The following is a 72,089-nucleotide window of genomic DNA, read 5'->3' on the forward strand; positions in this document are numbered from 1 at the left end:
TTTAGTCTGTGTGGAAATGAAGCAGTGAAGTAGCTAGCAGATTGTCTGGGGACAACCTAGATGTTTCTGATCCCACTCTGCCACCTGGCAAACAGATGTCTTTGTAAAGATGAACATGTAAATATGTGAGATACAACATAACATAAAACTGAAAAATAATATTTTGTGAAGCATTGGGAATTTTAACTTATTACTTGTTTCTCATTGTAAAGTAAGTTAGAAATACAATTGGCTCTGCCTGTTTTTGGAACATATCAGAGAATTTACCTGTTAACATTGTGTTAGAATTTAGGGTTAATATATATGTGAAATTTGGTACCACCTGTGCAGTGAGATTTAAAACAGGTATCTGAAATTTGTGTAATTTAGTGTAATAAGGAGGGACTACATTGATCAGCCTGAGCAAGCAAAGTGTGGCTTTTCGTACACTTTCTACAAGTGTGCATCACATAAATACTAATGTTCTAGTTTCAATTTCTTTCTCACATTTTCTCTTAATTGTTATTTTCTAAGTTTGACCTTAGGTTTAAATGTGGGTGACATCCAAATTTAAGCATTCACAGATTCACTGAAAAGACTAGAATAATTTGTTATAATCAATGATATACTGGAATAAATAGCATTATTATTCCTTTAGGAATAATAGACACCCAAAGGGAGCTTTTTCAGTGGACCGTATAAACAATTGTAAATAAAAACAATCCATTTTAAGTACAAAGGAATAATATACTTGCCACTAGCTTTCGGGGGCAATGGCTCTCTCTAACTAGGCAGAAAGAGGGGGAAGAATGAAGGTGAAGACACTCTTGTGAAGGCTACTGCCAGCTTTCTTCATAGGGCACTTGGTGGTGATGGCTATGTGGAACTCTGGTGATGGTTTTACCTGTGACTAACTTAAACTCTATCACATTGATCTGATCAGCTATAAATCCCAATATGGTCTTTCATATTCTCTCTGATCTAGAGATGTTCAGTATATGGTATAAGTATCTATGTGAAAGATGTTTTTGTTTTTTGTTGTTGTTTTAATTAAAAATTAAAAACTGCTTGCTAAAAATTGTCGTTATGAGTATTTGGACAAGGAAAGAAATCTAATAAGCTAAAGGTATGGAAATTAAATTAAGACATTTTCAGAGTTTAAGGGCAATATGTCGCTCCAAAGTTGAGGTCCAGGTTCAAAGATGTGGAAAGAGGAGCATGATAAGAATAAATATAGTTTTCTTTCCTATTCCAAATGTTGATATATCTAAAAGTACGAATACACAATCAACAAATATGATGTAATGTTCTCGTTCTATGCAAGTGATTTTATTACCTAATTTCTTCCAGTGCTTCATAGAAAATCTATTTTTCCCTTTGTCTTCAGTGTAGTTATAATTTAATGTTCTGTAGATTTCATACCCAAATTTGATGTGGAAAAGCGGAAAGTTTGAATTTCTACATTTTATCTGAAAGAGATGTACTCTAAAGATTGCTAAGTACAATTCACAAATTCTTTAAAATACTCTCAGAAGGAAAATGTGCCATGCTTAGTGTTACATTTGGCTGAGCTGAGCGGGAATCAAAGTTTGTTCTCATTGGCTTAGCCGTCTGACAGCAAGCGATATAAAAGCAAGCTGTCAGACTGCATCAGCTGCTGCTTGTTCCTGTCAGCCAACTCGCACATATAGTGGCTATTGAGGTTATCGCTGCTACAGTTACTAGTTAACAGTTAATAGTTAATAAAGGTTGAACTCATCGAGATCATGGACATCGTTTGTACCTCACAAAACTGGCGATGAGGATGGGATCAATGTGGTGAAGGCACACAAAACTTCCAAAGATTCGCACCATGAAGTTACCTCAGCCAGCTGACGAGATGTCTTCCCTCCAACGTACCCGTGTTTCTACCCTACAACGGAGATGTGGTATTCATACATTAACCGATTCAAGTGTTTTCTAGATGCTGTGGACTTGGCAGACATATCGAATCACAGAAAAAAAGCTTATTTCCTAAGTTTCTGTGGGACAGCTGTCTTCGACACTGCCACCGCTTTATTGGCACCACAATCAGTTAAAGAGGTTTCCTGGGAAGCCCTTCAGGAAATCCTGAGTAACCATTATGCCCCCAAGCCCACTCGAATTGCTAGACAGCACACTTTTAGGTGACGGGCACAAGCTGAAGGGGAGACCATCAGTATGTATATGGTGGCTTTCCAAACGGCAGCATTACAATGCGGGTTTAAAGGGCAAGATGACATGCTGCTTGATCAACTAGTATGCGGAGTGAGAGACCTCAGACTCCGCCATGAGAGGGCAACCTACCTTTAGAAGTTCCTCCATCTGCATTCGAGTCAGATGAGGAGAAGGGTCCAACAATGTCTCCATCATCGTCTGCAAGCCTTGCAAGCGATCATTCTCCGATGGCTCGGCAAGCCAAATTGCGTAGATCCAGCTGGACTAGACAACGCCCCGCCTATCTAAATGGCTACACATGCACTTGACTGGTGGGAAGGGGTGTTACGTTCTGCTGAGCTGAGCGGGAACTGAAGTTCATTCTGATTGGCTGAGCCGTCTGACAGCGAGTGATATAAAAGCGAGCTGTCAGACCACATCAGCTGTTGCTCGTTCCTGTCAGCCAATTCGCACATATAGCGGCTATTGTGGTTACTGTGGCTACAATTAATAGTTAACAGGTAATAGTTAATGAAGGTTGAACTCATCGAGATCATGGACATCATTTGTACCTCACAAAACTTGGATATTTCTGGATGGTATAAGCTTATTATTCGAGAGCAATTGAAACAGGAGAAGAGCATTCTCTGTAAATAATTTATTAAATCTTGATTAAAAAATGTTGATATTCATTATTTAGACAAGAATGACAGTATTTACATACTTTCTTTTTTACAACAGCATTTATCTAACTTGTTTTTTCATAATATAAGAGGTTTTTTTAAATACAGAGAAGAAGTTGTATAGTTCTTATGTAATTGATCTGGAAAATGAAACTAGTTTATATGGTTTCTCTCTTGCTGAATATATCTATTCATGCATATATGGTGCATACGTGTGCATATGTGTATAACACACACACTCGCAATGGGTTGATGGAACTGAGCATTAATGTATTTCCATCCTCATCAAAAAGCTATCCTAGAAGTCAATTTGGCATTTTTTTCTAGACTATAGTCTGTTTTAAGTATGATATGCCATAATGCAGGGGTGTCAAACTCCAGGCCCAGGAGCTGGATCTGGCCTGCATAGTGCTTAGATTTAGCCTGCAGGGTCACCCTGGAAATAGCGAAGGACTGGCCCGCGGTGCCTCTGCCAGTGAAAACAGAATTCAGGAGAGCCATACGTGGATCCTCCCGAGCTCCGTTTTAACTGGCAGAGGGTTGCAGGAGACCATCACAGCCAAAAATGGAGCTCAGGAGCCCGCTTTCTCTATCAGAGCACTTGTGCACCCCCAACTTGAGTGATGTTGAGCTAGTCACACCCACCCAGGCCACAACCACTCTATCCCCCCGAGGTCAAACACAACACTGATGTGACCCTCAATGAAATCAAGTTTGACACACCTGCCATAGTGATTTGATTCAGACAACAGAAAATAATATCATAGAGTTCACAAATCATGTTGCTATACTTTAATCAGAGAAGTCACAGTGTATGAATTCAACCCAAGACTGAATTGGCAAGGCTAAGATGAAGAGAGAGAGAAAATGAACCAGGATAGAAACCTCTTTTGAGAATGAAACTCTATTCAAGTTAGCAAGGTTCCCCAACCCACTATGTAACATTTAAAGTTGGTAATACAAGGGCAGTGCTAAAGACTATGGTGTGGAAATCTGCTTTCAACAGTTGCATTGCATACACCTACAATTTGACTAATCCAGTATAGTTCAAATGTTAAATATTTCATGAGGTACAACACAGTTAATAAGTAAATCCAAAATACATTACATATTTAAGGCTGGAAAATATAGCTTCATTGTTCAAACACCATTGTAATAATATATAATTTTACACAATTATGTATTTTGTGTTAGATTTTCATAAAGCTAATACATTTTATTAGTAATAGGATTGTGTATTTGAATATACATTTCATAGCTTATGTACAAAAATGGGTGAATGAACTTTGACTGTCTTCATATAAAGGAATAGGAAATCCTAATCTTAAAATTTCAATATTAGCTTACCATAACTTCAATTATTTCTGGCATTTTATAGTTTGAAAATCCCAGCATCAACTTTTAGAAATTATTTTAGGAAAATGATATTTTTAGTAGTCTTTCCACAGGACATTTAATGCTTTTGAACTTATAGGTATATATTTTGATTTTTAAAAGCCTATTACATAAACATACAAAAACATAAACCTATAAATATACAACTAAAACATATAGTCCATTGACGCTCTTCATTTTCTTCATGGATCCATTAACCATTTCTTATTCTCTTATACCATTGTAATTAATTTTTTTTGTTATCGCCCCTTATTTGATCTATAAAACACTTTATCATCAAGCCATTTTTCTCTACTTTTATAATATAATCAATAAACAGAATCTGACTTTAAGACACTGTGCTTTTTAGTCAATTCTTCTTCTATAAACCTAATAAACCCTAATATTGGATCCCCTAATATCCTAAGTTAAACTGGATTAGCATGTGGTTATAGAGGTCAAGCATCTTTTATATACTTAGGCACTATGTTCCAAATACCAGGTGGTTGGGCGAACAGATAAGCATTTGTCTGAAGCATTTCTTGAACTTTTCTGCAAGTTAACAGAGACAGCCTCTTACTAGTTTTTTATAATTTTTAAAGCTTCAACCATTATCTAGATGCTGTATAGTTCAGAGATCTGTACATACAAGGACAACAGAGCAACGGTTCAGTTGAAATTCCCTTGAACACCTTCCATATTACTTATTGTGTAGCAAATGTGATATGATACTAGAATCTACTTGGGGGATGCAGTATATTTGAGATAGGTAGGATTTTTGTTGTTGAATTTTTGATTTAAAGTGGTCTCACTATGCATGTTCAATTTCTATCCACTCTTATTCTCAGTACAGAATGGCCTAATCTTGAGAAAGAGAACCCGGTGTTCTGAATTTTCATCTGAACTACTGATTGAGTTAGTTCTAAGAGGAAAGGTTCAAATCAAACATCAGGTATTGATTTTCAGTCAACAAAGGGATGGGAAGGATTTTAAAGATACATTTTATTCTCACAAACTGACAAATATAGTGTTATTAGTTCCTGGTGCAACAATAAAAACATTGTCCTGCATGTTATTGGTATTAAGAATTAGTTCTCACACAGTCAGTAAATAATATGACACCAAGTCTGTCCCTACAAAAACAAGAGCACATAGAAATTGGCCTTCCCAGACCGAACAGGAGTCTATGACATAAGGCAAGAACAAGAAAAATGTGCAAAAGTATTTGAATGTCACTTCTATGTTCTGTGTAATCTTCTCTAGAATTGTTGGGCTATGGTTTCCTAACTTTCTTCATTATTTATTAGGACTTTTCAATTCCTGTGAGTTCATTTGTTTTGCTCTGCTGGGTAGAACAGGGATCCTTGTAACATTGCAACAGAAAATTTTTTCCTTAGAAAAGGAAATAGGGATAGCTGACAACATCATATTTCAATGTATAGAGGGCAGGGGTGGGATATGACAGGGTTAACTACCGGTTTGGGATTTACAAGGTTTGGTGATTTATGAAAGCTGCGAGCGCGCGCCTGGAAATCATCAACAGCACGCTGCATGCAGAGAAGTAGCCTTTGAAACAACCCTCTTTTCCTGCTTTTTAAACTGCAGCTGTGCCTCATTTGGCAGCTGAAGTTGAAAAATCAGGAAATAAAGATCAGATAAGAACCCAGGGGGCAGATGGGCAAAAACATCAGCAGACATAGAACTGGTTCTATGTCTGCTGCTCTTCAGAGCTACCGGTTCTACAGAGGTGGACAGAACCTGTAGAAACCCACCCCTGATATTGAAATGATTTAATCCAACTGACTTTGTGCAAATGATTTTAATATTGTTGCTAAAAATGTATTGCTACATATCCAACTAAGTCAGAGACAGTATGCATAACGTAAATAATTGAATTGTATACCTATGAATGGAGTCAGATATTGAACTCATTTACTTAACTAAAGTTAACATTACATCACAAACATTTGTGCCTCTTTGGTGCACATAGCTTCTCACTTTGATAATAAAATTAGTTAATAATAATAGAGCTTTGTTTAAATCAATTATCCAGCTGTAATATGCACAGGAGTCGTGTATGCTAAGTCACACAAGATGGTGCCTTCTAGAAAAGCTAAGATTGTCTCTTCCAGAATTCCAAAGTACCTGTAGCTATATTAGCCAGAAATTTTGGGACTTGTAATGCAAACACATCTAAAGCATACCACATTGGGAAAGCTGCATTGTTACACAAAAAGAAGTTTCTGCTATATGTTTTAGTACTAAATCTAACAACATCAGAAATAAATATATTGCAAAAATAGATAAAATTGTGAGATACCATTAGTTATTTCAACATCATCTCAAAAATGTTTGCAATATACTAAGTATAGAACCTACATCTGAAACAAATATATTCTGACAACATATGCATATATATTAGATAACCGTATCTCTCTATATATATCTTATCAATATACTGTATACTTAGTTTAGATTCAGTGATATAACTATGATAGATACAATAGGAATGCCTATGTTCAAAAATACAGTTTTCTAATTTTACTGTCATAAAAGATAGAATTAAACTTGTTCCTGGTATTATTCTCCAGGAATAAGAATTTTATCTACAAATGGAATGGCATACAAATAAGGACTCCATCAAATCAAAGACATTTTACTTGATGACTTGATTAATTAATTGATTACATCTGCATAACTTTTGCATATGACTTGCACTCTAATACCACAGGGTGAGGTTATCCAATTGTGAAAAGGCTGCTTAACTTTGCTAGTGTCCTAAGCTTGAAGCAACCCTTTGAAGCAAAAGGAACACAACCCACTTATAAAGAAGTGGATTTAGGCCACCGCGTAGCTTTACTTTGTCTTGCATCTCAAATTCACCATGGCCCATTTATTAGCTGGAAAGATTACCCCTCAAGCCTCTTTCTGGTAATGGGCATGCCGGAAATCCAGAAGTGATGCATAGTGCCTCGATGATGAATGCCTTCATTTCTGTGACAAAAAAAGAATCTTACCTTAAGGCTAAGTGTGATTATGTGGCCTGGTCTACTATGTCGTCGTCGTCATCACCATCATCATCATCATCATCTTTTAATGACCCTATAATCCCCTTCGGGGTGGAATCTGGGCAACTGAATGGAGCTAGCAGAGTGTTTAATGGCCAGATGCTCTTCCTTTTGCCAATGCAGAGTTTTGTTCAGCAGATATATTCTCATTGGCAGAGAGAAATACCTGCCTCTACCAAGGATTGAATCCACAGCCTACTGATTGTGAAGCGAGAGCTTTACCTCTAGGCCACTGCACCACTCCTGGCCTACATAGTAGGCCTGGCCTACTATGTGTATTTATTCAAAACTAAGCCTTCTTGAGTTCTGTAAGATTGTCTCAAAAGTATAGCAGTTATCTCCAATCAAACACTCGCCAAGTGTATTATAACTGAAATTTCCAGAATTTCCAGTCAGAAGACTAAAGACAATTTGGAATTGTCTTTAGTCTTCTGACTGGAAATGATGATGTTTCTGCTTCAGTGCAAACTATACCACAAGTTTAAACTGTTTGAAATATGTAGGTTTCAGGTAAGAATCATACACATGTATGAAATCACATATGTTTCAAACAGTTTAAACTTGTGACATACTTTGCACTGCAGCAGAAACATCATAATTCCTTCTTACTATCACCATTTCTCCCTTACATATTCTTATGTAAGAGGGAATATGGATTATTACTTTAGGATAGCACCTACCACCCATGAGTTGATAAGTAATCACTCTAAAAGTAATTAATAATCTCCTTTCCATCCCACACCTCATCAGTTCAATTGACTAATCAACAAACAATTATAACTTTAGGAAAAAGAGAATCATGGAGAAGGAAAAATGGAAAATTATGATAATTTGGATGCAACAACTCTATATGATTGTGAAGGAAACTATTATGCAAGATGCAGATATGCAGATATGGAATTCATTTGGAAACATGCAGATATGGAATTCATTTGCCCATCTTACACTTTTTTGGCAAATTCTCATTTGAGTTTCATTGCAAAGGATACAGAATTGGGCCAAACACACATACATAATGAATGTGATTTCTCAGAATATTCTTGAATTTTGTTAACAAGTTGTCATCATGAGAACTTTACCATACAAAAGACTCAAATAACCCTTTTTCATCCTAGGACTTCAATTCTGGGAAAAATCACATGAAGAGTTTATTATGCTGCTGACTTCCCAAACTGTTCTTATTGTAATTTTGCACAGTTTGCTGGTGAACACAGTTGCTGTTGCTCTTTATTGTAAAGTTGGAATACAAAGCACAGCTTTGTTATTAAGTTGTTACATTCTTGGTTTAGAAAGTCTTTCTTGATAGCCATCTATAATTAAACAACAAAAGTATATAAACCGTCAAAAGCATAAATGGACTGACATTCTCAATTGCTTTAATTTCTCATTATTATTATTATTTTTAAATGCATGTATTGGCTAACTTTACAAAACATCTGGCAGTACTGCAGTAGTAATTAGAGCAATTCTTTTTTTATTATTAATTTTAATATATCATATAGTTTGGTCTAATGATTAAGGCATCTGCCTAGAAGCTAACAGTTCCAGTCCCAGGTTAGGCATAAAAGCCAGCTGGCTGATTTTGGGCCAATCAGCCTCTTTCAGACCAATGTACCTAACAGGATTGTGGTTGTGGTGAAAATAGGAGAAGGAAGAAATATTATTTGTTTGCTGCCTTGAATAATGAAGGTGGAATTAAAATGGGGATTACATGTAATTGAAAATCGTGGTTTAATTTTAAAAAGCCCTTATAATTATAATTGTAATTGTGAATCTAAAAGCAAAATAGATATGCATAAAAATTAGCAGTATCAGCTTAATATTAGAAACAATTAGATTTTTTTAAAGCACTATAATGCCTGGATTTAGACTGTATAGGCCAGATGTATCAAACTCGACTTCATTGAGTGTTGCATCAAGGTTGTGTTTTATCTCAGGGGCCGGTGTGTGTATGATCAGGGTGGGTGTGGCCATCTTGACATCACTTGTGTTGGAGGTGCCTGTGGTGGCCCAAGTGCTTTGCCAGTGAAAACAGGCTTTTTGCTGTCAATGGCACCATGGGATGGTCCTTCACTGTTTCTAGAGTGGCACCAAGGGTGAGATCTAAGTACCCCATGGGCTGGATCTGGCCCCTGGGCCTTGAGCTTGACCCCCCTGGTATAGGCAGCTAGTATAAGCTTTCCTATCTAGATGGATATTATGAAATCATTGAACAAATAACATGAATTATATAATTGGCATGAGCTGCATCACTGAATGGACACAAATAACATGATTTGCATCATTTTCACAATAATGTCATAGTACACATGGCATTATTTGCTCCACTCCCCCTTACAACAGAGAGGGGATGTTTTTTGCGTGCGCATGCCACTTGTGCAAATGGAGCTTCCTGTGCTCACCTGCCACTTGTGCGGACTGGTTCCCAATGGGCTATGGACCGGGGTTTGGGGACCCCTATTATACACAACAGAATAAACAATTAAATCAAAAACAGATGTTTTAGTCACTGAATTATTTATTAATTATGACATTGGGAAATGGGGGAATATGTGTGTCTGTAAGTGAGGCAGCTGAATATCTAACAATTCAATTAAAGAAAAAACCAGTTGAAAATAAGACAGATAAACACGCACCTATGACATATGATTCTGCTGTGCATTTTGCTGCTGCTGTTGCTGCTGAATTAACAACTGTTGCTGTTGTCTGCGCCGAGCTGTCCTCAGTTTTTCAAAGCGAGCTTCCATCTCATCTAAAACTTTGGGAGTGTAACGCACCACCAACTTCACGCTGTCTTTAGCAGCCTTCAGAAGTTCCACTGCTTTCTCATGATGTTCTCCTTCCACACTCTGGTTGTGGAATGTTTAAAAACAGCAAAAAGCAAGAGGCTTTCAGCTTTAGAACTATGAGTAAGAGAGAAAAAAACTATACCATGGGTGAACCTGGTCCCACTAGGCCTCCCCAACTATAGTTTTGGAATCTGTAGTTAAGCCTGTCCCCCTCTCTAACATTTCAGACCCTAAGGAAGTAGCTACTGTAAGGTGTATTTATATAATTCTGTTGCTAAGAGCCTCAGTGGTGCAGTAGTTTGGATGCAGTACTGCAGGTTAATTCTGCTGACTGCCGGCTGCCAGTAGTTTGGCAATTTGAATCTTACTGGCTCAAGGTTGACTCAGCCTTCCATCCTTCCGAGGTTGGTAAATGAGAATCCACATTATTGGGGGCAATATACTGACATTGATAACCATTTAGAGAGGGCTGTAAAGCACTGTGAAGTGGTACAGTATGTAAGTCTAAGTGCTATTATTATTGCTATTGCATTTCTTAATGGGAAAGGAAAAAGAAAGGCAAAATCGGCCAAGCTGGAACTGCAACATCAAAATCCTCCAAGTAGAAAAAATGTGTGATATATTTATTTGCAGGATTCAATCTGATAGCTGGCAATTAAGTTGTTGGTTGTTTGCTTGTGCTATCAATCCCCCACCTTCCAAGTTCAGACTGGATCCTGCAGCATTATCCTGGAACATGTATATTCACCTTCAGTCATGATATATTGATTTATCCTACTTATATGGCTCCCTCTCTAGCCAATAAAATCTAAGTTACAAACATAATAATAACAAAGAATTTCATTACAGGAAGAAAAAATCAGCCCAAACAGCACTGAACCTCAGTAAAACCACAACCATTAAACACTTCTACTACTACTTCTACATTTGTGTTGGTAGCACCTACTAAGGGGCTTCCAGGTTGAAAGAATTAGCTGGTGATGTCACTGTTGCCACAAGGATGTTCGAGGAGGCTCCTTTCATGTGCCTATTATTTTCCCTCCAACGTGGTACCTATTTATCTACTTGCATTTGCATGCTTTCGAACTGCTAGGTGGACAGGAGCTAAGGCAAATTGATGGGAGTTCATTCTGTCACGTGGCTCACTCCTGGGTTTCAAACTTTGAAGCTGTCAACCTCTTAGTGGTCTTTTGAATCAGTGTCCTAATCGCATGAGCTACCATAACCCCAAATTAAACACCACACACTCCTGCCAAAGCTCCCCCATTAACAACCTAACTCTCATGCTTGGAGAGGAGCCAGCTTTCCAAAAGGCCAGCAGAGTCTGGGCTATCCATATTTCAGAGGAGACACTATTCCATAGGACAAGCGCCATAGAAAAGGTGCAAAATGACAATGCTTTGAAGCGGCACCAAGAACATATTTACTGTGGGATAGGCATAAACCACCATGTGCATCTTTGAGCATCATCTGTGTTTCTTTGTCTTTCAGAATAGAAATGGTGTGAAGGCAGTTCAGTTGTCAATTTGCAATACGTAACTTTAAAAGTTCGAAGCATTGGTATAGGAATATAGATACAAAAGCTCCATGTATAAATCAATCAATATGTGCATCTGAAGCTAACATCAAGCATTTATATAATTAGGGACTTGTCACGATCGAAGTTTTTAAGTTTGATGCTTCCTATCTCTCAACATCAATGAACTGAGCCTGGGTTAGACTAAGGCCATTTGAATTCTAGTACTTGCAAAATCTTTGTGGACAGACTTTGCTGGTTCAATAATTAAAGCATTATTGTGAAAAAGGTAGGGGATGGAGGCTTTTAACATTAATAACATGGCCAATAGCCATGCTTCACTTTCTGTATGCAAAACATTTTTCTTATGTACAATGGATAAAGAGGATGACAGTCTTCATTTTGCTATGATACCTTCTGTGTCGGAAATAAAAACTCATTTCAACTACTAAACTATAAATAAAATCATATACAGGTGAAACTCAAAAAATTAGAATATCGTGCAAAAGTTCAGTAATGCAACTTAAAAGGTGAAACTAATATATGAGATAGACTCATTACATGCAAAACAAGATAATTCAAGCCATGATTTGTCATAATTGAGATGATTATGGCTTACAGTTCATGAAAACCCCAAATTCACAATCTCAGAAAATTAGAATATTGTGAAAAGGTTCAATATTCTAGGCTCATAGTATCCCACTCTAATCAGCTAATTAAGCCATAACACCTGCAAAGGGTTCCTGAGCCTTCAGTAGTCTGGTTCAGTAGGAAACACAATCTTGGGAAAGACTGCTGACCTGACAGTTGTGCAGAAAACCATCACTGACACTCTCCATAAAGAGAGAAAGCCTCAAAAGGTAATTGCAAAAGAAGTTGGATGTTCCCAAAGTGCTGTATCAAAGCACACTAATAGAAAGTTATGTGGAAGGGAAAAGTATGGAAGAAAAAGGTGCATAAGCAGCAGGGATGACCGCAGCCTGGAGAAGGTTGTCAGTAAAAGGCGATTCAAAAGTGTTGGGGACTTTCACAAGGAGTGGACTGAGGCTGAAGTCAGTGCATCAAGAGCCACCACACACAGATGGATCCTGGACATGGGCTTTCAATGTCATATTCCTCTTGTCAAACCACTCTTGAACAACAAATATCAGAAGCGCCTTACCTGGGCTAAAGAAAAAAAGAACTGGTCTGTTGCTCAGTGGTCCACAGTCCTCTTTTCTGATGAGAGCAACTTTTGCATCTCATTTGGAAACCAAGGACCCAGAGTCTAGAGGAAGAATGGAGAGGCTCACATTGCAAGATGCTTGAAGTCCACAGGGAAACTTCACTGCTTGAAGTCCACAGAAACTTCCACAGGGAAGTTTCCACAGTCTGTGTTGATTTGGGGACTCATGTCATCTGCTGGTGTTGGTCCACTGTGCTTCCTTACATCCAGGGTCAATGCAGCCATCTACCAGGAGATTTTGGAGCACTTCATGCTTCCTTCCGCAGATGAGCTTTATGGGGATGCTGACTTCATTTTCCAGCAGGACTTGCACACTGCCACACTGCCAAAAGCACCAAAATTTGGTTCAATGACCGTGGGATTACTGTGCTTGATTGGCCAGCAAACTCGCCTGACCTGAACCACATAGAGAATCTATGGGGCATTGCTAAGAGAAAGATGAGAGACATGAGACCGAACAATGAAGAACAGCTGAAGGCCGCTACTGAAGCATCCTGGTCTTCCATAACACCTCAGCAGTGTCACAGGCTGATAGCTTCCATGCCACGCCACATTGAGGCAATAATTGCTGCAAAAGGGGCCCAAACCAAGTACTGAGTACATCTGCATGCTTATACTTTTCAGAGGTCTGATATTGTTCTATAATCCTTGTTTTATTGATTGCATGTAATATTCTAATTTTTTGAGATTGTGGATTTGGGGTTTTCATGATCTGTAAGCCATAATCATCACAATTATGACACATCAGGGCTTGAACTATCTTGCTTTGTATGTAATGAGTCTATCTCATATATTAGTTTCACCTTTTAAGTTGCATTACTGAAATAAACAAACTTTTGCACGATATTCTAATTTTTTGAGTTTCACCTGTACTAATATACGCTACTTGGGCAATTGCATGGTGGAACCTCCCTCTGGATTTCTTGTTGAATAATAGTCACTTGCAAACTAAGATGTCAAGGGGAGACTAAAAAATTCTCCAAAGGTTTCTGAAAGTGGTTACTTTTAAGCAACAAATTTGTATCAATTTATTCTTTTGTTTGCACACTAGAACTGCCAGATCTGGGTTACAAAATTCTGGATAGTACTAGAAGACAGCAAAAATACTGCAGTAGTCATCCAGATTCCCTCCCCCACCAGTCCGAAGCAGTTTAATAAGCAGAATTAATAAAATCGGAATGTGTTCACCTACCACTCCATTAACAGAAAGCAGCTGGTCCCCCCGTTTGAGTCCTCCATGCTTCTCAGCTACTCCTCCAGGAATTATGCGAGAAATATAAATAGGAGAATTTTGTTCTTTTCCTCCCATTACGTTAAAGCCAAGGCCTTCATCCGTCTTTGGCAGTTCTACCACTCGGGGGTGAGAATGCCCTTCACTAGCTGCAAATGCAGCAACTGTTGCCTAGGGGGGAAAAAGTGCATTTATTAAACATATTATGAATACAGTTAGGAGCACTTCTTCTCATTTGTTTCAAATATGTATTCATAAGAATGATGCTTTAAAATTTGTTTTTTAAATTGCTTCATTAAAAAAAATTAATAAAATGCAATATTGCTGTACCCAAGACATCTGCATACAGTTATATCCCAGTGGTATTATTTTGAGGATCGGAATGCTTAAATCTCAAGGTCTCAGTTCCATGTACAATATGCTCATTGGAACTTTTTAAAGAATTTTTTGAAAGGGAAATTCAGGAGTAAACATTAGATGTTTTTAGATTTTTACCTGTAAGTAGCTTTTACAGGGAAATGGAAATAATTCTATGTTCTCTAGCAGATGATCCCCAATTCACTCTAGACACTAATACTTGCAACATAAATTTCCTTTTCTGAAAAGGGAATGGTATGATTAGTATGCATATATGTATTCTAATTCTTATTGGCTATTTTGAACACATTTGCTTCCAATGTAAGCAGATTTCAAAAGATGCTTTTCTTCATTCTGAATTAAAAAAAACTTTTTATTGAATACTTGGTTAAGCAGAATGATGAGATGAAAATCAAAGCAATTCTTAAGGCTGAAGAGGCATATGCATACTAGAGTCCTTTATATTGCAGTGGAACATGCAGCAGTATTATAAAGTTTAATTATCTTTTAAAATATGAAAGCTTTGAACATATAGTCAACATAATGTTAAAGGTTTCTTAAATTTTAACAGTAGCTAAAAGGATCAGTAGAAGCACAACCTGAATAGGGGTTTTAATTTAATTTAACTTTAGGGAGGGGAGTGCAATTTTCGAAAACAAATTTAAATTGTGAAATTAGCAACTTTTTATCAGAGTGCACCACATTTCTGAGCAATTTGACTTATTGAAACATAAAACAGAGTATACTCAATTAACTCTTTCATTGATTTAAACAGGAGAGAGCATATGTACTGAACTATATGAGACTAGGCAGTAGGGTGTGAAGATAGGCTCTGATCCAATCTGAATAATTAATAGAATTTAATTTGATGATTTGAAAGTCAAATTGGTTCAGTTTAAATTTCTGTATTGAGCTGAATATGTCCTACATTTGTATATTAAACAGTCCCATTCAAGTCAAAAATTGATTTCCCCCACAACTGAAAAACCAGTAGGCCAGGGATGGGGAACCTTTTATGGCTCACTCAGGAATTCTGGGAGTTGAAGTCCATAAATGATAAAAGAGCCAAGTTTCCCTACCCCTGTCCTAGAGGAAAGGGATAGCTAAATTTCATTAGGATCGCATTTAATGGATGGATTTTGATAGCATGAATGTACACTTTAGTTATATATACAGGATATGTTAACGTGCAAAATTTGTCATCATGCATGCCAGACATAAATGCGTAAGGAAAATGCAATGCAGACAGCCCAGAAATAACCAGGAAATACTGTAATATTGAATCTTAGCTGTACAATCCTCCTGTTCCATATGAATAAGAAACGAGAATGAAGACCTTCTTGAGAATTTTAAGTATGCCATGTGATAATTTTTAACTTCACTATATTACATGAAGTTAAACAATTTAAATACATCTTTCTAGACTCAAATAAATTAATATCTGTAGCATTTATATTAGGTCAATACCCTCTAGAACAGGGGTGTCAAACTCGTGTTGTCACGGCAGTGTCACGCAACATATCAAGACTTTTTCCCCCTTTGCTAAACTGGGCATGGTGTGGCCAACATGTGACACATCTGGCTGGTGGGCCAGGAATTTGACAGCCCTGCTCTAGAATAAAAGAAATCTACCCAATAAGCAAATGAAAAAATATTACTTAAATATCTTAATTAGCTTCAATATATTTAATGTTAAGTATACTATATGGCTTCAGTATTTTTCCTCCATAGCTTATCTCAATTTAAAATTAATATAATTCTGATGCTGGCTGTAGTGTGAAAAAAAGAATAACTTTTATTATTCTGCTTGCACATAACGGTTGTTCTGTAGTAGTATGTATTAAGTTACGAATGTTGCATTTTATATTTCCCCACCCCTTCCCCCACACACCTATTTGAAATTCATTCAAGTTTTATCAATAGTAAACAAGGGAACTGTTTTCTTGAAGAAATACCTATTTTGTTACTAATTTTTATTTCTGTGCAATGCAAACTAAATTTCAGATTTACTTCATAGAATAGTATTTCGTTTGATGGAGAGAGCTTACATTCATTTATAAGGACCTTTATAGCAGTGGTGGGATTCAAATTTTTTTACTACCGGTTCTGTGGGTGTGTCTTGGTGGGTGTGACCATGTGACTGGGTGGGTGTGGCTTTTTTTTTGCTTTTTTGCTGCCCCCACCAATTTTTTGGAGCTTCCTAGCCTCAGAGGAGCCTCTGGGGAGCATTTTTGCTCCCCTAAGGCCCCTCTGGGGCTCTGGAAGGCAAAAAATGGAGCGGGGGGGACTCCCTTTTTGCCTTCCTGGGCCTCAGCAAGGGGAATCCCAGCACAGCTGATCTTATCTACAGCTGATTGTCTGGAGGGAAAAAAAAGAAAGAAACACCTTAGGTGAATGTCAGGCGGGCGGTTAAGCGAGCATCGGGCAGGAGGGCGACCAGGCCTGGGTGTTGCCAGCCAGAACTTACTACAGGTTTGGTGATCCATGCCAAATTCTTGCTACCGGTTTGCCCGCTCTGGTGCAAACTGGCTGAATGCCACCACTGCTTTATAGCATTTTAACCTAAAATCAGATTTTTCAGGAGTTTCTGCTGCTTTTCTGTTGAGGAAATACATGCGAAGCACTTCTGAAACTGGCAGCCTTATAGTTTTGGCCATAGTACTATATAAGTAGAATCTATTAGAGAAATTAGTCATAAGTGCTAATGGTCAGTATTTAATTGCAAGTACGTAGAAGCTTTGATTGGAAGGTGACTCCAATCCACTCCATCCCCTCACCCATGCCCAATAAGCCTCTTGGCCATATACAGCATTCTCTTTTCTTAAACTACAGGATTAGCACAAATGTTGAACTTGCCGGTATGATTGTTACCTGGGAAGTAGCACACTGGTTCTAGACTCTGGGCTGCCACTGATGTCTAAATGTTCTTATAGTGTACACACGAAAACCTGAAACATACACGCGCACAGTCAATTACTAGGCCATGTGGAGAATAGACCTCCTTAAACTACAAGTGTCTTACCTTGGCAGTAGCCCTGGCACGGAATTCGGGGCAGCCACTAACATTTATGGTTTCATGCATGTATTGATATACCTGCAGGTATACAAAGAGAATGATGAAAAGAAAATTAATAATCTGTGCAATTTCCACAAGTCAAAACATTTTTTTGTTTTGTGTTTCTTTTACCAATTTTAATGTCCTTGAAGTTTTTCACTGCCCTGATCACACCTACCTCCAAGGACCTTTCTGTATCTTTTGCTAACAATTTCTTTATTTACAAGATTTCTACACTGCCTATGTTACCTAAGTCTGGGCAGTATTTCTCCGGTACTAGATGTCCACCTTTAAGATGTGGAAGAATTTCAATTTTTTAAATATTCAAACCAGGGGTGGGATTCAAATTTCAAAAGTGGTTCTATGGGCATGGCCTAATTTGTGGGTGTGGCTTGGTGGTCATGTGGCTTGGTGGTCATGGTTTGCTGATTGGGCATGGCTTGGTGGTCACGTGACTTGCTTGGCTTGGCTTGTATGTAAATATTGTAAATATTTATGTAAATATTGATTTTTTTTTTTACAAAAAAAGAGCAACTTTTACCCAAAATCAGGAAAAGAAGGCAAGCAGATTGAGTTGCTCACAGAATCACAGATTCACTCAGAGATCTACCTTTCTACAATCTGCTACCTGAATCTGCACTGAAAAATAGAAGCTTCAGTCCTCAGGAAGGTTCAGCTCTGCTTTTAGATTAGCTAGAAAGCAAAAAATCCAATGATTTCCTCCTTTCTAGCTAATCTAAATATCTTGGCACAGCTGATAGTCAGAACAGCTGATGATTGGGGGGGAAGGAAAAATAGCAACTTACCAAAAATTAGGCGAAGGCACAACAGCAGGCAAGTTGGATGGCATGCACGCCAGGTAAGGAGTGGGCAGGGAGCGGAGGGGAGGGGAGGGGCCAGCCAGTGGCACAATGTGCCAATTCTTCTAACTGCACAAAATCGAAACTATCAGTTCTATAGAACCAATCCGACCAGGTAGAATCCCACCCCTGATTCAAACATTATTTAATTTAGAGATGAAATATCTTCAAAATCTAACTCCACTGCAATTCTTAATTGCTGTGTGAAATGTGCCTAATTAACTCAATGAAGCCCATTTGGTTCTGTCTTTCATTTTCCTTCACTTCTTATGCCATTCTGGAAACAATCCTTTTAGCAACTGGTAAATGTTTGGCTTACTGCAGGGATATCAAACTGGTGGCCCACAGGCCGGATGCCTCATGTGCAGGTGCAACCCAGCTCTGCGAATGGGAAAACATCAAGAAACATCACATGATGGCAACGTGATGTGGTGAGTTTGACATCCTTGGCTTAGAGCGATGATCATGTCTCTTACTTTGCAAAGCCCATTAAATTGAAATGCTAATTAGAGAGCAATTAGCTTTTATGTGGCATTATCCTTTGCTTCTAGGATTGTCCAGCTGAAATCCATACATGAAAGTGAGAACAAAGCCTATGAATAGTATAAGATAATGAAATATTATCATCTTTATTACATTTACATATCACCTGTCAGTAGATCAACAGGTCTGATTTTTCTCATATTTTGATAATAAACATTATTTCCAGTATTTATCTGTATTGTAGAAAACCATGGTTGCAAATGTCATGCCAACATTTTTCTTCTCTTTTGAAGTTTCATTTTTCTCTTTTGGAGATATACAATTACTCCTTTTTGATGCTCATATTTTGATTTATCTGCCAAGCTCACTAAGAGAATAGCTTTTTTTAAAAAAAACAAGAGATTTATTTTCTGAATTCAGCAATGGCATTGGATAGAAAGCAAGTCAAGTTAAAGAGAGAAATTTCAAAATACTTCAAATATATCAAAGGCATATAAGTTGTCATTATCAGTGATAATGCCACAGAGAATACACAGAATAAATTGTCACAGATTATTTTTAATGCATGCGCTATCTAGATGAAAATTTCCCCCATACAAAAACATTTAAAATTTCCTATGGCCTAACAGTAAAAATAAATCAGTGAACCCATAATGGCAACAGTGTTGCTTCAGTGCAGGGTAATGAAACAGTTCACAGATTATAACCTTATGGAACATAATTGGCTTTTGACTGAACCCTAAAATTCACCAGCCAGAGAAATGTATAAAATAGTGGCCCCAAAATGTTGAAGCCAGACTGAAGATTCAGTGCCAAGTTTACAATAAGAAGATATACAAATATTTTCACAAATAAATCTCTGAATATTTCTTCCTTAAAATGTCCCTCATTTCCAAATGTAATTTAGAGCAGGGGTCGCCAACCTTTTGGACCTCAGGGACCACCAAACTCATAATTTTAGATCCCAGGGACCACTCAATGGTTCTGTGGGTGTGGCCTAATTTGTGGGTGTGGCTTGGTGGTCATGTGACTGGCTGGGCATGGCTTGTATGTAAATATTATAAATATTTATATAAATATTGATTTTTTTTTAAAAAAAGAGCAACTTTTACCCAAAATCAGGCAAAGCAGGCAGATTGAGTTGCTCACAGAATCACAGATTCATTCAGAGATCTATCTATCTGCCATTGGCTAGCTCAGTCTGTCACATAAAATTTGCTCGGAAGCAAACTCACAAAATTAACTCACAACACACCATGCATGTAAATAATGAATTTTTTATAAAAAAAAGAGCAACTTTTACCCAAAATCAGGCAAAGCAGGCAGGCAGATTGAGTTGCTCACAGAATCATTCAATGATCTATCTATCTGCCATTGGCTAGCTCAGTCTCTCAAATGTGCTTGCTGTGAGTCTGCACTGAATTTGCTTGCAAGCAAACTTTTAGTCCTAAGGGAGGTTGGCTGTGCTGAGCCAAAGATCTAAAGACTAGCTAGAAAGCAAGAAATCCAACCATTTCCTGCTTTCTAGCTAATCTAAATCTCCTGGCACAGCAGAACAGATGATGGTTGGAAAAAGGAAAAATAGCAATTTAGCAGACAAGTTTGCAGGGTAAGGAGTGAGTGGGCGGGGAGGGTTCCTGCAGGCCATGTGTGCTGAGCAGCCTTGTGTTTCTGCACAGCCTGGATTAATTGTGAGGGTGCTCTGGGGGTGAGATTTCTCTGTGGCCCACCAAAATTTTCTCACAGCCCATCAGTGGGCCACGGCCCACCGGTTGGTGACTGCTGATTTAGAGGGTAAAAACAAGAGGTGTTTTTGTTACTGCTAAGATGTGAGATTTGCCAGTTCAAATCTAGAGACTGCATATTTTTTGCTGTTAGGCAACAAAGCAAAAGATCACGATGTTTCTATTTCTATGAGCTGAATTAATGTATGCTGCAAAGTATCATCCTGTAGCTGTAATCAAATGTTAAATAATTAATTCTGTCTTAGTAATTTCTGATTTAATTTAATATACCATAACTTAGTCATATGATACATCATAATTGTATATCTTCATTAACTTGAATGTTTGCTTCAAGTAAAACAACCTGCTGGTGTTCAGATAATTAGGAAGCCATCAGCTAATTTTCAAAACATTTCAAAGTCTGCTTTATTATTCCTCAGTGAAATAGAACAGTAAATTTGCTTTAGTCCTATAAAAGAAAATGAGCCAGAGATTTCATACAGCAAACAGTGAGAGCTGATATGCCAGATACTGTTCTTGTCTCACCTTCCTGTGCTATACTGGTAAACCTCAACTTACAACAGTCCATTTAGTGACTCTTTGAAGTTACAATGGCACTGAAAAAGTGACTTTTGACCATTTTTCATATTTATGTCTGTTGCAGCATCCCCATGGACGTGTGATTTACATTCGGATGCTTGATAACTGGTTCATATTTATGACAGTTGTGACGTCTAAGGCTCATGTGATCCCCTTTTGCAACTTTCTGACAAGCAAAGACAATGGGGAAACCAGGTTCACTTAACAACTGTGTTGCTAACTTTACAGCTGCAATGATTCACTTAACAAATGTGCCACAAAAGGTTGTAAAATGGGACAAAACTCACTTAAAATAAAAAGCCACCATTTTGTGTTTTGCTTCAAGCAGCAAAATGTATTGAACCATTCTTAAATATAGGTAAAGTGTCTATGGCAAGGGTGTCAAACTCACAGCCGGTAGGCTGGATGCATCACATGCTGCCCCCTCTGTCCGATTTAGTGAAGGAGAAAAAAGTCCCAATACATCATGATGTGAGTTTGACACCCCTGGTCTATGAAGATTCTCAAGTCATCCCAGTCATGGTTGTCCCAAAGGTGTTTTTTCAAAAAGCACCTGGACTTTATTTTCCTTGAAGGTGTTTCGGCAAAGGAATTCAATTGTTACAATGAAACAGTGTGTACTCCTGTACTCAGATAGCCATAAATCATTGGATCATTTTGAAAAGTTGTTGGAAAATGAAGACCTCTTTGTAGCTTGTTATACCCTTATGCAAAAAGAGGACAGAAACACAGGTTTGGTGTCCTATCTATTATTTTAAAGCACACGAGTCATAACTAGAACTAAATTGGAAACTAAAAACAAATTAAAAATGATAGTTAAATATATCTTCCCCTCCAAAGTGGATATTTATATGTCTCTTTTCTTAGTGCAAGAACACAGAATGGAGAATGTAAGATATATTGATTGTAACAGTAATTTCTAACAAGATAAATCTTGGAATTATGTCTTTCAGTGTGAAATAACTACTCAGTTATCAAATTTGGACTAAGAAAATATTCAATGCTGTGGCAGTCATGGAGTTCACTAGTTAAACTATGCAATTAACCAAATTATCATATTTTAAGCCCAATGATTTACATCATGCTATTAGTATGTTTTAAAGCATGCTGCCTTTGGCTTATTGTTTTAATAAGCATATTAGGTATGCTGTCTTTAAATCTTGAAATTTCATTTTGCTCTTTATTAGTTAATATGATAAAGAAATAGCCTTCATCTGCATACCAACTCTTTTGTTAGTGAATTATATTGGAATGTTCAAAAGGTGAAGCAGATACAACAATGCACCGAGTTTTGTTTTTTGTTTTACTTCAGAATCATTACTGTCCAGAGTATGAAAAAAATAGATATTTCTGAGTTGGATTCACTGTGTTTTTTCTATAAGTTGTTGTAATAAAGAGTGCAGGAAATAGAACAACTTGCTTTGAGAAATACAGGCAAGGATGCATTAAAGTAAGGAAGTGCATCATTATTAAAAATATGAACCCCAGGAAAATTAAAGTGATTAATCATAGGCATTTTAATAAACTAATAAAACATTATATAATATCTATATAAAATGACATAATTTCAAAGATCATAAACTACTTAGTTAGTTTCTTAAAGGCTAATTTGGAGACTTTGTGATGTATATTGGTAAGATATGCCCAAGAAGAATATGGCATACCAACAATTCTTTATTATTGATAATGATATAAAATAATGATTTTAACAATGATTTTTCGGTACTGAGTATGAGACTTAAATGAAATACCTCCTATAAGAGCAACATAATAAATCATTGAAGAAAAAGAAAGAATAAAGAACAAGAAAAATCTACAATAATATCTACACCAGATTTTTTCCATTATTGATTAGAAAGTGATAATCCAATGAAGAACTTACACTTGGCTTGCTGAATTGTCCAATTTACTTTCTGATAATTCCCACTAAAAAACCCTCCTGTTTGGAACTCCTAAGTAGCCTACCGGTGTTAGTAGAGAAGCAACTTTGAAGGGCATTTCTAGTGAGCCAGAAATATTGTCAACTGACCATGCAGATATTTCCCAAAGACCTTAATAATAGATTTTATAATAGAAAGGGTGCTCTATCTATTTATGCAACAGTCAATGTTTCATTCATTTAAATATATTTGACCTCCGGTCAAAGGAGGACTTAATAGTGTTAACCATCCATGGGCTCCTGATATTCCACAGTTTAGCCAGAACATTGAAGTATAAAGGTAGATGAAAAAAAATTAAGGGCATCAAACCATACAAATCAACTAATTCCTGGATCAAACCATTTTAACAAGTCCTTTGCTCCCTCACATATTTTTACCAGCCATCAGCTTTCATAGATAAATCATTCTCAGTTATTTATCCCTGAAACTTAAAGTATATAATTTCAAACCATCGTCTTCCTTGAAACTTATTATCAAATCCATATTAGCTGGGATAGGATCTTGATCATCATATGGAATTCAATATCCTGTTGCTGCTTCTGTAATATTAGGGTTCAGTATATACTAACAGCATTTCTACAATATCCCAGTTACCCAAATGCAGCATGCGCTACGAATGTTAACATCTGATGGGACATCTGACTGATAAGATGAAGTTCCTATTTTAGGAACTCAACCTCCTTACCATCCAGTCCTAGCCTCCTGATACATGGACTAGCTCAATGAAGTCAGCTGCAGCAGATAAACCGCCCTGTCTTCTACCATCCAGACTACATAATAGAAATCAAGGCTAACACTTTCCTTCAGGATTAAATCCTAACTAATGAATCATCAACTGACCTAGCATTAAGAGGACTGCTAGATTCAAGACCCAGCACTACTATACCTGGAATTCCTTAGTTAAGCTGCAATGTGAAGAGGGCAGGAGGCTAAGCGTGTATTTTTTTAAGATACCTTCAGACTTTGCTGCCCTTTTAGTTTCTGTGTCTTAGAATTTTTCTGGCTTGTTTTATCTATATTGCAATAGCTTTTCAATTTTATTTTAGGTACATTGCTCTGGAAATTCTTACCAAAATAGAAGCAAATAATTTTTGCTCAGTGGTAGACTACATTTCTTTATCCAAAAACTCCCCTTTGAAAAGCTTTTATATTATGGCTAATGATTGGGAAGCAGCTCAGTTGGACAGGGTCGTCAGAACTAATAAAAAGCAAGAACAACCAAAGGATTGATTACACAGATTCAGGGGGTCTCAAGTTCCTAAAAGCTGTGCTGGAATTGTGGCATTTCTTTTCATCTGAAAGAAGTAACATGTTTTATTCAGGATATTGATAGCAGTCACCACTGAGAAGCAAACAGCTGCATTGTTACAACAGATGTTGGAACAATTGGGAGCTATGCAGTTAAGGTACATGTCATCTTGCCTCATGTAGTGATTATGATGACTCATTAACAATCCAGACTTGCAATGAACTCATGTAGCTCTTAGAGGATTGACATTTTTAATTACAGACCATATGATAGGAACGTATGAAAAATGAGTAAGTTAATACTTCTTTTCTGAAGGAATTTATCACTGTGTGTCTATGGGTGGAAGTGTGAATGTTTATGAATATTGATTTCATTCTGAATTTAATTTCAATCTTTATATTTGGAGTTAAATAGCCTGAAGCACTGTTGTAGCTTAAGAAAGATTATAGTACATTCTAAAATAGATATACTTTGTTTAAAATATCTCTCTTGACAAGTTGGTGTGTTCAAAGAAACAATGTGTTTCCCCTACCACATTTTATACTTTGCTATTTAGCTTCATGAGAGAATTAACCAAAAAAGAATGAACTATAATGGAGCATTTTGTTTAAGAAATTATATAAATACTGAACAGATACAAGGAAGGATGTCCCTGAACTGATTTTAAATTCCCCTTTAGACAATTCCTGTTCTCTCACATATCTAATATTCCACTCATCACAAAGCACTTGAACAAAATATTAACAAGGTTAATATGGTCCATTATGTACAGACCAATTCTTAACTAACATTATGGAACATGTTAACCTAATGTCCTATCCTTTTGTTTAGGAAGGTTTCTCTTCTCACTGCTTCAGGACTGACACAGCCTAGAGCAAAGGGGCCGGGGTGGGGGGCGGTAAAGCTGGCTGGGGTATTGTAGCCTAAATAAAATTATTTCCCCTGGGAATCAAGGACATTGGTGCAGGTGTTTGAAAGGTGGAGACTTAGGTCACCTAGCAACTGGACTACATGCTGATTGGACCATGTGACTGGAGACTCTGGGTGGGGGGGAAAGTGACAAAGTTTACTTTTAATTGGGTGAAAAACTGGTGGGAATTTAGAGCCGGTTTTCCACCAAGACTGTGCCAATTTGATATATCCCAATCAAATGTCCTTTAAGGAATTTGCCTGCTTCAGAATTTAAGTGAATTCTTTATTTTTTGAATTCTTTATTTAACTGAAAGGAGGAAAATGATTCTGTAATGAGAATGTGAATCACTGAAACCTTAATGTTTTGCCACTGACTGCAAGTTAGTAAATTAGTAAAGCCATAATTATTTAGTTAAAGCAATCAGTTTTAATTCTTTGAAAAAATAAAAGAAAGTGCCTATATGTTATAAAGTATGTCAGCATTGTTTAAAAATAAGGAAGGGTTACAATCCAAATTATATTTTTCATAGAAAACATTACAAATTTATGTATCAAATTCCTATGGGTTGCAATTGAATAAACACCCTTGATCTTAATAAATTCTATTTCCTAGTAAATGTATTTAAATTTACATTGATAATCAGATTTTTCTGGGCATATCAATCCAGTGGTGCAGCCTTCATTGATCTGTATACCCTAACTTTCTCAGTGTGTGTCTGCCTTGATATTGAGGCACTGGTTAGAGGATTATTTAATTGGATGGGACTTCCCCGTTTAGCTCTCTCCCCATCTTTAAGAGAGCTGTCTCCAACAAACACTATAGGTTCTGTGAATCTCCCAGCATGCTAGAACAAAAGAATGTAGCAAGAAACTAATAATTATTATGTGTTCATTAGATTGTTCTCATAATTCCTCTGCCTGCACTACATGTGTTATGTAATACTATCCCCTAAACCTCAGTATAAAATATTTTGTAGGGTGGGTTTTGTTTATGTCAGATCAGACTTTATATATTTTTATACAAATTTTTATTTTTTTATTATTGCAGCATTGATTGTGGACACATGCCAATGATTTCCACAAATTCCATAGAGCAATATTTATTTATTGGCATGGTATAGAGGTCTTTTCAATGGTGTGTTCACTCTATCTGCATTAACCGTAGTGGGCTTTCCACCATCACCACCCGCAAGAGAATGTTCTGCCAAAAATTTATTACCATACCTCTTTGATAGCTGTACAAAACTCACTCTGCAGTACTTTTTTAAGTGACTGTAACTTGTGACCTGGTAATTCTCCCGATTCTTGAAGTTTCTCTAGAAGTTCAATTGCTCTGGCAATATCTGAACAGATACAAAAGAGAGGGGAAAGAGGGAGAGAGGGAGGAAGGAGGGAGGGAGGGAGGAGGAGAGGGAGAGAGAGAAATTGTTTCAGCTAAAATGGCATAAAGTGTAACATATAGTGATTTTTTACTATCCAGAATTAGTTTAACTTTTTGACTTTATTATGATACAGTTCAGTTGTGCAATTTTGTTTTTCCTACAGTCACTTAGCTACATAATTAGTTAATTCTGTGCTGGCAACCTTCAAAATACTAAGCTTCTCAAAATCTAACTCAAGGCTATATATTACTATAATCTTCACCTGCTCATAGGAAAGAAAACCAGGAAATTTATTCAGAATGAAAAGAGAATTGAAATATTTGAATGATAGGATATATTTCATGCAATGTGATACGTTACAGTCTTTTAAATATGTCAAGATTATTCTGAACTGTGATTTTTAAAATATTTTTTTTAAAAATATTAGCTAATCACCTATAAATTTTAAAGAGCTTCCCTTCTATTTCATCCTTTGGATGATTCAAAGAAGCTAAAGAGCATTGCAATGAAGTGGGAACATTGATTACTTGACATTTCCTTCCTTAATGAACATTACTTGGATGCCATTACTTGTAGCTAGTTCACATACACCTGTCTATCGTAATTGTAGTCTATATTTAGAATTTGTCCAACATTTTACTGAGATCAAAATACACTAAATCTATAGTACGGTATTCCTGTGATCTACTAATCCTGTCATTGTACAAAAATAAATAAGGGTAAACAGTCATGACTTCTTATCGATAATCCCATGTTAGGTCTTTGTGATGGTATTCTTTTTACCCTTTTCTGTTTTGAAGATATATTGCTTAAAAATCTGCTCTAGAAGCTTGTCCAGAACTAATTGATATGTAGTTTTGGATAATTCTGGTTTCATTTTTAGATATTTGGATAAAATTTGCACTCCAGTCACAACTCTAATCCCTCTAAATGTCCACAATACTATCAAGTTCTATGTGTATTATTATGTAGGATTTTAGTTCTTCCTATTTACCACTAGGTTCATTGCTGTATAGATAATGAAGATGTGGAATGTTACCCTCTACTGGTCTCCCTAATGTCCTATATTGAGGATTTCTAAGTGACATTTTCTGCCTTGTACCTTTACTATTATGTGCAATCTTTATGTACCTGAATCAGTGTGTCTTTCATTCATCCTATTTAATTGAAAGCCCTCCTGTTAAGGGCTGTTTACAAGGTCCTTCCCTACTCTTGCATGTTCACTACTTCTTTCAGGTACATCCTATTTGTGCCTCAGAGTCATTTGTGATGTTGTCCATGTTTAGAAGTCCAAATCTTTCTTGACAATACTATCTTCTTAGTCAATATTTCTTTTTTGGGATCCTACTTTTGCTTCTCATTTTTTTTGACCATCAAAAGAAAGATGAAAGAAACTCTGTGTGCTCTCTAAAATCTTTATCCTTTTGTTTAGGACTTCATACTTGTTTTTTGTCTGATGAAGTATTGGATTGTATGAAACCTCATATACTGAGCAGAAATGAATCATGAGCCTTTATGAGCCTTGAAATTATTTCCATATTCATCTTTTCAGTAGAATCTGAGAACCACCTATTCCTCCCAGGCTAAATTCCTTACAAAAGTGTTTGAACAGTCTCAGCTACCTGTCCTGTTTCTAAGGAGTGTTGGCTGAATCTGAGTTGCTAGGCAGGAAATGCATTTCTATCCGTCTGCAGCAGCTGCCCTTGTGCTTAATACCAGATGCATAGTTTGTGTAAGCACAAAATTGAACAATAAACCAAATACTGTAACATTCCCTATAACTTAACAGATCAACTTCGTCATTCAGCAGATTCTTTTTGCAAAGAAAAAAAACACCCTGTCCTTGTTTGATCCCCTGTTCATTCATTCTGGTTGTAAGCTCTCAGCTGTCTGTTTATTTCTGAAAGATATTGGATAAATCTAATCAGTAATTATGTTGTGCAATATCACTCAAAATGTTCATCTGCTTCATTAAAGCAATGGAGGAAAATAACCATTGCAGTCTCAAGCACTCTGTGCTTCCTGTTTGGATTTTGTCTGAGAAACCATAGGAGAAAAAAAGATTTTTTACAAATTCCACTGTTCTACTCCCATGTATTAATGCCTGTATGGTTTATAATTAAATTCACTTCAGTTTATCATTTGTCTTTTGTACAAGTTATACATTTAATTAAAAATTAATAGACAACATGATGATAAGTATAGCAGAAGCTATATGGAACTGTGCTCTTTATACACAAAAAGGGAAATAAGTTTAAAAGAAGATACAACTAATATCTGTAATTTGCTGGCATTGCTTTTCTAAGCAGCAATGTGGATGCGTGAAATTTTCACTGTTTTCACTGATGTAATTTAAAATTGATAGACATATTTTAATGAACAAATGTATTCATTCAAAGTAAGTATCATTATATTAATTTATCTGCTTTGTCTAATTTCCAGTTAGCCACGTTCTTTTCCTCCTCTCCTTTCCCATTTGTTCTGCTTATTATTGGATAGCATAAAGAAGACAGAGCAACTCCACAAAGCATCCACACAAAGTCTTTTAAACTGGTTCTTCAGGCATCCGTATCAACTTACACTTATGACAACTTTCCTCTTAATGTCCAATCTTTTGCATATCTCAATTGTGGTGTAGAAATAATAAAGTCTCATCCCCATGATGATTGAAGTGACTGCATGGTATGGTGGATTCAGGCAAGAGTGAGGGAGCCTCCCCCAACCCAACAAGGATCAATTTAGTGACCAATCCGTATTACAGATGTGACCAGATGACATGGACTATATTTCCCAGGATTCCTTAACTACATTTACCAGGATGCATTCCCTTAAGGGGACAGCTCACAATCCCTAACTAACTATCCCAAATCCCATTAACTCTAAACTGTCTGGACAGCACATTGTTCACACTACATCTTAACAGGTAATTTGAAAGTTCAGTTTTAGATTGCATTTATGAGGCCATAATCTCATTCTGTACATGGCTGCACTTAATTATCAATGAAAAGTAGTTATTTTTATAAGGCTTTCTTCATAGTATGGTTTATTATATGTCTAGAAACTTCCAATAATTCAGTGGTGTTGTCAGATTAATGGTTCCTGTACATATATTTTAGAACATTAAGTTACACCACATCTGGAATGGTTCCAGAATTAGTCATGCTTAGAACAAACCTATTTAAATCAATAGGGCTGATAATCATGGCTAAAATGTCACTTATTTCACTGACTCTCAACTAACATAAGTGATTTGGACTTGATATATTGATACTTACTCAATGACTTTGCTAGCTGGATTGTGGCTACTTACATGTTTGCCATTCTGCACACACAAAGCTCCTATCTATTCTCAGCTTTTTATATTCTATCATTTAGTCTTACCCACTATATGTCAGATGATCTCATGTATTCCAAATCCCTTAAACCTCGGAACATCCACAATTCAATCTTCTAGTAATTGTATGTTGCATGTTCCCAGCTCTGCCAGGATAGATCTGTACAGGCTAAATGATAAAGCTTCTTAGATTAAACTGTAAAGTGATTAAATCTTCTGTTATTTTGAAAATATAGTCTACATAATAAAGAAATAAGTTTCTTTGTGCTGCTTTAAGAGGCTATGTGCTGACAAGAATTACAGAAAAAAGTTCATGTGCTTGAGATTCAATTTAACCTACCAGTGAAAATGTCTCTAGTTTGAAATAATTTAATGAAAATTTTGGATAACATATGTAAAGGTTAATTAATTAATGGAAAAAATGCAGTTATCACAGATGAGGAAAAATAAAATTTAAAAGCTTTACAATGCAATCTTATGAAGTTGCAGCTGTAAATAAGGACAAGGGACTTACTACTTCCTTACACCAGAGAAGATTTCAGTGACAAAGTGACTGTTACATCATCACAATCTTAAATCAGTGTTTGGTGGGATTCATTATGATATGGGATGTGACACAGTTAAATTTTGGAGGTTATGTGGGTTTTTCTCACAGCCATGGTAACTGGGTTCTTTATTCCAGATTTTTTTAAATATAGATCTTCTCTAGATTTATGGTAAAGTATTACATCTCCTTCCAATAAAACTATGATAGCAAACGATCTTTAAAAAATGGAAGAAATGATACAAGGTAAGAAGAATATTTCTACAGATGAGATCTAAATAACAATTGATTGAATACACACACACAGACACACACACACCATATAATATATAATATAATGTATAATATACATAATACATAGTAACAGCTTCTGAGAAGATGGCTTTTTGTTAACTTTTAATCAAAATCTAAAATCTCTTAGCTCTTAGACTAAATCATGTGCATTGTAAGCTAACTGCAACCTAAAAGCTATCATTGTATATGGTTTCCAGTAATTTCTACCTTCCTTTGATTAATGTTTGCATGAAAAAATCTTGCAAATAATCTATATAAATAGATGATAAAAGAGTGGAAATATTGATATGTCTATAGGGAAAACTGTCAGAAGTTATTGACAATCAATCAAGGAAAGTGGACTAAGTTAAAAAGGAAATAAAATCATTGCAATCATTTCTCTATCAGTTGTCCCAATATCTGTAATTCTGATTAGCCTGGTTCATTACTGTAGGTTGTCAGTGCAACCTTCCCTGTTTTTTTGTTTTTTTTCATAAGAGGTGGTTGAATATAGTGAAACCCATGGACTCTTTCCGACTGGGCTTATGTTATTCTACTTACACCACATTTTCATGTAGCTATCTAGTTAGGATTGGTAACCTCATGGATACATGCACATTAGATTTTTTTTTCTGGCTGTAATATGTAAAATGGTTTTCCACTGCCTTCTTCTGGGGTGCTTGTTTGACTTAAGTCTAGCATACACCTGGCATTCCTTGTTTGTCTCTGATCCAAGAACAAACAAGATGCTATTTTGTTTAGCATCTGAGGCAAGACAAAATTTGTCAGATGCTACCATTACTGAAATGTAGTTAAGATAGACTAATTGCTTGAGTGGGATTCTTCCACATATATCTATGAGTAGAAGGGACAGGAAGAGAGAAAGAGTGAGGACAAACAATGTGGAGCCAGGTGTCTTAGAAATTCTCCTCTTTAACTGTGCAAACAAAATGCTACCTCTAAATAAATTCTTCAAATTCTTTTCCTCTGTCTCTTCCACTCTTCTTGATATTATGTTCTTCAAGGAGCAGCATTTTCTATTTTCTATTTCTTTTATGTTAGATAGTTCCCTGTTACCTTGTTTTCTAAAGACAAGCATCATTGTAAGTGCATTGGAGGAATGGTTTTTACTGTACTGGATGTAACTTTACCCTGTATATGTAGATAATTTACTGGGTACCAAGGATGCTGACAGCATTAGTAATAATTCTAAACTCATTTACAAAAAAAAAGATCCAATTGAATTCATATGGGGAATTTCCTACCCTGGACATTCTTCAGAAAACTTCTGACCTCTACTTATTAGCACTGTGAAGAGGGCCTTTTAGTGTGTGCTAGTAAGAAGAATAATCTCTTTAAATTATTAGACTACATATTTTTCAAGGTTTGCATGCCTGTCTAGCTGCTCATAGTTGTTTTCATATATGAATGATTTTATTTCATTTCACTTGTGTGATAATTATTTCATTATGCAAATGCAATTATTAATGAACAATTATCTTCAGTTGCATGTGAAATGTTAAGTAGCATCTAATTAAGTAATTAATATTGCTTAATATAACATCAATATTAAATTCTGACCTAAGTAACATGTGATAAGTTTATGTAATTTAAGGATAGTTTTTTTTCTTAGTATTTTATTTATTAATATTTGTACTCTACTTTTGCGCAGCTGATTATTTACCACTTTTAGTACATTTCATTGAAGTTGTAGTTGCGACTTAAACATATAAAATTAAAAATTAAAAGTAATTTCAATTCTATTTAATTTGTAGATAATAAAAATTATAAGTGCAGAGTCTAATGACTACAGTATGTGGCAGCCATACTTTGCTTTGGAAAAAAGATCCATGCTTCCTAATAGATTGCCATCTGTTCAACCTTTTGCTAAGAAATTTGTCTTGCTTTAAAGTAGTTCACTGGGATGAAACTGCAGATTACACACTGAGTTTCTAACTATTTGGTAGAAACAGACATCCTTTTCTGTCAACAAATTGCTACTGCTAACATTTTATACTCTCTTCTCTTTATCATGAATTGCCCATTTCAGAAGTGAATTTTAAGTAAGCTTTGGCAACGTATAAATTCCAGGGTTCTTCATTACACTCCAACAAGCTATTCAAATTTATATTAAGAATCTGAATTTTACACTGAGGGTAAAGCAGGAATTTGGGGATTTATTGTAATTCTTTAATTACTAACTTTCATTATTTAAAATTAAGGACAGTTTTAAGAAGTCCTAAGAAGCTTCAATTATATTGTATTTAGATTTTAAAATAATATTTTGAGGCTCTTGAATATTGATTTATTAAATTGGCAATCTTACTCATATTACAAAGGAGTTCCAGTAAAATCAACAGAACTTACTTCCTGGGTCACACAGGCAACAAGTGGTATCAAAAAGCAAATAAGATAAACTATTTTTCTTACCTATATTCTACATTAAGAGAATGTGGTGTTTCCGCAAACAGAATTGGTTTGAATTAGGAAAAAAATTTTTCCCTTCAAATACAGTTCTATACTTGCACTGAAATTTCTTTTTCACACCTCTCTCTCTTCCACCTGCTCTTCTTTTCATTCCACTCTACTTGTTAATCTGGTGTTTAGTCTATCTGTCCCTACAATTTCATTTTCTTTTGGAATTGTCAATCAACATTTTCTTCTAAAAAAAGTATGTAAGGATTTAATTACAGCCAAATTGCTGGCTTCTGCTTTCATTCAGAAATGTGGACAGCAAACATTCTGATAGCTTTAGAATGTCTTTATCTACATCGACTTCCGGTTTGAAGGGCTTCGGCGACAGACAGATATCCGCGATCATGTGCGGTTTCTGTCTGGGCTCGCTGCTGGAGCGCCCTGAGCTGGCTGGTTTCGGGGCTAAGCCACCCCATAGAGGTGGTGAAGAGTGGGGAGACTGCCAGCAGAGTTGAGGAGAGCCGCACCTCTCCTCTTCAGCTGGCCATTACTCCCTTTCCCAAAGGCATTTGCAGCAGTGTTCAGAAATGGCCACCACAAAGGAGAATTCAACCAGAAAAGAATGTGCAGGAGGAAGATAAGAAGTGAAAGTTTTGGCTGACTGGGTTAAATTGTAAAAGCAACAACTAAGGTACCCTGGAATTTAAACTTACAAAAAATAACATCGCTCCCAAAGAGGAGTTGGAAGCAGCGAAGGAAAGTGAAAAGGGAAAGGTTTGGGGTTTTTTCTTCTTCTCTCTCCTTCCCTATACTGAGAACTAAGAGACTTAAATAAGAAATCGGAAAAATCCACTTTGACAGGATTTTTTTGATAGGCAATTAAGCTGAAAATAAAACAAAATGCCAAAGGGATAATAAAGATTTCTGGACATTAAAATTTTTCTTTTTCATAAGCAGGAAGGGAGAGAAAAAGAATAAGAGCAGGATCTGGAAGAGGGAGGAGACTGCCTGGAATTAAAAAGTATCTACAGTAAAACTTCAACAAGACTTCTAAAAGATACATTTTAACTGAAATTTTTCAACTAAATAGTAACCCCAGGAAGAGAAAGTTAAAAAAAAAGAGCAAAAAAGAAACAGCTTGCGTGTATTTGGATTATTTGGTGATCTTTGGATTCTTGGTTATTATATTTGAATGACTAAAATCAATTGGGTGGTTGTTTAAAAATTTATACAATGGCACCACTTCTGGATGAATTGAAAATGGAACTTAAAAAGTACAAAGAAGATGCACAAGAAGGGAAGGGTTCTTTTGGCTTTGTTTTTCAATTCTTAGAAATGGAGATTTGGAACTATGAGAAACAACAAGAAAAGTCTGCAAAACAAGAAGACTGGGACAAAGAAGAAGCCATCTTTAATGAACAAGCAATTTTATGTGGGGAAGAAAAAGGAAAGGGGGTGAAGAGAATGGAGAATTTAAGACTTAAAAAAAGAACCAAAGAAAAGAAAAATAATTCAAAAAATCAGTATAATACTGGAAAGCAACAGAAAAGGGGAATACAGAAGAGAGAAATAGAGGTAGAGAGACAAGGGGGTAAAAAGGGGAGAGAGAAGAAGAGAGGGAAGAAGGAAAGGAAAAGAAGTTACAAAGGAATGGAGCAAGATATAGAGGAACAGGACCTATTTAGAGATAATGGGTGAAAATCTAACTGAAAAAGGGATTCTGTAAAGGTACATAAGATTGTATTGTTATATTAGTAATAGAAATAACTTTAGAAAATTGGAAACAACGTATGATTAAAATGAGGGATAAAATAGTGTAATTTAGTGAAATGTTTGTGAATAAAATAAGTGAAATAAAATAAATGAGAAAATTGAATTAGGAAGGAACGGGAACATTTTAATTAGTTAATGTTTTATAAAATATAAGTGAAGGGGAGGGGGGAGGAAATTAACTATGGAAAGCTTATAATTGTCCCCATAGAAGTATGATATTTAATTGAAATGTAATGTTAAAGATGTTAAGACTTAATGAATATTAATATTAATGATAGAATTGAATTGGAATGGAATGTTGTTTTAATTATATACATTTATAATTTTTTTCTTTTTTTAAGAATACAGTGTGTATTTTAAGAATGTACCAAGAAGAATCCGAATGGAAGTTATGTTATATTGAATGTTACAACTTTAGGGAAAAGATATAAAGGCGTCATACTCCAATCAGTAACTACAGGAGAAATTTTGTTTAATGAGAAAAGATAATAGATAATTGAAACAGGACAGACAAAAAAATATAAATACAATGATTTGAATTGAGATGAGATAATTAAAATAAAATTGAAAAAATTAAAAGAGGGGAGAAGCTATGCAGAAAATGCAAAATAGTAATAAGATATGGAATAGAATATAAAAATGAGCATGAACCTGAATTTGTGTCTGTATGAAGAAATGTAACCTGGGATTATGCTACTTTCAAAAAAGATGTTTTATTTGTGTTTTTTTTTCTCTTTGTGAAAACTCAAATAAAATTTACAAAAAAAAGAATGTCTATATCTACATCAAGGCATCTGTATTCTGCAATGAACTGGTTATCAGTGGCATGCAATACTGCACCTCAAATTTTAGTTTCGCAAATCTATGAAAATTTTCTCATCTCAGATTAACATATTAAATAAAAAAGGAAAAGGAGGTTGACTGATGATGCCCTCCCAGTCATCCACAAAACATAATCCATAGCATTTCCACCACAGGGGATAACACATCAATAGAAAGCACTTAGAAATAGCAGTATACATGGGAATGTTAGCCCTTGGTAATCAAGGGTCAAAGTTATGGAAATGAGATTAATAAAGATCTTTTTGCTCTACTGAGTGAAACAGTGATAAAAGTCCAAATGCTGTCCTTTCCCAGTGTTCCCTTTTCTTTATGCCTGGAACAAGCCTCTTCTCCCCCACATTACTAACTGACAGTTGGGAGGGTGGCTGTATTTATTTGTAATGACAGTTCTCTGCCTTTGAAACCTGCCATGTTGGCATAGGCAACTCCAAGGTCTCCAGGAAATCTTGCTGCTGACGCCCCGCGATGCTAAACCTGCTCCTCCAAACTGGCACCCGGGCACCCGAGCCTCGGAACAAAGTTTCCCCGTCCTTCCCGTCTCGTTCACCACCGCGCCCCTGAAGGTGGTCCCTTTCCATTTGCTTCAAGTCCTCCCGGGCTGATATGGAGGCGCAAGAGCGGGTCCCAATCGGCTGATGGCTTCGCCGCTGCGCTTCCCGCGGGGCAAGGGGCGAGGAAGAGACCGCGGGCAAGCGGCCGGGCGGTTAAAGCCCAACGCGTTGCCGCCGGATGGGCAATATATCGCTCCTCTGGGAAATCACCACCGGGGAGTCCAACGTAACGAAGGCTCTTGAGGTTGGATCTGGGGAGACTAAAACCACATCCAGCCCCAAAACCAACCTCTGACTCTCTGCCACCGAAAAGGTGGGGGAGGGAAGCGAGGGAAGGCGGTCATCAGATCGCGGCGCCGAACCTAGCAGCGCTTACCTCGGTCCAGAGTGAGCGGCTGGACCGCTGTCAGCGTCGTCGCCATGACTGCTGCTCGGCTGAAGGTGAAATGACGCCGGGCTCCAGCATCAGGGCGGGAGTGTGATTGGGAGCGGGAGGGGGGCAAGGAGGGGCTACGGGGACGGAGAGGGAGGAGGACCAGAGTGCGGGGAGGGGGCTGGCGTGACCGCGAGATGCGTGAACGGTGTGCCTGTGAGTGTGAAAGAGAGATAGGGGGTGGGGAAGCGTGGAGGTGGAAAAAGGGCTGTGCGCGCCGTCCCAAACACCACAAGGCAGCGGTTCGGCGATGAGGAAACGGCCTGTTGGTAAAGAGCGGCGGAGGCGAGGAAGGGTCATCGCGAGGTCCTTCGCATCCCTGGGCAACGGCCGAGAGTGCAAAGGCTCAAGGGAACTTCGGGAAACCGAGAGGCTTGGAAGGGTTCTGCGGGTCTCCGGAGACTGAGGCAGACCAGAAGAAGGTAACCTGAGATGAACCAAGGAACTGGGCCAGCAAGCCTGATACAGTAGCAGGGCAGCTCAGCGGATTGCAACCTGTTGCAATCCATTTCCCTCTATGTGGAGACCTTGATGCTCTCTGAGCTTATGGAGGAGCTATGTGAGCTATGTGGAGACACACAGATCCTCTCTGTGTCTTGCAGATATTTCCACCAATATTAGCCAGGGTAGGAGATGATGGGAGTCATCTACCATGCCTGAAGGTATCAAGTAGAGAGAAACTGGGGAAGCAAAAAAGAAGCTACTTGCCCACCTCTTCCTGAAGTATTTACGATCCAGTGTGCCAACTAGAAACCCTGGAAACAAGTTATACATTAGAGCAGGGGTTGCCAACCTTTTGGATATCAGGAACCACCAAACTCATAATTTTAAATCCCGCAGACTAGAGACCCTGGGAAAATCCCCCCAAAAGTCTGCAGGAAAATTCCCCACCCTATTTTCCTACGTATTTATCGTTCTTTATTTGGGATCACAGGATACCATCTCCAGCTCTGTTCTCGAGGGTTGAGGGGAGAGACTTTTGGCTTCATGCAAGGAAAGCAGCAGAAGCAGCAGCAGTCTTTCTTTCTCTCCCCCAAACTCTGCCAGAAACGAGTCTTTGTGAGACTTGGAGCAGCCTCTTGCACCAGGATGCCTTGCAGGGTCCCAAAGACTCATTTCTGGCAGAGTTTGGGGGAGAGAAAGGAAGACCTTTGTTGCTTTCCTTGTATGTAGCCAAAAGCAGAATAAGAAAGAAGAAGCAGAAAGAAGCAGCCTGGTGGCCAGGCAAGGTGCGAGGGGCGCATGGGGCAAGCTCCCCCTTCTGCCCTTTCTTCCCTCCCCTCACTACCACGTGTTGTTTGCAATGCAAGCAGGCCTTGTGTTCCCGTGGGCCATGTGGGCAGCGCAGCCTTGTGTTCCCGCACAGCCTGGAATAATTGCTTTTGGGGGGATGCTTTGAGGATGATATTTCTCTGCAGACCACCACAATTTTCTCGCGGACCACCAGTGGTCCCCGGCCCACTAGTTGGCAACCACTGCATTAGAGGACCTCAAGAGGTTGCTCTTGCCAGCAAGTTCACCTGTGACATTTCAGCACTAAGTAATCAAGTAGCTCATTTAATCCAAACTGCCAAGAATTACCACAAGCTGAGAACAGTAATGAACATCACAACTCACTCCACTGTGCATAGTCAGAGCAACTAACTCCAGATAACTCAAATTTATCAAGATATGTGCGTGCATATATGTGCACACACACAAACACACACACAGGGGGGTGGGATAACTCTCCCCATCTTTAAATGTTGCAGGGTTTTTAAAAATTATCTATTTGGATTTGATATTGACATATAAATGCATATTAGAATGGAATTTATCAGAAAGAAAAAGGATCAGAAGTGATTGGAAGAAGGGGCCAATAAAATATATAACCAGACATATCTGAAAAACATTAACACTTGGCATGTGTACCAGAAGAGCTGAAAATAATGAGCTGTAACTTGGTATAAACATAAAATGATATGGAGTCAAATGTTTGTGTACAAGTACTCTTAGATATCTAGACAAAAGTGATGAGTCACATACAGCCCTTAGGTTACATTTGTACAGCTTTGTATTTAATCATAATGTGGTTTGATCATGAAATTTAATCCACAGGTTGCAATGGATGAAGACAGAACATAACTCATAAGCTGTAGTTTATAAATAAAATTGGTTGGGTTCAAAGATTATGTTACATTAAAAACAAAGAAATCATATAGTTTCTCATAGTGTGTGAATCCAGCAACTAATGGAAAAGCGTAGAGGTTGGTGAAAATGCTTCCAAATGAGTGTATTATGCAGTTGTCCAGCTTCGTTCACCATCTCCAGTATTGCTCTCCTTCTGTTTCCCCCCTCAGTAGAAAATAAAACCTGTTAAGAAAGAAAACTGAATAATTGCAAGATGCCCTCCAGCTAGAAGCATGACTGACTGATACCTATAATTAGGATTCCCTGAGTGAAAGGACTTAGCTTTAATGAAGGCAGCAAGCTCTCAGAGATTCCATCCAAACTTAGATCTATTTGTTTGCTTGTTTTTATTAAAGTAGCATAAAGAGATCTGAAATAGAGCAAGCTTTCCTTTTTAGTAGATGATTCCCCTAGTGCTACCTAATACTGAAATCCTATACTTATGCCCAGAATTAGGCTAAGGTAATTGCAAAGTAAGGCTTCTTGAACTTACCAAAAACCAGTGGCCTGGTTTCTTACTATTCTGAGGCATGAAATACATGAAAAATATAATACAAGTCCTAAAGTAGACAACATAAGTTTTTTTTAAAAAAGAATAAAACATCAACATTTTATCCAAAAACTAGGAAAAAAATAGAAAATTCTGGCCCTGCCCATATTTGTGATAGAGCCTTGCCATATTTGAATCATTGCTGTACTTACAAAGGACCTTTGTGTCCCCTAAAATTTTAAATGAGGCACCTAATTAATCAAAATTTGTCAACTCACAATATTATACAATTTCAATTGTTTTATATAATTGATCGTCTATCAACACTTTTAAGGAGAAAGAATTATGAGGAGGGATTTCTTATTTATTCCAAAAGGGCTAAAGTCCATTTTATGCATGGCAAAAAATGTTTCGCAGGTCAGGGGAAGATAAAATACAAATGCTGTTTTCTTTAAGCTATAATCCTAGCTAGGAAAAGCACATTATCACAGAATCTCCTCTTCTTTCCACCCAGACATAGAATGCAGACTGAAAGTACTGTTCCTCAGGTTATTGTACATCTGTTTTGCATTTCTTTTTCCCATTTAAAAATAATAAAGAGCTTAGAACAAGAGGTAGAGTTCTTTGAGAATATATTTTTTTCAAACCTTCTATATCTGCTGTTAGTGGTATTTGAATATTATAAAAGTAAAACAAAAACAAAACCCCACAGCTGATGCCATTTCACGTGGATGTATTTCTCTACACAACAGTCATATATTAATTAGAAACCATAGCGACAATGTTAAGTATATTGTATTAAGTTACTTTAAAACCAATGGATCTCATTGGGACAGAAGCTTGCTTAATCCTCATTATTCTGTGCCGTCTGTGTATAAACATATGTACCAAATAAACATTTTCTAAAGTATTTTTGGTCTTTTTATTTATCAATCCTACACTTCTACTTTGAAAGCTGCAACTTTATAATATGCAGTACTACAGAAACTGAAGTAGAATGATATGCTTGCCAATTGAGTCAGTCTGTCAAAGCCGTATCCCCTGCCAACAAAACAATCTTTTACATGAAAGCATTGACCACATTGGTGTATAGCAATCCAAGTTATGGTGAATAAGACTATCAATCCTTCTGAACTGGCTCAGGACACATCTTTGTTTATTAAAAAAAAAATCTTTGTAGTCAGTAAATACAACTGTTATACAATATCAGATGTCTTTGTGCCCTTGCAGATTTATATCACATTTTTGTGGCACATTTTAAAGGGGTCCAGAGGTTGCAAAAGGGCACAGCAGCGATTATGTATAATCTGTGTATAATTTGTAGGCTATAGGTTGTTCTCCTGCAATCTGCTAAAAAGATAATAGAATTCCAACAGATTGTTCCAAATTTCATTGAAAACTGAAGAACAGTATCTATTGCCACATGTAACACTACTCTCTAAAAACCATCTGCTTAAGACTCTTTAAATGCCACCATTTTGATTAGCTTAAAGTTCACAGTAGAGGCTGTCATTTTTGCTTTTAAGTAGGGCCACATTCTGTTCCATGTTGGAAAATAAAAATTCTAATGATTGCCACTTCTGATTTATAATCAAAAGTTTCTCCTGATAGAATGTAGACAGATGAGTTCAAAGGCTGCTCTTTATGGCAAATAGTTAGACTGATTTCACTGAGGAAAATGACCTGACATTCAGCATGACAATTTTAACCTGCAATATCTAGTTTAGATATTAAACCTATTTTATTGCTGCTTTTAAAGAATTAAAATATTGGTCCACTAGGGAACAAAATACACATCTTTGCAGTTTTGCATTGTGTTGTGATATATAGAGATCTAATCAAGGTCATATTTTGTTTGGAGCAATTCATATATAGTTCATTGTCTAATAAACAAGTCTATGCCTTATTAATGTGAGATAATAGGAGACTTACACCATGCATGTCCACTACATCATTCCCTCCCCTCTGCATTTACAGAGTCTGACAAGTTTGCAGATATTTGTAATCTACTCTGTGTTTTCTGTTGTTTCCTCCATTCTTTTCCTATCACAGAAACCCACTGAAAAAAACAAAGATGGAAAAGCAGCATTGTGTGTGCCATATTTTTAAATGATTGAACTACAAACGGTCTATTAAGATGCATTCATATATATTAACACATCAAATACTGAATTCACATACAATGCAGTTTGTGATAGAAAGGAAAAGATTTTGTGTACTGAAACCACCTCTAAAACTCAACTGTATTTTTTCCCCATTTTTAAAAATCCAAAGCAGTTACAGGAAGTTGTATTCTGCACTGGATGTTTAGCCAATGATAAGGGGGAAGGGAGAACCAGTTTGGTGTAGTGGTTAAAGGCAACTGTCAACTATGGATCAAGCCTGGATGAAGCCATCTTGTGCTACTTCACAGTTGTCATGCACTATGGGGAGAGAATGAGGAGAAAATAGCTAGATCGCCTTGTAGACAAAATAAAGAGCTCTCCCATGGGAACCAAAGTCATCCCAACAGGTGTCAGTTGGCGGAAAAGCAGAAGTGATTGAGGGAGCCTGCCACCTGCTTTGTTTCGACCATTTGACCTGTGACACCTGGAGAGGGAAAGTTTTGCTCTTAATTACATGGTAACCAAGAGAAACTTTTAGAGTTAGTTTTCATTAGCTGTGCTGATATGATGTGTCCAATAAACATGTTCTCTGAGGAAAATTCCTGCCTTAGAGTTCTGATTTCTTTGGATGCATTACTCAGAACACTGACAGCATCAAGCAAGAGAATGCGAATTCTACTTCCATCTTAGGTGCCAGGTATGTGACCTTTGGTCAGTCACTCTCATCCCTAGGAAGGAGACAATCACAAACCACTTCTGAAAACTTGCCTAGAAATTGCAGCACTTGTCCAGGCAGTCACTAGGAGTAAAACACTGACTTCAAAGCATACACACACACATGCGCGCGTGCACACACACACACACACACACACACACACATACACACAGAGAATGAGTCCTTATTTGGCATATCTAGTACGTGTATTGTCTTTTGGATTTTGTACCTTTCAGTCGATGTTGTCTCATGGTGACTACAAGGACAAGTCCTTGCAGTTTTCTTGGCAAGATTTTTGGAAGTGGCTTGTTACTGTGTTCTTCTTAGGGTTAAGAGAGAATGGTTGACTCCAAATCAACCAGTTGACTTTCTGTCCAATGCAGGATTAGAACTTAGATTTCCTCATTCCATGTCCACAAGATCAAACTGACTCTGTTACTGAAACAAAAAAGCAGAAAGAACATTTAAGACAATAGCTAATAAAAGAAGAAATTATGAAGTTATACTGCAATCTTATCTAAGAGCATGCATTTTTCAGTATCTATAGCTGTTCTGTCTTTACTTATATTCTCTGTGATCTGTCTGTTTAGTTAAATTTATTTAGCCCATCATCAGTTCTATACATTCTAATTATGGACCTTTTTGCAATTTATTTATTTATTTGATTTGATTTGATTTGTATTGCTGCCTGTTCACCATGACGATTCAAAGTGGCTTACAACATATAAAACCACAATTTAAAAACAATAAAACTCATAAAATCAAATAAATTAATATAGTAAAATCCCCCGCTCCCCCCGCCCAGTGACTGCAGATTACACGAGCCATTTAATGGGCTCTATCCCACTGTGGGTTTCCCAGGCCAGCTGGCAGAATCAGGTCTTCAATGCCTTCCGGAAGAGAATCAGAGTGGGGGCCAGCCTAATCTCTGTGGGAATGATGTTCCAGAGGAAAGGAGCCACCACCAAGAAGGCTCTTCTTCTGGGTCCCACCAAGTTTATCTCCCTCAAAGATGGGACCTGCAACATTCCCTGCCTTCCCATTCTGATGGGTCGGGTAGATGTGACCAGCAAGAGATGGTACCTGAGATAGTGTGGTCCCAAGCCATGAATTGCACCCGGAAGCAAATTGGCAGCCAATGCAGCTCCCACAGGAGAGGTGATACACATGCAAACTGGGGTCTGCATAAAACCATGTGGGCTGCTGCACTTTGCACCAACTGGAGCCTCTGGATGCTCTTCAAGAGTAGCCCCATGTAGAGCATGTTACAATAGTCAAGACAGGAAGTGACTGTGAGTAGAGATTGTTGGTCCAGGAACAGGCATAACTGGTGCACAACCTGCAGTTGCACGAAGCCTCTCCTGACTGCGACTGCCACCTGCTCTTCGAGTCATGAATCCAGGAGAACCCCCAGATTACTCACAGGGTCTATTTGGGGTAGTGCCACCCCATCCAGGACCAAATATGGCAATTCTCCCTTAGCTAACGAACCCCAAACCCAGAGCCACTTGGTCTTGCCAGGGTTTATAAGGATCTATTATAGTTGAATTTTATGGAGAAACGGACAGCTTCCTTACTTCATTACTTTCACTTGTGGCTTCATTTGTTAAATTTATAGCCTACCTTTCTTTCTTTAATAAGGCATATATAATATTCTGTTCTCTCTCTCTGACTAATCAGAGCCAGCATTATTACATGGATTAATAGTTTAACTTGGTGTTTTTCATTGTTTATTGGATTTATATCCCAGGTTTCTTCTGCGAGCATACATAAACAATACTCAGAATACTTCCTCTTATAGTCTTGAGATAAAAACTAAGTAAAATTCAGTCATAATCTTCATAAGGTCCCATAACTGTGGATTAACTATAGTCTTCTCAATTGTACTTCAGCATCCTTTCTATGCTCACCTCACATTACACAACCTCAAACTATGCTCACCTCACGTTACACAACCTGTATTTATTCAAAAAATACTGTGAAGTTTCAAAGGCACAAGAAAGTTTTCCATTCACTGTTTCAAAGCCATCTAAAAATAAACTGTAAAAACAACATTTGAAACACTATTATAGTAACATCTGGAGCTCCTATGAAATGTTCAATTGATCTGATAATATGAATATAAATGGTTCTCATCAATACAGAGGCTAGTTTTATTTTAATATACAAATGGGATTTGGACCAAGTGCAGATTACAAGTATATAACTTCAAAGAGCAGATGGCTTGAGACTTTATTTGTAGCAAACAGGGTTTTTTTATTCTACTGACTCAAAGTAGATTTAGGACAGCAATATTATTCTTGTCATTATACTATCTGAATCTGTAAGAAGTTGACACATTTGTATAAAACAAGGATGGCAAGATGTAGCCAACTGATTGCATACAACCTTCAGCTCTATTATTTGTGGTCCTCAGAGCCACACAACACTAAGCTGCCAAAATGCAGTATCTAATCACTAAATAAATAATGACAGTGTAATTTCTAATTTCCTTTTCCGGAAACTAAAGAATTAAATTAGTGATCTTAACATACCCAGGAACATTAAAAAAAAAACACCAAATATTAAAAAAGAAACCTTTAGTTTCATTTCTACGATCCTCCCACTTATATTCTAGAGAAGTACTGTAGGTAGGTAGACAGGTAAGCAATAGAGAATAACCTATTCATATAAAGGAAGTGTTGGGATTATCTTTACTCCATCATCAAGAATGTTCTGAATAATTTAGCCTTTGTTGTACCAATATGATTTCTTGTGGGGTAATTACATTCTATTCTTATTCTCATTGCTGTCCTCATTGGCTCAATGTATTGGCCTCATGGGTGGTAATAGAAAGAATATTTTACTATGATACTTGGCTGATAAACAGCCAATGCCATAAATTTTTAAGGCTGAGTTGATTACATGAACAGACTTCCCAGAAACAGTGGAGGACAGTACAATACAGTTTATGTATCATGGTTCTGTTGTAGCTTAAGTAAAGAAAAATATGTTTCATGGTACACAAAGGCTGATAAAAGACCATTTAAATCATGAGCTGGAGACAAGATAAGGCCAATCTCATGTGCTTAAGGGAGACCATTAATGTAGCTTAGGCTTTCAACTAAGATGAAAATGGCAAGATCTGTGTACTGTAGCTAAAGAATTAGTATAAAGCAGTGTTTATCAAACTAAGTTTTAATATAAGTCCCACTGAATTGATTGAGATCTTTTTCTGAATTTATATCCTAGTTGATGTGTTGATATAACAGCTAGAGTAATACCTCATTGAAGACGATAGCATAGTAATTGTGCACAACTGGGTGTGGGCACAGGGAAAGCTGACAGACTACATATGTGAAATCAGACAAAGGATTAACACTTAGCTTGTATGTTTTTTTACATAACTGTCTTTGGAGATAAGATGAAGAATACAGGAAAAGTTGTTCAGGAAACAAGCACAAAGAGAATGGAGGCTGGTCAGTGCCTACTTAGAAAAAATATCTGTTTGTTTAAGCACAGATCACTTGATACGTTCAGCTAACAATGGAATGAGTAATGATCTAAAAGCATGATTAATTTTATTGTTTGTAATGAAAGATTGAGGTAATTATTAAAAATACAAAATTGATGAGAGTTTCTGAATGTTGGATAGGCCATTTATTGATAGCATCTCAAGACTGATCTTGAGTAAAAAATACGCACAGAGTAAAAAAATAAATGAAGGAAATAAGAGTGAAAGTAAAACTGCAAGGAGAGGAAGCAGTATTCTGTATGAAAAATTATTAGAAGGATGATTTCCCGATCTAATGACAAAAAGAGGATTGGTATCTTACTGCCTTAGTGAATGGTTCCAGACTGAGCAAGCAGTAAGATAAGGCTAACCCTAGCGTTACTTAATTTTTGTTTACAAATATATATAAAATAGGTGCTTATGGTGATAGTATGTATATCTTGGTTGAGGACAGGGATATAGATATAATGTTATATGCAGATTAATTTGTGTTGGCCAAGAACGCAATTATTTGCATCAAATATTAAATAGAATGTGTGATGTAAAAATGAATAAAAAATATTGAAGATCAAGGTATGCAGTTTTTGCCAGAGAAAATGGAATTAGACACACACTCTCTCTCTCTCTCTCCCTCCCTCCCTCCCTCCCTGTCCCTCCCTCCCTGTCCCCCCCCCACTCTCTCTGTGTAAAGCCTATAGCAGGTATATTAATTTGTGTACCTTGCTAGAATGTTTAATAAAGCTGGGAAAATCGAGACTTTTTCAGATGTACAAATGCTTGCAGAAAGATGTTTACTGTTTTGATGAATGAAAGCAGTGAAAATCACTACCTGCTTCTATCCACTTTGTTATATAGAAGTGATGATTTTGTCTATGAGAAAAAACACAAAAGTAAGTTGAGTACAGTGGGACTGAATGACTAAAAGGGTATGTGATACTACAGGAAAAGTTAAGGTGAAGGGTGAATGTGTGTTTCCGTGACTACATTAAATAGAAAAGTGATTATGCTATATTATATAAGCACTTTCCATTAAAAATCCATTTCACTCTTGGATCTAGAGTCAAATTATCTAGATCCATATTGGTAACTATTCCTGTTTTAATATTCTTGACATATGTATCCTTTCTTTTTATGTACACCAAGAGCATATGCACTAAGACAAATTCCTTGTGTGTCTAATCACACTTGGCCAATAAAGAATTCATTCATTCATTCACTATATCTCAACTCACCATGGGAGCTTCATAATATTGTAATGCATAGAAAAGGTAGAAGAGAGATGATCAGCTGTAACCCAAGCAGCAAAGTGTATTGTTGTGTACTGGTGAGATTCAATTAAAAGATCTTGTAAATCAACCTTGAAATAAACTCAAGAGCTGAGATAAATATTTCCAGTAATGGCAAATCGGAATGATGGGCTAGAGCAAGTGTGCAATTTCCATCAGCTCTAAAACCAACATCAAGCTTTAAGACTGAAATCATGCTCCAAAGGGGCTTTGGAAGCTTTTCAGAGGTCAAATAGTTGCCTTGAACTTTATCCCTTCTGCAAACTTAAAATAAAATAAATAAGAATCACAAAACAGATGCTGATGGCACTTTTGCTGCCCTGAGATAGAATGTATGTGCGTTCTTAGATGACTGCATGCAAACCTACTCATGGTAGGCAATATTTTTTCATTGCTGCCACTGTCATCAGAGATGTGATTCTAGTTCTGGGATTGTTAGAAAGCTCCTTTATTTCTGTCCGGTGTTGCTTTAGATTTCGCTCCTTTGTTCTGAGAACTCTACTGAGTTTACAATCCTTTCATGCAACCATTTATTTTTTGCTTTCATAAAATGTCTGTATTTTGTTGCTGCTTTGCTATAAGTCAGAAATCCTACTCAAAACTACCCAGAGATCTCTTTTGTCCACCCTATCTGAAATCACCATGGTTTCTAGGTTATAATTTGTAACTCTCTGGTTATAACCAATTAATAATAATTTACATCAAATGAAGTGTTTACTTTTCACTGGAGGCAGTGATTATAAAACTATGCTAGACTTTCTGAGATTAACTTTTAGAGGAGTTTAGGCTCATTAGTTTTAATTGACTATTTTCATAATTTTGCTTTTCCATCCTCTAAAACATTTAAGTATTAATTTAAACTTTTTATATTTTTCATTTTACTCCCAGGCTGAAATTCTCTTCTATAGGCATCACTAACTTTCATATTTCTATTTAGGCACATGAATAAGAATCTCTACTCTTTTCCAATGTATACATCTTATCTCTTGCATGCTATAGGAGCTGTGGTGGTGTAGTGGTTAGAATGCAGTACTGTAGGCTACTTCTGCTGATCACTGGCTGCCAGCAGTTTGGCAATTCGGGTCTCACCGGCTCAAGGTTGACTCAGCATTCCATCCTTCCCAGGTCAGTAAAATGAGAACCCAGATTATTGGGGGCAATATGCTGACTTTGTAAATTGCTTCGAGAGGGCTCTAAAGCACTGTAAAGTGGTATATAAATCTAAGTGCTACTGCTATCTGCTTAATCTCTTGCTGCAAGATTAAATTGCATTTTTAATATTCTGAAAGAGATAACTCTTTAAAGGTCACTCATATTTTAAAACATGTAAAGCCGAAACTGGCAAGAAATAAGATTTATTAGAATGCACTGTCATTTTGCATTATACATGGAAAATATGTTGGAATCATGAGATACAATTTTAAAACTCTTTTTAATAGTGTTATTTAGCTTATTGTATGATTTGCTAGACTACAAAGAAGCTTTTCTTTTAATGTATAAATATATGTGCCATTAAAAGTTTATAAACTATCAAAACTGAAAAGTATAAGATATACTGACCCCCCTTTTTTAGAAATGTGTTAATAAGATTTAATATTTGGCTTTAAAAAACAAATGTACATTGGGGCACAACACAGAGCAATGGTTTTCAAACTGTCTGCCTGTAGAAATTATGTGGTATTTAAACTACCATGAAATCCTTGGCATCTTTTCAAACAAAGGTTCACTTCATCTCAGTGGAAAACATCTCTCCTCCTGCCATTTCCACCAAATAACTCAGTTAGAATATAGGCCTCATATGTAACACCTTTTTTTGAATATCCTCTAGGCTCTGGCATTCTGATTTAGTTCACATTTTGGAAGACACCATTATCTCAATTTGATGACTTTGTAAGTGAGCAATCAGACCAGCATGGCTCTCTAGAACAATTGTTCTTTTAAGGAATTTATGTTGAAGGTTCCTCAGAGTAAAATATTAGCAGTGGTGATGCAATTAGAACAACCAGCTTGCCTTGATGTCTCACTAAGTGCTGGCCCTGCTCAACTGCCCTACGCAGTTTGTTACCTGAGACAAAAGATTTATAGTACATCAGGTTTATGGCAGCTTTGTTTCTGGCCAGGCATACTGAACTTTATAACCGTAGTAAAATGTACTTTGCAATAAAGTATGAACATCGTTGGAAAAGACTTCTAGCACAGAGGTCTCCAACCTCGGCAACTTTACAACTTGTGGACGTCAACTCCCAGAATTCCTCAGCCAGCATCTAGCAAGCGGACTCTTTCCCCCCTCTCTTTTTACCAGGGATGTTTATTCTGATTCTGCATGCAGGACAACAATCCAATCAACAGCATTTGTTAATGAATAAGATTATTAGGCAAGTGTTTCAGATAATTACTTAAGCTAATTAACTTCACCTCATTCTTTTTGAAGATTCAAAGCAGATCATTTGAAATACTCTTTAACACCTGATATAAAGAAGCATTCGCGAGCTTGGATTTTGAAAGAGTCATGGCCATTGTTATATTCCTCTGCATATTATTCAAAATTAATCAGTTGCATTTCTTAGACGAATACTACATTTCAATTTCTAACCTTTCCCTGCACCCTTCTCATAGAAGAGAATATCCTTAGCTCAGGGTTGAACTGTGGAATTCTGGTGCTGTCTGGGTGTGGGGGAGGCAAATGGATTCGCAGGCAAGGCTCTGTACTAGAATTTCCAAGGCTTTACTATCCTGTGCCTCCCTTAATGACCCATGAGGTCACCTAACAAACCCACGAGGGAAAGCATTAGGCAGGGTGTGTCATTTAATGGGGTTAAAATTAATTTTTGCCACTTTTTTTTTAGCGAGGGGTTTTTAAAAATGTGTTTTTACACCAAGAATTCAAATCTGCTGTTATTTTTGCAATTGCACAATGTTTAGCTTGCTATAGTAAATCCACATCTGATCAGATACCCTACAAATACTGTTAACCTTACCCTTACCCTACCCTAACAGTAGGGTTACTGTTACCCTACAAATACTGTAATTCTTCTCAAAATTACACCTTGTGCTACAAAAATTTAAGCTTTTTTCTGTATGAATCTCATCTAGCTAAGCAAAAAATAATCCATGCCATCATAAACTAACACCAGAAATCAATTATCTGAGTTACAAAAATGTTTAAGCGAGTTTCATCAAGTCCTGTTTTGTTTAATTCTTTGACATTAGCCACCAATTTGCTTCTTGGCCTCTGATATAACCCTCACATTTCTCATGGATATACTCTCTGCTTATTGCCTCAGTGACCTGTTTCACACATCTTTCTATTGACCCGGCATGACAGGACCACTGTGGTACTTGCATTGATTTGTCAATAAACTTCTTTATTTCCACTGTAGTTGTTTGCACGTCAAAGGTGGCTCATACACACCTTCAGTCCAGTCGATCAGCAGAGTGGACACCTTCAGAGCTAGTTTGTAGAATCTCCTCTAATGGCCTTCAAGCTTTTGTCAATGCCCTTCTTCTTCATGAAGTACACCAGATTATTTTCAATCACTTGAGCAGGTTTTCTTGTTTTTGAGCCTTTCTCTGGAGTGAAATAATGAAGATATCTTCCACCCAGCTCACTGCATACAAAATAACATTCTTCTTTGATGGTACTGGGAAATTGCTGGCCTGAAAAGTTATGATATTTATGTAGTTATTTACCAAGCACATCTGAATTACTGTATATTAAAGTAACCAAAGGATCTTTACAATCCTCAAGGGATGTCACAACTTTTGAGCACCCCCAATGTTTGGAAATTGAAAGTTGAAAAATTTGACACGCCCTATTAGGCAGGTGATTACATGGATGTCTTGCTTAATGATCATCAGAATTTGTAACCATAACCAACAAGCTCAATTATGGTCATAACTCGAAGGCTTTGTACTTAATTTAGATATACATTTTCATGAATTTTTTGTCCACTTCTGTATACTAAAATGAACATTAAAAATATACATTAAAAGGACAATATCATTCTATCACAATATTCAAATCTAATAATATTTGATAATATTATAGTTTTTAACTGTGTGCTTCTCAAAATCTTAAAAAGCTAATAAATCAATAAAAAGAGGGATGTCAATATGTCAATGGTTTTGAATGGGATTTTAAAAATATATTTAGAAGTTAGGTTTCTTTAAAACTGGGCAAGTTAATTTGGTTTTTAAATGTGTTTTTATGAATGATATCGGAGGCCTAAAACTATATTGGCTTTTATTTTTTAAAATAAAACTCATTAAAAACCATATTGCTAAAGTCTGATGATACAGTCTGAGAGACCTCTAAGGAATTGCTGGGGAATATATGTCACTCAATGGCTGTAGCTTATTCATCCCTGATTTAAATGAATATCAAAATATTAAAAAATCCATTTTATTAAACAGTTGTAGCACCCAAGCAGAGTAAAGCTCCATGAAAACAGTTTCTTTACAGAATATTGATCTACGAGTAGTCCTTGACTTATGACCACAATTGAGTCCAACATTTCTATTGTTAAGTGAGACATTTGTTAAGTGAATTTTGCCCCATTTTATAACCTTTTTTGTCACAGTTGTTAAATGAATCACTGCAGTGGATAAGTTAGTAACCTGGTTGTCAAGTGAATCTGGATTCCGCATTGACTTTGCTTATCTGGAGGTCATAAAAGGTGATCACATGACCCCCGGACACAGCAACAGTCATAAATATGAACCAGTTGCCAAGCACCTGAATTTTGATCACATGATCATGGGGATGCTGCAAAAGTTGTAACTGTGAAAAATGGTTACAAATCACTCTTTTCAGTGCTGTTGTAACTTTGAATGGTCACTAAATGAACTGTTGTAAATTGAGGACTATCTGTCTGTCTGTCTGTCTGTCTATCTCTGTGATGACCCAGAGTGTAACACAAATATAACAAAATCTAAAACATAAATGTCTTTTAATGCCTCCAATTTGACCCCACTGTTCAATAATTCTCAGTTGGAGATAAAACGTACTCAAAAATAGTCTTCAAAAGAAAGCAATACAGTCCAAACTTAATGAGCAGATGGAAGTGAAATAAAAAACCAAAAAAACTGCAATGACAAAATTTCCACAACGGAACAGGAGAAGTATTTACCAAATTCAAGGAGATAACAAGGCACAGTCTGTTGGAAGGACGCCAACCAAGATAACTTCAGACCAAAATAAAACACTTTGTTTTCACAGTTTGCCAGTATGCAGGTCCAAACTCTTATTTAGTTCTCACACCTGCAGCCCATAAAGAGGATCAAGGCCCTCTCCTCCCAAGGAGACCATGTCTCTCCCTTATCCTCTCCTCTGTATGTGGTCTAGGATGGATAGGTGCTGGGCCTGGGTCCTCCTCTGACTGCTCAGCCAGCCTCTGCCCTTCCCAGCCTCTTCCACAACCTCTGGAGCCTTACTTCCACTCCCTGTTGGCTGTTCCTCTCCCTCAGAGTGAGTCTCCACCAGGGGCATGACAATCTCTATCATTTATTTCCTATTTTTTTATTTCATAGTGAATTTAATTTTATAATTGCATTTAACAATAATCTTTAGGGTTGTAAATCACTTTGGATTCATTTCCCATGCTATATGTTTTTTAGCATGTTTAGCTAAAAACATAGCACCTATGGCATCTCTTTAAAGCACCAGTGTCATTTTCTTGGTTCACACATAACTTTGGGACATATAAAAGTGTTTTAATGAATTATAAGTAGATGCCATATTCATATCCTCCCATTCTCCAAAGGACCTGTTTGGAATTGATCCAAAGTGCTGCACAGCCCGAACAATTTTGTAAGGATTTCTTTGATAATGGAGTGGTTCAGAGAGATGGATGAATCAATCAATCAGTCAATAGATAGATAGATAAAGCAAGCCTTATTTTTAGCCCAAGCCTAAGATAAGATGGGCAGCATCCTGCCCACACACTTTTATCTTTCTTGGTGACTTCAATCTACCTCATATTAATAGGACCCTTAACTAATGTACAACTGAAGCCACACATGCAACCTTCTACAATGCAGTAACAAATCTGGGACAAAAACAACTAGGAACCAACAACACTAGACTTGATCTCATCTTCTGCAATAGTTTGAATTCAATTTATGGAATACAAATTAAAGAACCCTTTTGCTGCATAGTAATCACCAGAAGGCCAAGAAGAATGTTAGTTTAGCTATGTCTAGCAATTCAACTGTAAACCATGATTTTTGGGTTGTTGATAGTGGAGCATCGCAGTGCATTACTAAAGATAGAAACAGGTTTGTAAAGATGTCTAAGACATCTACAACTTGTATCATTAGCAAATGGATGGAAGATGAAAGCTTCTGGTGAAGGTACTGCATATTGTTCTTGTGTAAATGAGCATTCAAATATGTTATACATACCTAAACTGAAATTTAATTTATTATCAGTAAGGGCTTTAGTTAATCTTGGTTATGTAGTAACCTTTAGGGGAGATAACTGTATAATAGAGAAAGAGGGTAAAAGGGTTACTGCTACTTTAGAGAATGATTTATATGTGATACATGATGACCAGTTGCAGACGGCTAACTCAGTTTATAACAATGTTAAGCCACATGATGAATGTATACATTTACTACATAGACGTCTGGGGCACATTAATTTCAAAATGCTCAAACAAACTGTTGAATTGTCAGAGGGAGTAAAATTGAAACCCTGCAGCAAGTATTTAAAATGTAATGCCTGTAGCCAAGATAAAAGCAAGGTTACTCCAGCAAACAGACTAAATGGGTTTAAGACCAAAGAATCTTTAGAGGTTGTGTTTGCTGACATAATTGGTCCTAAGAAACCCAGTTTGGGAGGTGCCTGCTATATTTTGAGTATAATGGACCATTACTCATGGTACGGTTTCTGCTATCTCATGAAAAACAAAACAGAAACATTCCGTCATTTCTTTAATTGGCTAAGGTTTTCAGAGAGAAAAATGAGGAGGAAAGTAATTAGTTACTGATAATGGGACTGAGTTTGTTAACAATAGATTCCAAACTATGCTAAAATTGGCTGGTGTCCAGCATAAATATTCTGCACCTTACAGACCACCACATAACTCGTTTGTAGAATGAAGAGGGCAAACATCACAAGCCATGGCTCACACTATGTTATCTGATTCAGGTTTGCCTGAAACACTGTGGGGTGAGGCCATAATGTGTAACAATCATGTGTTAAACAATGTGGTGAATACAAAAATTGGTGAATTGCCATTCACTCATTGGCATGGCAGAAAACCAAATTTAAGTTACCTACACACATTTGGACCTCCAGCATGGGTGCACATTCCCTCACAAGTAAGACTGAAAGGGCAACATAGAACTAGGAAATTATTTTCTGTAGGTTATGAGGCCAATCATAGATCATTTAGATTCTGGAGTCAAGGCACAGCTCCTGTTTATTGTAGATCTAGTGCTAAATTTCTTGAGCACGTTGGGTGGGATAAACCCATAAAGCCAGGTTAGTAGCACAAGGGTTCAATCAGACAGCAAATGACTATAATGAGGTGTTTGCGCCTAGTCTGAAGGCTACTACATTAAGGGCAGCATTAGTGTGAGCAGCTAAGGAGAAATACAGTATAAATCATTTGGATGTAGAAACAGCATATCTGCATGCACCGTTGCAACACACTATATATTTGAAGAAACCTTTAGGTATCAAAAATGATGATACAACTGATTGCTGGAAATTGAAAAAGAGTCTTTATGGCTTAAAGCAATCAGGATATGAATGGAACCAGTGTATAGTTAAGGAATTAACTAAGATAGGTTTTGTAGCTGGAATGGCTGATCTATGTTTGTTTAAAAAGGAAAGTGATGGTGTAATTTCATTGTTGCTATTGTTTACTAATGACATAGCATTAATCAACCAAAACTTCATTAACCAAAAGTGAACAAGAAGCTACTAAAATAATATCACTGTTAGAGAAGAAATTTAAGATAAAACAGTTAGGAGAAATTAAACAATGTCTTGGCTTAAAGATAGGTAGAACTAGGGGAGGATACAAAATCTCACAGGCAGATAAAATTAATCAATTACTAAAAAGTTTTAAAATGGAACTTTGCAAACCAGCTAATGATGTTCAAAGTCCTATTTTTGATAAGAACATTTATCAGTCCTTGATTGATAGTTTATCTTATCTCAGTAATTGGTCAAGGCCAGATATTGCATACTGTGTTAACCAGTTAGCTAGATTTAATGTTGAGCCGACTGAAAGGCACTGACAAGTTGCTAAACGTGTGTTAAGATATCTGAAACAAACAATGCTTTATGCATTGTATTTGGAGCCTAAGGATGAACTGAGTTTAACTGCATATGCTGATGCAAGTTTTGCTACAGACATAAATACACGTAAATCTACATTGGGTACTATAGTATTATTGGGAAAGGTGTTGATTGGATGGAGGTCTATTTGATAGAAACATTTAAGTTTGTCAACGATGGAGGCTGAATTCTCCTGTTTGTCTTTATTATGTACAGATTTAATTTGTTAAAAGAAACTATTAATTGATATGGGAATTGATGTAACAGATTCTATTGCTGTTTATGAAGACAACCAATCAGCAATACAGATGGCTTCCAATCTTGCTGTAAAGACAAGATCAAACACACAGATTTAAAATATTTAAATGTGAGACAATGTGTGCAAAGTAAGACAATTAAGCTAGAATACTGTATGTCAGAAAATAACATCGCAGATCATTTTACAAAAGCCCAAGGCTCTGTAAAGCATAAGGCTTGCTGTGAGGATTATGGACTTAGAATGTAAGGTTGTATATATTGTCCTACCCAAAGGGGAGAATGTTAGGAATGTAAGTCACCTAACAGTTAGGTTGGAAAATATATAAATCAGGATAGACATTTTAATACTGTCTCTTTAAGAGAATGCTAAAACTGTAATTGGGTGTGGTTCCTCAAATGGCCATAAGATGGAGCCAGAAACCTGGGTTGTTTAGTTCCTGTTCTGGTGTTTTCTGGAGAGTGTTGCTGTTCCTTATTGACTATTGACTGATCATCGTTCTTGGATTTGATGTAAGTCTGTTACTGAACTGTTTTTGATACTGGACTTTGTTATTTGGATTATCCCTGGACTGAAAACTGACTGCTTTAACTGTGAATGACTTGGACTGCTTTGTTGAACTTTGCTTAACCATTTTACTGGAAGTAAAAACTTACATTTACTATACAGTGTATATGTGTGCTGTATGTGTGTGTTATTCTTCACTACTCTCACTATGTCTCCCTGTGTGTGCTCATTCTCCTAATGGAGAATTACCTCAACAATAACTATGTTTTTTACTTATACCTATTATCCTGTAAGCAATTGACAAACCAAATAAATAAATAAAAATAAATAAATAAAAGATTGGGACACAGTGGCTCAGTGGCTAAGATGGAGTGAGCTCATGTTACTTGTCCCAGCTTGTCCCAACCTAGCAGTTCGAAAGCATGTAAAAATGCAAGAAGAAAAATAGGGACTATCTTGGTGGGAAAGTAACAGTGTTCCATGTGCCTTTGGTGTTTAGTCATGCCGAGACATGTTTGGACAGCACTGGCTGGCTTTGCAACAGCCTCCTAGAGCCGGAAACGACTAGCATGTATGTGTGAGGGGAACCTTTACCTTTTAAAGATAAGATTTCTTTACAGTTTCATATAAGTCAAGGACAAAAACACCAGACATTAATAGTGGGTTTGAATGCCCACTCCTGCTCTATCTCTGCATTTTTCTATATAACAGAGGCCTGATCAATAACATGCTACTCTTCATTTGTTTCCAAAAGATAAACTAAGCTTTCCAAATTATACACTATTCTTCTTTTAAAGTGTAGCATTCCTTCTGCAGTTTAGTTTTGGTATTTATGCCATTCACTATAGAATGAATAAGCAATTTGATTTTGATTATGCACTGAAAATAATGACCATATAGTAATGAAACAGCAGGCCCGTATGTCCAACAGGAAGCATACCATGAATCTTGAACTACAAATACAGTATAGTATCTCTGAAACTGATTGTTTTAAAATGCAAATGAACTGTAGAATAATCAGTGGTTGCATGAAATAAATAGAACCTAATTAAATAGTCATAGTCAACAAAGGTACTTTGTTGGGCCCTTTTTGCTGGCATGGCAGGTTTATCTTCTAACTTTCCTCTAAGAAAATAATTTATTTCTTTGATTATAGCTCAGAAAAAGGCCATAGCAACAATAAATGTACATATAATAAGATGTACATGTAAAACAAATGGCAACAACAAATGTATTTATGGCATCAATAAAAAAACCTTACAAATGTTTGATTATTTGTGGACATTTTGTCCCACTGAACAGAAGCACACAATTCAAAGACATGGCATCTGTTGCCAAGCTGAGTTCCAGTTCTACTCTGGAAAGCAGCTCATCACAGCTAGAAAAACAACATTGTTATACATAGTATCGCTTGGAAGTCATTTTACCAATCTGCAATGTTATTTGTTGCTATTGTTAGTTAGCAAAAATAGCAACACAGTGGCTGTTTTGTATTTAGATAACCTGTGCTCTTCATTTGAATTTCAGATTATGCACATTGCACATTGAAGAAGAGAATACTATTACTGAGGTATAGTAATTGTGTTCTTGGCACTAGTACTCACTTATTTGGGGGAATGTAAAATAAAAGTAAAGCTGCTACTTCTCTCCCAAGGAATCTATGGGAAATAGTACATCCTTTATAAATCAACCTGCCTCTCAGTGAGATATGTAATGAAGATGTATTTGGTTGTTGTTGAAGAGACAGTGATAAGTTATTAATGTTGAATATACTTTCTGGGATGAAGGGGGAAATTTCTTTTTATTACTATTTCCTTTTCAGCAGTGGGGATGACTTTGTTTTTACACTTTTTAATATTTCTCTTTCCTTTTTTAAAATGCATTTTGTACTAGCTTCTTGTATGTTTTATCTGTTTAATATACTTCTTAATAAAATGTATTGGGAAAAAAATAAACCATCCTGCCTCTCAAGCAATTATAGAAAGTACACATACTCTTATAGTTCATTATAGCTGGAAATAAAGTCTTTTGTTAAACAAAGCATGCTCAACAGGACATTTTTCAAGCTCAAACCCATACGCATTTTTGAGCCAATCTTGGAGACTTGTTTCTCAATAAATGGACAATAGGATTGTGTTGTCAGATATTTTTAAAGATTGCATTTTTCATACCCGGTCCTCTTGAAACTCATTAAACTTTCTCTTTGTGTTTCAAACTATTTTCTCAGGCATGAATAATCTAAACTGTAAGCAGGAATGCTAGTATAAATATGCCAGTAATACTAAAGAGAAACATTATATTTAGAGCTAATTAAAAAGGAAATAAAGAGAACAAATGCTATTTTAACTTCTGGCACTATTATATAAAGTGATTTGCCCACATTGTTGAGCATAAATTAGATTTTTTTAAAAAGGAAACTGTTATTAGGACAGGCTAATGGCTAAATAGATTTTTAGCCATTATTTATATAGTTCAAAGTAGGCAACCTATTTGGACCCGATGTCCTACTTTTCTTCTCTGGATGGATCACTGGGGTAGGGAGAAAAATTTGAACCATTTTTCCCTTTGGGTGAAGAAGGGGCCTTAAACCATGCAGATATTTATTTTATTTCTTAATTTACCCAATGAGAAAAATGGGATGTCTTGTTGTTAAGCCAATGCAAAACTTTAAACAGTCATTTGCTTCTAAATATCTTATACTAGCTCGATATCCGTGATTCAGTATGAAACTATGTGGTCAGGTTTAGTTTTGGGGGAGGAAAATAAGAGAAAAAAAATTGTGCCTTTGCCTACCAGCATCCATCAGTATTCATCTGGCTAGAGTCCTGTCAGTGTGTGAGAGAGTTGAGGACTGTTTGGAAACTGAAACAGTATTTGCTGTGTGAGCAAGGAGACAGCAAGGAGCCTGTGTGTGTCTTAGCTCAATTGTTCTGTACTAAAGCTGCTTGGTGCTGTGAAACTAAAACTGAAACTGAAATTCCTCTGCTTGTGTTTTGCATTTAGATTTCTTTTCAGGTGGGGAGGGGGAATAGAACTCCTTAGCATGAGAGCATCTTAATAATTATATAGGAAATACGAATGCTCTGATGGTCATTTTGAGAAATCCTTTCTTAGTGAGCATCTAGTAGCCAAGAGGAACATATGTGCCAAATTTCAAATTTGTAGGCTTTATGGTTCTGGAGATTTTGTGATGATACATGAGTGGTATTTTGCTTTATATAGAGAAATTTCAGTTTAGAATTCTTTTTGTATAGACTTTGAAAAATAACTTTAACAAAAGGTTTACTCCACTGTAGTGGATTATATTTTAATTATTTTTAAAGTAGCTAAGATCATTCTTTGTAATAACTAAGCCCTCAGTGGAATTTAAATTCATGCTTTCTTGCTTAAACAATATTTGGTTAGAGAAAGAATTCGACATTTGGAATTGATGCAAATGTTATTTAATAAACAGACACTACTCTTTGTAAAATATTTTTATTTTCAATACTTGTAATTAGTGTTTTTATTATTTTCCATTTCTCTGTGCAATTTACTTTATTTCTGTGTGGATTTGCTAAAGCTTTTGAGCTGCTGAAATGTTAGAAACTGATTTCTTCTTCTTAAACAACAGATCCTATAATCCTACTTAGGGAAAATTGTTCTATTTCTGCTTGGAGACTTGTCTGTTGATATCTGGTGCAATGGGAATAGGTGTTCTTCAAGAACCAGTGTGGTATAATGGCTATGGTGCTGTCCCAAGACCAGGAGACCCAGGTTTGAGTCTTCTTTTAGTATGAAAACTGGATGGCTTTGAGCGAATCACTCTTAACCTATTCACACAACTCTGTTTTGGAGATAAATATGAAGGAAAATGCCAAATAGGAAGTAAGGCAAATGTCTAGGATTCCACCTGTTCCTTGACCCACTATGTGAACAACTAATGTGGTATAATCATTAGGTATAGTTGCCTTGTTGAATGCTTAAAAAAAAAACCAATTCAGAAAAATACAGGGTATCTGCAGATGTCCAATTGAATTATATAAGGTTTGCAAATCCTGGCATCTTTCAATACTGGAGTTAGTACTTCAAAAGTAGTCCTTGTTTAGTGACCATAATTGGGACCAGCAGGTCTCTCATTAAACAAAATGGTCATTAAGTGAGAAGTCATGCGACTATGACTATGCTTTTCTTTTCCTTGCTTTCTGTTCTTTGGAAAGTTCATCCTGGTGGTGTTGGGAAAGCTAGCTTGAAATTGACAAAGCCAATCAGTTTCACAACTTTCTTTTTGTTTGCCTCCTAACCAGTGCTCTGCCCTTTGGAACATTCATCTGAGCTGGGAAAGATATCATGAACAGAATTAACATCTGTATTTACATTCATAGAGAGAAAGGGATTGCAAGACAGCAAACAGGCACAAAATAGGAGATATACATTGAATTATTGAAAGTAATATGCTGGTGCCAGCAGCTTTGAACATGCTACCCAAATACCCCGATGTATTCCACATGGTGTGCCTGTTTACTGTGTTGTAATGCCTTCCTCTCCAATCTTTCTGTATTATAAGATTTGACTATTGTAAAGTAAGTTAATTGATCTCATTTGTCCTTGCAATGGAACAATAAACTTTTTGGAGGATTGTAAGATAGAAGTCGAATACATTCTCATGAAACAGATGACCAATGTGAGATAAATTAGTGTTTAGCATGATATCTAAATCTACTCACTGGGTGCAAAACAGTTTTTATATGATATAATATGTAATGCAACTATGATGCAAAAATCTTTCAGATAATTTATGATTTGGTGGTTGCAAGTAAGAAACTCAAGCATCTGCACTGCAGGGCAGGGAAGAAAGCATCAATAGCAGGTCTAGATTTTAGTATGAGTTAACTATTTTGCCAGGAAATGAATCTATGTCCCTGGGTTAATTAGCCTTATAACATTCAATAAACATGTTAACCTTACTTACCTAAGCATCTCACAGATTATTTGTGCATAATTGCATACAGGAAGGACACAAATTTTAGCTAGGAGTGCAGTCTTCTACCTTAAAATCAATGAATATTCCATGAAATAAATGTTAATAATTGGGGGAAATTTAAAAGCCACTCTAAATGTTAAAGAGGATACTAATATGTTTGAAAGACTGTGTGGTTTAGTTTTCAATTTAAATCATCAGTGAACTGATCCCCCAGTGAACTGAAGATCAGCCACAGCATTACCCTGAGTACAAAAATGGCCATAAGGTCTACAGATACCAATGGAGGACTCTTGACCTCTGAAGAAGAGACATGTTATCATGTAATATCTTTAAATTATGAGGTGAATTTAATAAAAATGTAACTGTATCAAAATGGAGATCATTAACTAGAATCTTTTAAGGTCTGAAAGCAGGTTCAGTAGATTTATTTGGTATGTCACCTTTGGCCACTGCAAGACCAGCCCTTCTTTAAATAAATGTTATTTTTCAGTGGACCGCACAGATAACAGTTTCCTTTGGTTTTGTTTTCTCTTTTGTGTCTATGTTGAATTACAGTGTAGTAGAGATGTGTATTGGGTTTTTTTTAATGATTATTGCTACTTTGTGTAGAGTCTAAAGACCAATAAATGGTTCCATTGCTACTTGTTATCAACAGTGTTTGTATTCATCTGATCTTCTCACTATTTCTTTCTTGCTGCAAAGGACTTAATTAACCTAGCTTCCAGGGCCACTTCTGTAATCTAATACTGGGTAGCTATTTCTATGTTTATGTAAACTACACCGTGTCAGAAACGATGCCACCATTGAATGCTTGCAGTTATGACCAATTGGCACATTGTCCTTGAAAGAAGCAACCTGTTTTTTTTTTTTGAGGATAAATGAAAAAAAAAAAGCCCCCCCCCCCCCATTGTAAAATAGACAAAGTGGAAAGATTTGAAAAATATTCCAAAATGATTTCATTTTAAATAGCATAGCATGAATTATGTTAGCATACTTGAAGATGATTCAGTAATCAATAGATCAGGGGTGTCAAACTCAAGGCCCGGGGGCCATATCTGGCCCACAGGGTGCTTAAATCTGGCCCGCAGGGCTGGCCTGGAAATATCAAGGGACCAGTCCACAGTGCCCCTGTTGGCTAAAACCGGCCATGTGCATTCCCCCCATGCCTCTTTTTCACTCTCCATGGCCTCCTATAGCACTCTGCTGGCCGAAAATGGGCCGAAAATGGGTTGAAAAATGACCTGAAAATGAGCCAAAACAGGCCGAAAATGGCTGAAAAAAGGTCATACAGCCCATTTTTGGCCGGCAGAGTGCTGGAGGAGGCCTTGGAGGGCAAAAACAAGGTACAGGGGAGTCACACATGGACCCTCATGCCCCATTTTGGCCAGCAAGATACTGTAGGGGGGATCTGTCCTGCCCCCCCGACCTCTCCTGCCGACCCCACCTCCCTCTGGCCTGCACAGAACTACAATGCTGATCCGGCCCACAAAGAAATCCAGTTTGACACACCTGCAATAGATCAATCAATTTATCTTGGAAATGGAGCTGATTAAAAAAATAAAATACTTTAGCAATGTTTTTTCTTCCCTCCCCCCCTCTCTCCCCCTCTCTCTCCACTCCTCTCTCCCTTTGTATATAATATTCTAATAATCTGTAATTCTCTAATATAAATTTGAATTATAAGATTATTCTTAGATATCCTATCACTTTAGTTTGAAAATATATCATATGATTATTCATACAGTAGGGATATGCTTACAATGTGTGATGGCAGGGGCTCTCTGTACTCAAATATTCCTTTTATGAAGACTGAAATTAGAATATTTGTTCAGCTCTGCATTGCATTCTTATGGATATTTACCATTTCCCCAAATTCTGCAAATTTATCTATGTATTTGAGCAAATGAAAGTCACAGGTCCTTTTTTATTCATTGACGTTAAATGCTTGAATATTGAAAATTGAACTTACAGTCTGTGCAGTCAATAAATGTTTCCTGAATACACAATCTGTTATATTTTCATTTATGATTTTACATCCTGTCCTCCTTCACAAGAAGTATGTTTGCTAAGGGAACAGCAGCAACTTCATACAGAGAAGCTAGTAAAATTAGAGATCCATTCTGTTGAATTAATTCCCCCCAATGGGAAGTGGATAACCAGAATATAAATCATATTGCTGCACAGCTGCAGTAAGCTTTGGTCATGTTAAATAGTTATCCAAAATGTAGCTAAAATATCATAATGTAGAGATTGGATATTTGTTATCCACTCTTGCAACAACTTTACTCTCTTGAGACTGCCTAATGATTTAAGAACAAAGTCCAAAATTAAAGAAGACAAGAATCTCGGGTAGGTATCACAATATCACTTGATAGATTCAGAATTTTTGGGTAATATTTCTACCTACAATTAAAATACTAAATTGTAATGCCATGTACAAAAATTGCAGAAACCCATCCTCTTCAAACACACTTTATAAATTCAACCTGGATCTCATCAAATGATTTTATACAATTTAAATTAAAATAGCCAATTTTAACATATACTCATAGAAAAAAAGGCCCCGATGATTTTCCAGTTAAATACAATACTATAGACCTTTTATAGACCTATTGGCATCTATGTTATTGCAGGTTTATAATGAATCATTTTATTTTACTACATTCCTCTGTTCTATGCCATTTACATTAAAATAATATCAAGAGAAAGACCTAGCAGACGTATATGTTGTTTCATAATGAGCATGGCACAAAATATATATTGTAACATTCACCAGGGGACTGCAGGGTGAAATACCATCCATATTTTTCCTAATTCATTTATGAAATATAGTCAAGTATCTGGTATTTGTTTAGTGACTGATAAGTTACAATTGGGTTTTTAATTTAAATCATAAAACATCCTTTGATGTGGTCCATATTGAATTTATAAAATATATTTGAAGAGGATGGTTTCTGCCATTTTTGTACATACAATGACAATGGTTGTGCTGGTTTATTTTTATATTCTTTAGTGATCTCTTCTATTAGGGGAAGTGGTGGCACAATGGCTTAATGACACTGGATTTGTTGGCCAGAAATGGTCTGCACTCGGACAGTTTGAACCCAGAATCATGGGAGGGAGTGAGCTCCTGTCACTTGTTCCTAGCTCCTGCCCACCTAGCAGTTTGAAAACATACCACCTGCAAGTACAGGTGCCACTATTTTGGTGGCAGGAAACCCCAGCTGCCTTCTGTGCAGAGAGCAGGAGCCAGCACTGGATCTGCTGGGATGCAATTGATGGAAGACTGGTGGAGGAAAGCCCCAGATGATCTCACGCACTCAAGAGTGTTGCTGGCCAGCTGGCGCAGAGCTAGTTCTCCCACCCCTGGTAGAACGCCAGTGCAATGACGGGACCAGAGATTGTTGGCTGCCAGAACTTCTGCCTCGTGGAAACATTATTAGACTCCCTCGTTTTGTATGCCATATGCTATATAAATAATACCTTCCATTTGCAGATTTCCAAATGGAAAACCACACTCAATATTATAGCAAGTGGGAGGAGAGTTTCTATGTGACGAGGATAGGAGGAATGGACAGGTATGGGTTTTTTGGAGTTGCCAGTCACAGTGCTTTTCTTATTCTTGTTTAGACTTTTAAGCAATTGTAAGAACTTTTTTGAGGACTCCCCACCCAACACCAACAGCCACCTAAATAATAAAGTCCTTTTTTTCTGCGGGCGAAGCCATGCATTGTTCTCAACAGAATACATTAAGCAATTTCAAAGTATTCATTGTTGGTAATTTGGCCCTGAAAGACCAGTACATATTTCACTTCTCAGCTGCCTACCAATAGGCAAACTCAGTCTTAAGAACTTGTTTATTCTGAGCAAAGGTTGCTTTGATCTGTGTCCAATGTAAATTGAATCCCAATTATCATTTCATGTAGCATAATACTTTGCCTCTGCTTTTCAAATCAGGAAGTATACAACTTCTTTAAAACGTAATCTGTAGGGATATTCCAGAAATGCTAATGTACTACTAATGCTAATGTATTTTAAAAAGAATACAGTAGTTCTTAGTCACTGAAAAACAGAACGACTACAGGTAGTCCTCAACTTATGATCACAATGAGCCCAACATTTACGCTCCTAAGTGAGATATTTGTTCATGAGAAAATGAGTTTTGCCCCATTTTATGACTTTTCATGACACATTTGTTAAGTGAATCATGGCAGCTGTTAAATTAGTCACCCAGTTGTTAAGTGAATCTGGCTTCTCCATTGACTTTGCTTGTCAGAAGATCTCAAAAGATGATCACATGACCCCAGGACACTGAAACTGTGAGTCACTTGTCCAGCATCTGAATGTAAATCATGTGACGATTATCAGTCTGAGAAATGGTCATAAGTCACTTTTTTCAATGTTGTAACTTCGAAAGTCGCTAAGTAAACTGTTGTAAATCAAGGACTACCTGTAATCTGAGATTCTTATCCAAACCAGGATTTAAACAATGGGATTTTCTAAACTAAAAGAAGTCCTAGACAAAACCTGAAGGACAAATAAAAACTAGTAGTATCTGCAACAAGAAAAGTCTTAAGGGATGAAGGGTTAGGAGAGCCACACTGGGACAGCTGAAAGAGGAACCAAGGTGCGCGATTATGCAATGCAGTGCCTTTTTTTTTAACAAACAAGGGAGAGGATTTGAGAAGTAAGAACAAAGCCCGGACTGGATTTTTGCAAATCACTAAATTTGTGATTTGCAAAACGAAGATCAACGAGCACTTTTCCATGTTCAGAAATCCAGCTCGACTTTTTGTGTTGACTTAGAGAAAAACTTGTATACTTTTACTTTAGTAAAGGGAGGGCCTTCCTTTAGTTGCACACATACACAGCCGCCTGCTACAACACGGGACGGGGCGTCTCCAGGGAACATGATAATTCCGGGCAAAAGGACTCTGCTGCAGAAAATTGTGCACTGTAGCCGTCGCGTCTATCGGGTATCGACCGGCGGGTTCTGGTGTGTCACACAGCCACGCAAAGCGCTTCCTCTGGTTCCTCAAACTCGCCCGCTTCGCATAGCCAGCGCTTACGTCTCTCACGCAGCTGCGCCTGCCGCAGGTGACTATGGCAGGGTTTTCAAGAGGTCGGTGGACGAGCCGGATCAACTTTGGGCCGAAGCAGCTCAGGGCATCACGTGGCACAAGCCGTGGACTAAAACCATGGAAAGGAAAGAGCCCTTTAGCACTTCTTGGTGAGTGGCTGGCGAGGCTCGCTTGGCTGTTGCTCTGCCGAAATCATAAAAGGGAGCGTCATAAAAGTTTAAACCCGGGTTTCTTCAGCTCGCTGGGCCTGTCGGAACTTTTGTAACAACCGGGGAAGTTTGCTGCGCGTGTTTTAGTCCCCGTGGAGTTTCTGTCGACCACACAGTTGTTAAAGCGCGACATTCATGTCAGGAGAATATGTATCACCCATAAGATTTGTCAGAGTTGAGTTCCATTTTAAATATTGCTGGGTTCACAAATTAGGACATGAAATAGGACATGAATACATGTCCTATTGAAACAGCTGTAATAATTGCATTTTCAGTACACACCCTTCCCATTATATTATAAATGAGCCTTGGTGGTACAGTGGTTAGAGTGCAGTACTGTAAGCTACTCCTGCTGCAATTTGGCAATCGAATCCCCACCAGGCTCAAGATTGACTCAGCCTTCCATCCTTCCGAGGTGGGTAAAATGAGGACCCAAATTGTTGGGGGCAATATGCTGACTCTGTAAACCACTTTGAGAGGGCTGAGCGGGTATATAAGTGCTTATTGCTAGTATACTGAGGGCAGTGTATGAGTTAAGTGCACCAAAGTCTTATGCACTTGAATAGATTATTAAGATTATCTAAACCAGTATAATGCTCTCTGGATATGTTTATAATATTATCTACCAGCCAGAAGGCCACCCAAGAAAAGGTTAGTCTGATGTTCCTCCCATGGGGTAGATTATCCTTATAATATTAGCATAATGAACATTTGTAATTGTAGGAAACTTGGAAATTAAAAGTGGTTATGCTACGGAGGATATCAGTATTTAATTGCCTCTTGTTTCTTTGTATAGCTGAGTTCTAAAATCTGCTCTGTCCTGCTTTCAGTAACACTGCAGTGATCATCCTGAAAAACCTTAGGCTAGGGAAAGTTGCCCTAAAGTTTTGATCTTTCTGATTAGGGACAAAAACAAACTTTCAGTAACCTGAACAAATAGTTCTCCATTATTGATACTGAGTAAAATGGGCAAAGCTTGCTGGCATTTTTATATTGAATTAATGAGTATTTGGAAATTATTTATAATATGAGATGATTCATGGAGTATTATTGCTATTAGTTTGCTGTTTCTTGGATATATACTTTACTGTTGACAAGTGTAACAACCTAATTGTGTCAACAACTTCTGTGTTGACAGAGATTAAAAGAAAAAAAAATGTACTGCTGACCTGAGACTTGTTGAAAGCCTTATCATATACTTTGTTTTGCCATTTGAAAGTGAAGTGAGGGACATCTGCAAAAGTTGTTGTTGCACTAGTCCTAAGAAATTACATGTTCTTCTTTTTTTCTGAACCTCTTTAACTCCTGTTATGTAGATATAGGCTTTTGGTTTATAGGATGAATAGCGCTTGAAAGCTTTTTTTTTAAAAAAAGTGCTTTTGAGTCAGTGTTGACTCCTGGTGATTGCCAGGATTCCCCAGTTTTCTTAGAAAGATTTCCAAAGTGGTTTGCCATTACTTCTTCCTTAAGAGATAGCGACTGGCTTTGGTATGGTGGTAAGATATCAGACTAAAAACATGTAGGCTATGAGTTCTAGTCCAGTCTCAGGCACAAAGCCAGCTAAGTTGCCTTGGGCCAGTCACTCAGTCAGTGATTGGGCAGGAAGAATTGCTGTAGGCTGTAGAAACTCACTCCACTCTTTCAATGACATTCAGAGTTCTCAGTCTTTGGGTGGGGCATATGGACCAGACTGGTGATTCTATCCACCCATTCTAACACCAACAGTCTCCCTTTATGAACTGGTGGGAGTCATCTAAAGGATTAATTCTTGGTAACTTTAGCATTCAGCTTAGAACTGTCTTAGCAAGGGTGTTCTTGCTGTCTTAGCAAGCTGATATGTCAATCATGGGTCTGTCTCAACTACTACCACCTGTAGAAGGTCATGCTCTGGACTATTTTTTTCCATTACTAGGAATGTCTGAAAATGTCATCTGTTGCATCTGTTGTTTTGTCAGTCATGGTTGAGATTTAAACAATTTGCTGCAACTGTTTCTTTCTGCAATTAAGTGTGTGTGTGTGCATATTAAAATAATCTGCCTTTGGAGGATGATTGATTTCATGGATTCCAGAAGCTCTGGAACATTTTCCAATGAGTTTGGTTGAGAACCAGTAGGTATTTCTGTTCAACTACATGACATTTATGTTGTGGAGTTATGCAGAGTTCTGTTTTATCCTTCATTCTGTCCAGCAGCTACATGAAATCGCTGAATGAGATGATTTCAAGATTTAGAGTAAAGTATTAATATGATTATGACATCTAGATTGACCTTTTTTAAACCTTGGATTTAGATGGGGCAATAACATTGCTGAACTAGAGCCTGGTTTGAGTAATAAAGCTAAGTACCTGGTCTCTTTGGCAAGAAGCACTTTTACTAACATAAGCTGGTACATCAGCTATGACCTTATTTGAATAAATCCTGCCCTGGCAATTTCTTTTTCAGATTGCTGATTAATGATAGTTCAGAAATTAATTAGTACATAAAATGCAAGAATGCAATATGAACATATAATATCACTCCCTTACTATTTTTACTGAAACCCAGTTTATTTCTAGTCCCAATTCAGAGTTCTGGTATTAATTGTAAAGACCTTGCACTGTGAGGGAGTAGAATTTTTGAAGGGCTGCTATTTTCATATGATACTATGTATACCTTAAAGTTATCTATATAGGGCATTTTCTGAGTATCCTACTATGGAGTATGCCATGAGTGATTATTCAGTTAATCAATTAATTAACTGAATGAGTACTCAGGAGGAGGCTTTTCAGTGTTGGCATCTTGACTTTGGAATGCTGTTGCCAGGGAGGTACATCTCACACCATCTTTTCTAGGCCAGGAAAAGCATTTTTATTTTTGGAGACCTATAAATAATGTACAATGCTGTTCTTATATTTTCAAGTTCTTATTGCTGCTATGATTTTGTAAGTCAGCACTTCTCAATATTTCTGCAATTTGGGACCACAAAATGCAAGTTTGGAAACTGCAAGGACAGCCCAGTTAAACAAACACTCCATATACCCATCCCCATTCTGCCCCACCCCCCATCGCAATAACAATAGCACTTAGACTTATATTGCTTCACGGTGCTTTTATAGTCTTCTCTAAGTGGTTTATAGAGTCAGCATATTGCTCCCAACAATCTGGATCCTCATTTTACCCACCTTGGAAGGATAGAAGACTGAGTCAGCCTTGACCTTGGTGGGATTCGATCTGCCAAATTGCAGGCAGCCGGCTGTCAGCAGAAGTAACCTGCAGTACTGCACTCTAACCGGTGTACCACCATGGCTCTATGCAAAGGAATTCACCTTTTTGACCCATAAAGTAAATGGGCTGAGTTCCATTTGTATCCCTTCCCATCACATCAGTTTTAAAGGTCCTTTTTAAACTAACCTCAAAATCAAAAATGCAATTCAAGATTAAGTATCTATCATTTCAGGTGCGGGCTGAGACACCAAATTGGTTCAAGTCAGCCTTTTCTGAACAGGCTATTAGATATGAACTAGCAGTTCATTGGCAGAGACCCACTTGGCCTTCAGCCCTGCTTTGCCATTTCTAGCAACACTCATTTGGAGTTGATGCTGAGACAATTTGCTGAGGCTGTTGAGTGAGTTGAAGTTGTAGCCTGCAGACCACACTTAGAGAATTACTGTGCTAGATTTTTTTTATTATTTGTGTGTGTTTTATATAATGATTTAATGCATGCTTCATTGATTGCTTTCACCTACTGTTTTAATAGCTTATTTTTTTTTGTAAACTGCAATGAGACTTATAAAATTAGAAAGAGTACGCTAATGTACTACACTATAAATAAACATATAAATAGCAATTGGCTAAGTATTTACTGCACGCTTAGCCATAAATCACTCCATAAGAGCACACTTCATAGTCACCCTGCATGAATCACTTGTTGAAAATTAACTTGACATACATTGGCTTTTTGAACCTATAAATCTATTGATAAAGAGGCTAATGTAGAGAGAGTTTGACGGATTCGTTCTTTCATGATATTGTTTTTTAAAGCTAACCTTTATTTTCTTTCATGCAAATGCCGTTTCAAAAATACTTTCTTACAAGTACAAAAGTTGTACTCCTAACTTCAGTGTGTCTCCCCATATAAACTTTTTCTGACCAATATTCCATTATGTACTGTGTGCATGTGCAGAAATAAAGAGGTGGGATGGGACTGTTGGGACGGGACTGTTTTTTATTTGTAAGAATGGGATGTAAATCCTAGGTTGTCTTTGTGCCTTGATATAAGTAATTTAGATAATTTGCAAAGAAGCTTGTGAAATGTATGTATGTATTGAGGTATTAAAATTGTTTAAAAAAGAGTGGATACACAGTCCCTGTGTACCCGTAAGCATGTCTGTACAGTCCTCTGAGGGAAGGGATAATTAGCTTCTCATAGTGAGACTGAAAATCCAAGGATGAGAGGAACCTAGACACAGAGATAACAAAAGCTCAGAATGGTGCATGGTAAATAACAATAATTTGTTATTGATTTCTTTTACCAATTCTAAAGGCTAGCTATTTTCAAACATGAGTTTTGTCAGCTAACTCTTAAAAAAAATTTTTCCCCCAAAAGCAATGGGAAGTACAGGGTATACTATAACAAATAAGGAAATCAGTAATCAATTCAACTAACTTCCTATCCCATGCTTGGGAAGATAGCAAATTCTCAATGGCTTTTTAAAAGGCCAACAGGATCGTGGGTATCCAAAGTCAGGTGCTATGGTGTTCCAGAGGGTAACTGTGGTGAAGACAAGCTTTGCTATAGGTAGAAGCAAGACTTCAAACACATAGTATAGCGTTCCCACTATCTATGTCATAACATCATTGCACAGATAACATGTAATTTATGTAATCAAGGCAATTGCACTGATGTAAATTACACAACTGATGTCAGTTGCATTATGATCTCATAATGAAAGTGACATTATTTGTGCTTCTTGTTGCCCTTATCATAGACTTTCAGTATATCAAAGAGCTGTTAAAGCACTGGGAAGCATTGGGATTTCCTGAGATTTGGCCCATTTCATCTTATTTTATACAATCTAAGGTAAATTAGTTAACCTCCTCCTGTATAGGAAATTATTTGACGTATAAATGGTATTTTTATTCAATTTTAGTTGAATTTATTTATTTTTTATTGTTCTTTCATTTTGTGGTAACTTGGTGCCATTTCAGTTTTAACTTAAAAATTGATGTTTATGTTAATTCTTGTCTTGCAGCATTCACTACATTTGAAGGAAGATAAGGATATAAATATTTTAAGGAAATATTTAGGTGACCTTCCATTTCCAAAGACCTATGAAACAGTTTGTGAAGTTGTTGTTCTGTTTAATTTACCATTGATTCAAGCTAAAAAGCCACTGCTTTGCATTGCAGATTTTCTTATATAAATATTTTGATTCAGTTTTTGGTCCATGAATCACATAATTTGACCACAAAAGTACAATTAGAGGTTTTCACTTTTAATTTGTAGATCCAAACAAAGGAATGTCTCAGTTGGGTAAAAGTATGTTTTATCATTAGTATGTCTTTTAAAGGACACTGCAGTCTTCTTCACTCCCATGACCATTTTTTTGTAACATGAATACAAATTGTACTTGAGTGTTAAAAGTAAAGATATTTCAGGGATTTGCTATTCTTTTTTCTTCCAGATTTTACTTTATTTGCAACTTAAGTTATTTAGGCTAAAATATCCTGATTGTTGAAAAAGAAAACCGAATCCCTCTTCAGCCAATAAAAATGAAGA

At 36.9% G+C, this 72,089-nt stretch overlaps 2 protein-coding genes across 6 annotated transcripts in view; one reads left to right on the plus strand and one right to left on the minus strand.

The window, feature by feature from the left end:
• Window positions 1–7,294: 7,294 nt before the first annotated feature.
• On the minus strand, window positions 7,295–36,847 carry LIN7A (lin-7 cell polarity scaffold A). Of its 2 annotated transcripts, XM_087934507.1 has the most exons (6): window positions 36,712–36,847; window positions 26,445–26,563; window positions 17,420–17,491; window positions 14,002–14,211; window positions 9,916–10,128; window positions 7,295–8,589 (listed from the first exon to the last, which is right to left on the minus strand). In XM_087934507.1, exons 1-5 carry the CDS (start codon window positions 36,755–36,757, stop codon window positions 9,916–9,918), a joined length of 660 nt encoding a protein of 219 aa, XP_087790633.1. In that variant the 5' UTR covers window positions 36,758–36,847; the 3' UTR covers window positions 7,295–8,589. The 2 variants fall into 2 exon arrangements, with proteins under 2 accessions (XP_087790633.1, XP_026558336.1); XM_026702551.2 differs by lacking the exon at window positions 26,445–26,563.
• A 29,025-nt stretch (window positions 36,848–65,872) lies between these two features.
• The window catches only part of ACSS3 (acyl-CoA synthetase short chain family member 3), a 129,133-nt gene continuing 122,916 nt past the window's right edge, over window positions 65,873–72,089 (plus strand). For 3 of the 4 annotated variants that reach the window (XM_087934515.1, XM_026699152.2, XM_026699142.2), the window contains exon 1: window positions 65,874–66,272. In XM_087934515.1, the coding sequence (XP_087790641.1) occupies window positions 65,953–66,272 (320 nt within the window). In that variant the 5' untranslated portion in view covers window positions 65,874–65,952. Of the gene's footprint in view, window positions 66,273–72,089 lie in introns of all 4 variants that reach the window. The other variant, XM_087934514.1, reaches the window with a different exon arrangement.

This window comes from Pseudonaja textilis, chromosome 5 (genome assembly GCF_049901715.1).
Source record: "Pseudonaja textilis isolate UNSWEBS1 chromosome 5, rPseTex1.2, whole genome shotgun sequence".
In the NCBI taxonomy this organism is placed as follows: Eukaryota; Metazoa; Chordata; class Lepidosauria; order Squamata; family Elapidae; genus Pseudonaja; species Pseudonaja textilis.

Coding starts and splice junctions, on each gene's coding strand:
- LIN7A (XM_087934507.1), bottom strand. CDS start 36,757: ATGGCGACGACGCTGACAGCGGTCCAGCCGCTCACTCTGGACCGAG. Junction 26,564..36,711: donor GCCGCTCACTCTGGACCGAG/GTAAGCGCTGCT, acceptor GTATCTGTTCAG/ATATTGCCAGAGCAATTGAA. Junction 14,212..17,419: donor GTGCCAGGGCTACTGCCAAG/GTAAGACACTTG, acceptor TTTCCCCCCTAG/GCAACAGTTGCTGCATTTGC.